The sequence below is a fragment of the Oncorhynchus kisutch genome, unplaced genomic scaffold, assembly GCF_002021735.2.
Source record: "Oncorhynchus kisutch isolate 150728-3 unplaced genomic scaffold, Okis_V2 scaffold3965, whole genome shotgun sequence".
In the NCBI taxonomy this organism is placed as follows: Eukaryota; Metazoa; Chordata; class Actinopteri; order Salmoniformes; family Salmonidae; genus Oncorhynchus; species Oncorhynchus kisutch.
Window position 1 is genome coordinate 158,409 of NW_022265910.1, and position 72,089 is coordinate 230,497.

At 46.1% G+C, this 72,089-nt stretch overlaps 2 protein-coding genes and 1 long non-coding RNA gene across 3 annotated transcripts in view; 2 read left to right on the plus strand and 1 right to left on the minus strand.

Moving 5' to 3' along the window:
* The window catches only part of LOC116372533 (uncharacterized), a 135,289-nt gene extending 131,565 nt beyond the window's left edge, over positions 1-3,724 (plus strand). Inside the window, 1 exon segment of the mRNA XM_031821357.1 lies at positions 1-3,724. This exon segment is cut by the window's left edge and continues 670 nt beyond it. The gene's annotated coding sequence lies outside the window, so the exon portion shown is untranslated.
* Positions 3,725-19,108: 15,384 nt separating this feature from the next.
* Positions 19,109-33,384, plus strand: LOC116372536 (uncharacterized). The gene is made up of 3 exons (XR_004209146.1): positions 19,109-19,200; positions 25,494-25,627; positions 33,277-33,384. It is a non-coding gene; the product is annotated as an uncharacterized LOC116372536 (long non-coding RNA).
* On the minus strand, positions 24,585-43,854 carry LOC116372534 (5,6-dihydroxyindole-2-carboxylic acid oxidase-like). Its single transcript, XM_031821358.1, has 9 exons — positions 43,749-43,854; positions 33,271-33,629; positions 32,194-32,302; positions 31,558-31,771; positions 30,667-30,871; positions 27,743-27,910; positions 25,510-25,689; positions 25,231-25,377; positions 24,585-24,904 (listed from the first exon to the last, which is right to left on the minus strand). The coding sequence occupies exons 1-9, from the start codon at positions 43,760-43,762 to the stop codon at positions 24,705-24,707; spliced, it is 1,596 nt and encodes a 531-aa protein (XP_031677218.1). The 5' UTR covers positions 43,763-43,854; the 3' UTR covers positions 24,585-24,704.
* Positions 43,855-72,089: the final 28,235 nt, after the last annotated feature.

The following is a 72,089-nucleotide window of genomic DNA, read 5'->3' on the forward strand; positions in this document are numbered from 1 at the left end:
ACTGTGTCTCCTTCTAAATACACCTCATCATACCAGACTACTGACTACTCACATCACTGTCTCCTTCTAAATGGACCTCATCATAGCAGACTACTGACATCACTGTGTCCTTCTAAATGCACCTCATCATAGCAGACTACTGACGACTCACATCACTGTGTGTCCTTCTAAATGGACCTCATCATACCAGACTACTGACTACTAACATCACTGTGTCTCCTTCTAAATGCACCTCATCATAGCAGACTACTGACATCACTGTGTCTCCTTCTAAATGGACCTCATCATATCAGACTACTGACTACTCACATCACTGTCTCCTTCTAAATGGACCTCATCATACCAGACTACTGACTACTCACATCACTGTCTCCTTCTAAATGGACCTCATCATACCAGACTACTGACTACTCACATCACTGTCTCCTTCTAAATGGACCTCATCATAGCAGACTACTGACTACTGACATCACTGTGTCCTTCTAAATGGACCTCATCATACCAGACTACTGACTACTCACATCACTGTCTCCTTCTAAATGGACCTCATCATAGCAGACTACTGACATCACTGTGTCTCATTCTAAATGCACCTCATCATACCAGACTACGGACTACTCACATCACTTTGTCTCCTTCTAAATGGACCTCATCATAGCAGACTACTGACATCACTGTGTCTCCTTCAATATGTACCTCATCATACCAGACTACTGACTACTCACATCACTGTGTCTCCTTCAATATGTACCTCATCATACCAGACTACTGACTACTCACATCACTGTGTCTCCTTCTAAATGTACCTCATCATAGCAGACGACTGACTACTCACATCACTGTCTCCTTCTAAATGGACCTCATCATAGCAGACTACTGACATCACTGTGTCTCCTTCTAAATGGACCTCATCATACCAGACTACTCACATCACTGTCTCCTACAAAATGGACCTCATCATACCATACTACTGACTACTCACATCACTGTGTCTCCTTCTAAATGGACCTCATCATACCAGACTACTGACTACTCACATCACTGTGTCTCCTTCTAAATGGCCCTCATCATACCAGACTACTGACTACTCACATCACTGTGTCTCCTTCTAAATGGACCTCATCATACCAGACTACTGACTACTCACATCACTGTGTCTCCTTCTAAATGGACCTCATCATACCAGACTACGGACTACTCACATCACTTTGTCTCCTTCTAAATGGACCTCATCATAGCAGACTACTGACATCACTGTGTCTCCTTCAATATGTACCTCATCATACCAGACTACTGACTACTCACATCACTGTGTCTCCTTCTAAATGCACCTCATCATAGCAGACGACTGACTACTCACATCACTGTGTCTCCTTCTAAATGCACCTCATCATAGCAGACTACTGACATCACTGTGTCTCCTTCTAAATGGACCTCATCATATCAGACTACTGACTACTCACATCACTGGCTCCTTCTAAATGGACCTCATCATAGCAGACTACTGACATCACTGTGTCCTTCTAAATGCACCTCATCATAGCAGACTACTGACGACTCACATCACTGTGTGTCCTTCTAAATGGACCTCATCATACCAGACTACTGACTACTGACATCACTGTGTCTCCTTCTAAATGGACCTCATCATACCAGACTACTCACATCACTGTCTCCTACAAAATGGACCTCATCATACCAGACTACTGACTACTCACATCACTGTGTCTCCTTCTAAATGGACCTCATCATACCAGACTACTGACTACTCACATCACTGTGTCTCCTTCTAAATGGACCTCATCATACCAGACTACTGACTACTCACATCACTGTGTCTCCTTCTAAATGGACCTCATCATACCAGACTACTGACTACTCAAATCACTGTCTCCTTCTAAATGCACCTCATCATACCAGACTACTCACATCACTGTGTCTCCTTCTAAATGCACCTCATCATAGCAGACTACTCACATCACTGTCTCCTTCAAATGGACCTCATCATACCAGACTACTGACTACTCACATCACTGTGTCTCCTTCTAAAAACACCTCCTCATACCAGACTACTGACTACTCACATCACTGTGTCTCCTTCTAAATGGACCTCCTCATACCAGACTACTGACTACTCACATCACTGTGTCTCCTTCTAAATGGACCTCATCATACCAGACTACTGACTACTCACATCACTGTGTCTCCTTCTAAATGCACCTCATCATACCAGACTACTGACTACTCACATTACTGTGTCTCCTTCTAAATGCACCTCATCATACCAGACTACTGACTACTCACATCACTGTGTCTCCTTCTAAATGCACCTCATCATACCAGACTACTCACATCACTGTGTCTCCTTCTAAATGCACCTCATCATACCAGACGACTGACTACTCACATCACTGTGTCGCCTTCTAAATGGACCTCATCATAGCAGACTACTGACTACTCACATCACTGTGTCTCCTTCTAAATGCACCTCATCATACCAGACTACTGACTACTCACATTACTGTGTCTCCTTCTAAATGCACCTCATCATAGCAGACTACTGACATCACTGTGTCTCCTTCTAAATGGACCTCATCATACCAGACTACTGACTACTCAAATCACTGTCTCCTTCTAAATGCACCTCATCATACCAGACTACTGACGACTCACATCACTGTGTCTCCTTCTAAATGGACCTCATCATACCAGACTACTGACTACTCACATCACTGTGTCTCCTTCTAAATGCACCTCATCATACCAGACGACTGACGACTCACATCACTAACTAACACACTCTAATGACGCAAGAACAAATGCGGCAATAGATGCCAAGACTCTTCTCCAATCTTTTATATTGGCGTTTAGGTGTAGAATTTACATTCTAATTAAGAATTAAAAATAGGAGCCTTTCTCTCTCTCTCTCTCTCTCTCTCTCTCTCTCTGTTTCGTTAGTTGCTACCTGAACTACATGAATAGGATACGGTTTATTTCTATTTCATTGCGTAACTTCGTACTTCGATCATGTTCATGAATGTATTAATGTGACTGTTATTTAACCATTTATTTATTCTGTTTTATATGTTGCCTGTAGGAAGGCCTACTAACCTGTACTTTTGTTTTATTATTTAATATGAATGTAATTTAGAAAGAAACTATTAAAGTTTTACAAGATGAATTTTCTACAGTATAGATAGAATATTGGTATTTTAAGCTCTTCGGCTGCTAATACTGAATACTTCATGTATTGTAGTTTACTGATATACTGCCAGCTTACTATAGCTACAGCTATTACTAATGCTATATACAGGCTGGATGACATATCTTATCTTGGCCAGGTCGCAATTGTAAATGAGAACTTGTTCTCAACTTGCCTACCTGGTTAAATAAAGGTAAAATAAATAAATAAAAAGGCTGGATGACAACGTGCCGCGTGCATCGATGAGGCAGAAGGCCACGTGGTGTTATGATTCTGAACGTTCCGATACCTAGCAACAATGACAACAAGCCGCCACGTGGGGAATCGTAGGTGGCTCGTTTCAGCTCGTTCTATCTTGTTGTTGATACCATGTCTTGTTTTGAGGTGTTTTGACTCATTTCACGTTTGTGCTAATATAGTAAAACATCATCTAGCTAGCTAACCAATAACTGTAAGGATGTATTTGTGACAACATTTGCTCATTGTGTAAATGTATTTATGTTTTCAATAAAAATATAGTTTACAACACGCCAAGGCAACTTAGTCTGTTTTGCGCCATATTTGTGCACGCGTCGGTTTTGTTGCTAAACAACCAACCCGTCTACGTGAATAGATCAGTACAACCAAAGAATCGACGAATCAACCAAAGAATCGACGAATCAACCAATCAATGATGAATCAACCAAAGAATCGACGAATCAACCAATCAATGATGAATCAACCAAAGAATCGACGAATCAACCAAAGAATCGACGAATCAACCAATCAATGATGAATCAACCAAAGAATCGACGAATCAACCAATCAATGATGGGCGCTGATCTGTTTTGCATCGGTATAGAATGGATGACAACGACTTGTCAGTATCTCATTTCTGCAATGCAATAGTTATTTACTTTATGTATCTATTCGTTGTGTTTTATATATTCTCTGTAGGAACCGCTTTATCAATAGTTTTTCAGTTCTTCCCTGCTAGAACCTTTTAGGAACCTTTTAGGTTCTAGAACCTTTTAGGATCTAGAACCTTTCAGTGGAGTGTTTGTATAGGAGAAGGTGATACCTGTATTCCGTATGTTACTCCATATGTCATCTGTAGACAAGTCAGTTCGTCAAATTTGTGCCCCGCTAAGAGCTGCCTCGGTCAACTGTAAGTGCTGTTACCGTGAAGTGGAAACGTCTAGGAGTAACAACGGCTCAGCCGCGAAGTGGCAGGCTACACAAACCATTCCCGCGTTGCTTTGGCTGTATGCTTGGGGTGATTGTCCAATTGGAACGTAAAATCCCCCCCCCCAGTCTAAGATCATTTGAAACTCTGAAGCAGGTTCTCATCATGGATTTGCCTGTATTTGGCTCCATTCGTTGTCCCCTCTATCCTTACCAGTCCCTGCCTCTGAACAGCATCCCCATAACATGATGCTGCCGCCACCACCATGCTTCACGGTGGGGATGGTGTTATAAGGGTGATGACCTGTGCCTGGTTTTCTGCAGACATAGTGCTTTGCATTCAGGCCAACGAGTAACATGTTTGTCTCATTATAACACAGAATATTTTGCCTTATTCTCTCAGTCTTTCATGTGCCTTCATGCCAACTTCAGGCGTGCTGTCATGTGCCTTCTCAGGAGTGGCTTCCATCTGGCCACTCTCCCAGAAAGCCCAGGTTGGTGAAGTGCTGTAGAGACTGTTGTCCTTCTGGCAGGTTCTCCCATCTCACCCAAGGAACTCTGTATTTCTGTCAGAATGGTCATTGAGTTCTTGGTCACCTCCCTGATTGAGGTCCTTCTTGCCCCGTTGCTTAGTCTGGTAGCACAGTCAGCTCTAGGCAGAGTCTGGGTAGTTCCATATTTTTGCAATTTCCCAATGATGGAGACCACTGTGCTCTTGGAAATGTTCAACACTCTAGAAATGCTTTTATACCCTTCCCCAGATATATGCCTCATCACAATTCTATCGCAGAGAACTACACAGTTCCTCAGACTTCATGATATATTTTCTGCTCTGACATGCACTGTCAGCTGTGGAGCCTTAAATAGACAGGTCTGTTTCTTTCTAAATCACGTCCAAACAATTGAATTGGCCACAAGGATGATGAAAGGAAACAGGAAGTAGCTGAGCTCCGTTCGGAGCGTCAAAGCAAAAGGGGTGTGACTACTTATGTAAATTAGATATTTCTGAATTTTACATTTTCAATACATTTGTAATCATTTCTAAAAACATGTTTTCCTTTTGTTATTATGCGGTATTGCATGTAGATGGGTGAGATATTTTTTTACCAATTTTATCCATTTTGAATTCAGGCTGTAACACAACAAAATGTAGAATACATTAAGAGGTATTAATACTCTCTGAAGGCTCTGTATCTCACAGTAGACTGGAGCTATCAGCTCACTGCACAACCCATAATGTGTGAATGAATGGGATGGGCTGGTTAACTACGGTCCTGATGGTTGATGTAGGGAATAGGGTTTCATTTGGGACACATCCCATAATGTGTGAATGAATGAGATGGCCTGGTTAACTACGGTCCTGATGGTTGAATCCTTTCTGAAGGAGCTGTATGTAGGGAATAGAGTTTCATTTGGGACGCACCCTTGGCCTTTTGAGGGACTGCATTACCAATTAAACACACTGCTCACAGAAAACATGTTCACAGGATGTGAGGGAAAGTAGGAACACTAAACTACAGGAGATAACGTACAGTAGGAACACTAAACTACAGGAGGTTACGTACAGTAGGAACACTAAACTACAGGAGGTTATGTACAGTAGGAACACTAAACTACAGGAGGTTATGTACAGTAGGAGCACTAAACTACAGGAGGTTATGTACAGTAGGAGCACTAAACTACAGGAGGTTATGTACAGTAGGAGCACTAAACTACAGGAGGTTATGTACAGTAGGAACACTAAACTACAGGAGGTTATGTACAGTAGGAACACTAAACTACAGGAGGTTATGAACAGTAGGAACACTCTAAACTACAGGAGGTTATGTACAGTAGGAACACTAAACTACAGGAGGTTATGTACAGTAGGAACACTCTAAACTACAGGAGGTTATGTACAGTATCAACACTAAACTACAGGAGGTTATGTACAGTAGGAGCACTAAACTACAGGAGGTTATGTACAGTAGGAGCACTAAACTACAGGAGGTTATGTACAGTAGGAGCACTCTAAACTACAGGAGGTTATGTACAGTAGGAACACTAAACTAGGTTATGTACAGTAGGAACACTCTAAACTACAGGAGGTTACATACAGTAGGAACACTAAACTACAGGAGGTTATGTACAGTAGGAACACTAAACTACAGGAGGTTATGTACAGTAGGAACACTAAACTACAGGAGGTTACGTACAGTAGGAACACTAAACTACAGGAGGTTATGTACAGTAGGAACACTAAACTACAGGAGGTTATGTACAGTAGGAACACTCTAAACTACAGGAGGTTACGTACAGTAGGAACACTAAACTACAGGAGGTTATGTACAGTAGGATCACTAAACTACAGGAGGTTATGTACAGTAGGAACACTCTAAACTACAGGAGGTTATGTACAGTAGGAACACTAAACTACAGGAGGTTATGTACAGTAGGAACACTCTAAACTACAGGAGGTTACGTACAGTAGGAACACAACTACAGGAGGTTATGTACAGTAGGATCACTAAACTACAGGAGGTTATGTACAGTAGGAACACTAAACTAGGTTATGTACAGTAGGAACACTCTAAACTACAGGAGGTTATGTACAGTAGGAACACTAAACTAGGTTATGTACAGTAGGAACACTAAACTACAGGAGGTTATGTACAGTAGGATCACTAAACTACAGGAGGTTATGTACAGTAGGAACACTCTAAACTACAGGAGGTTATGTACAGTAGGAACACTAAACTAGGTTATGTACAGTAGGAACACTAAACTACAGGAGGTTATATACAGTAGGAACACTCTAAACCACAGGAGGTTACATACAGTAGGAACACTAAACCACAGGAGGTTATGTACAGTAGGATCACTAAACCACAGGAGGTTATGTACAGTAGGAACACTCTAAACTACAGGAGGTTACGTACAGTAGGAACACTCTAAACTACAGGAGGTTATGTACAGTAGGAACACTCTAAACCACAGGAGGTTGGTGTTACCTTTATTGGGGAGGACGGGTTCGTGGTAATGGCTGGGGCAGAATAGTGGAATGGTATCAAATCAATCAAACCCATTTGTTTCCATGGTTACCATGTGTTTGACATCACTCCATTTACTCCATTCCAGCCATTATGATGAGCAGTCCTCCCCTCAACAGCCTCCACTGCCACTGATCTAAACATCACATGGTTAAAGGCTGGGGGGGTGGAAGGCCTGAAATATTTAGCTTTTTACAAAATGTTATGCAGTTTTTGAATGAAACAAAATACCTTGTTCTTGTTAAATATTTTAGAAATGTAAAACCCCCTAAATCTTTAATGCCTTGAGGGAATTGTATGGTACAATACATTTCTCTCTCTCTCTCTCTCTCACTCACTCTCTCTCTCTGTCCAACTTTCTCCCCCTTCTAGCTCCCCCTCTTTCTGTTCTCCCCTCTCCCACTCTCTTTCTCTTCACATCACCCCCCTCTTTCTCTGTTCTCCCCCTCTCTTTCTCTCTCTGTCCACCTTTCTCCCCCCTCTTTCTCTGTTCTCCCCCTCTCTTTCTCTCTCTGTCCAACTTCCCCCTCTTCTAGCTTCCCCCTCTTTCTCTGTTCTCCCCTCTCCCCCTCTGTTCTCCCCCTCTCCCACTCTCTCCTTTAAAAGTTGATGGATTCGTCTAAAGGCCATATGTGGGTTACTAGAGGATGAAAAGATGATGTGTTAACATGATCTCATTCTTCTCTCTCGTTAAGAAAGAGGGAGAAACCTGATCCAGGGGAATTGGATAGAGCCAGGTTCAAATTCCTCTCCCCCTCTGTTAAATTTATGAGGTCCCATGCCTAGGGGGGACAGAGGTACTACCAGTAGACAAGACCATGTTATTCATGAAGTGAATCTATGTGAATCTAAATGTGTGTGTGTATGTGTGTCATGCCTACAGAGGACTGTGGAATGTCTCCCTCTAACGTTCTCCTCTGAAACCCTCTTGATAGTGGTTGTCGTGGAAATTCTAATCAATAACGAGGAGAGACCAGGTCAATTTACCAATCAGGATCTTTACTTTATTCAAAACGTATTAATAACCTCGATTGCAATAATGAAGCTGGTCGACGAACCACCTTTAGATGATTTGTTGAGAGCCCCGACAAACACCTTTTTATAGTAAAGATACACCCCCTTGTCTACATGACAAACAACAGATGTGTGGAACGGGTCACAAGGTGGTGAGACTTGATACATGAGAAAGGAGTATCACCCAGCCAGATAGCATTTGCTATGAAGACGGTTCTTATTGTACAGAGTTAGCCCCCTAAGATCTCGTCCTTGGTACCTCATAGTACAGCAACACTAACTCATTCTATGGCATAAATCAATTGTCAGCTTCAGATACCCCCATCTCAAGTAAAACCAATGTCCTTGACCACACGCCTAGACGAGCTGACTGAGGGGAGTGAGCCTCTGGGACATACAGTATCCCAGGATAGGTGCAACATCAGAGAGGACGTACTAAGGTTCCAGACACTACCCCACACATCCTGTCTCAGACCTTATCTCCCCCAAGGCCCAACTCAGAAGACCCCAGATAAGATTGTTCAAAACCTCTATTCTATTCCAGAAAAACAACCATTTGATGACACAACAGTATCATTACATCATCTTGTAATTTCGCTCTCACACTGTTCCTGGACTCTCTCCCACTAACGTTGTCCTCTCAAACCCTCAGGATACAGTGTTCCTAGACTCTCTCCCACTAACGTTGTCCTCAAACCCTCAGGATACAGTGTTCCTAGACTCTCTCCCACTAACGTTGTCCTCAAACCCTCAGGATACAGTGTTCCTAGACTCTCTCCCACTAACGTTGTCCTCAAACCCTCAGGATACAGTGTTCCTGGACTCTCTCCCACTAACGTTGTCCTCAAACCCTCAGGATACAGTGTTCCTAGACTCTCTCCCACTAACGTTGTCCTCAAACCCTCAGGATACAGTGTTCCTAGACTCTCTCCCACTAACGTTGTCCTCAAACCCTCAGGATACAGTGTTCCTAGACTCTCTCCCACTAACGTTGTCCTCAAACCCTCAGGATACAGTGTTCCTAGACTCTCTCCCACTAACGTTGTCCTCAAACCCTCAGGATACAGTGTTCCTAGACTCTCTCCCACTAACGTTGTCCTCAAACCCTCAGGATACAGTGTTCCTAGACTCTCTCCCACTAACGTTGTCCTCAAACCCTCAGGATACAGTGTTCCTAGACTCTCTCCCACTAACGTTGTCCTCAAACCCTCAGGATACAGTGTTCCTAGACTCTCTCCCACTAACGTTGTCCTCAAACCCTCAGGATACAGTGTTTCTAGACTCTCTCCCACTAACGTTGTCCTCAAACCCTCAGGATACAGTGTTCCTAGACTCTCTCCCACTAACGTTGTCCTCTCAAACCCTCAGGATACAGTGTTCCTAGACTCTCTCCCACTAACGTTGTCCTCAAACCCTCAGGATACAGTGTTCCTAGACTCTCTCCCACTAACGTTGTCCTCTCAAACCCTCAGGATACATTGTTCCTAGACTCTCACCCACTAACGTTGTCCTCTCAAACCCTCAGGATACAGTGTTCCTGGACTCTCTCCCACTAACGTTGTCCTCAAACCCTCAGGATACAGTGTTCCTAGACTCTCTCCCACTAACGTTGTCCTCAAACCCTCAGGATACAGTGTTTCTAGACTCTCTCCCACTAACGTTGTCCTCAAACCCTCAGGATACAGTGTTCCTAGACTCTCTCCCACTAACGTTGTCCTCTCAAACCCTCAGGATACAGTGTTCCTAGACTCTCTCCCACTAACGTTGTCCTCAAACCCTCAGGATACAGTGTTCCTAGACTCTCTCCCACTAACGTTGTCCTCTCAAACCCTCAGGATACATTGTTCCTAGACTCTCACCCACTAACGTTGTCCTCTCAAACCCTCAGGATACAGTGTTCCTGGACTCTCTCCCACTAACGTTGTCCTCAAACCCTCAGGATACAGTGTTCCTAGACTCTCTCCCACTAACGTTGTCCTCAAACCCTCAGGATACAGTGTTCCTGGACTCTCTCCCACTAACGTTGTCCTCAAACCCTCAGGATACAGTGTTCCTGGACAGGTACAGTACAGGTAGGTTACAATGTGAGCATGTTTTTGTTCCAGGCAGCCCAACACACCTGATTTAACTAATCACCATACCTTGATTTTAGGCCAGTATAGCTGAATCAGTTTAGTTAGAGCTGGTCTGCAATAATAGTCTGGATATGCACAGTAGCTTTCCAGGACCCACACACAGGGTTAACTTTCCCTCCAAGCATCCTTCTCCAACTACCCGGTCAGCGGGCGAGAGAGGGCCGGTATCACCTCTGGGTCTTCCCTCCAAGCCTCCTTCTCCAACTACCCGGTCAGCAGGCGAGAGAGGGTCGGTATCACCACTGGGTCTTCCCTCCACATCTCTCCCCTAGTGCAGACTGGACACGCTGCTTCGCCGGGGTGTAGCCTGGCCGAGAGACAGGACGCTCTCTCCTGGCTAGTCACCCGCTGCCATCCCCAACCTCAGCTACACCTCCAGGTCCCAGCGCGTCGCCTCGATGCCGTCGTTGATCGACAGGAGCTGGCACATCAGACGGACGTCCATGCCCCGCAGGTGTGACTGTGTTGTTAGGAGAGGACAGGACAAACATGAGTTAGGGCAGGTGTGACTGTGTTGTTAGGAGAGGACAGGACTAACATGAGTTAGGGCAGGTGTGACTGTGTTGTTAGGAGAGAACAAGACTAACAGATGTGACTGTGTTGTTAGGAGAGGACAGGACTAACATGAGTTAGGGCAGGTGTGACTGTGTTGTTAGGAGAGGACAGGACTAACATGAGTTAGGGCAGGTGTGACTGTGTTGTTAGGAGAGGACAGGACTAACAGGTGTGACTGTGTTGTTAGGAGAGGACAGGACTAACAGGTGTGACTGTGTTGTTAGGAGAGGACAGGACTAACAGGTGTGACTGTGTTGTTAGGAGAGAACAGGACTAACAGGTGTGACTGTGTTGTTAGGAGAGAACAGGACTAACAGGTGTGACTGTGTTGTTAGGAGAGGACAGGACTAACAGGTGTGACTGTGTTGTTAGGAGAGAACAGGACTAACAGGTGTGACTGTGTTGTTAGGAGAGAACAGGACTAACAGGTGTGACTGTGTTGTTAGGAGAGAACAGGACTAACAGGTGTGACTGTGTTGTTAGGAGAGAACAGGACTAACAGGTGTGACTGTGTTGTTAGGAGAGAACAGGACTAACAGGTGTGACTGTGTTGTTAGGAGAGGACAGGACTAACAGGTGTGACTGTGTTAGGAGAGGACAGGACTAACAGGTGTGACTGTGTTGTTAGGAGAGAACAGGACTAACAGGTGTGACTGTGTTGTTAGGAGAGAACAGGACTAACAGGTGTGACTGTGTTGTTAGGAGAGAACAGGACTAACAGGTGTGCCTGTGTTGTTAGGAGAGAACAGGACTAACAGGTGTGACTGTGTTGTTAGGAGGAGAACAGGACTAACAGGTGTGACTGTGTTGTTAGGAGAGAACAGGACTAACAGGTGTGACTGTGTTGTTAGGACAGGACTAACAGGTGTGACTGTGTTGTTAGGAGAGAACAGGACTAACAGGTGTGACTGTGTTGTTAGGAGAGGACAGGACTAACAGGCGTGACTGTGTTGTTAGGACAGGACTAACAGGTGTGACTGTGTTGTTAGGAGAGAACAGGACTAACAGGTGTGACTGTGTTGTTAGGAGAGAACAGGACTAACAGGTGTGACTGTGTTGTTAGGACAGGACTAACAGGTGTGACTGTGTCGTTAGGAGAGAACAGGACTAACAGGTGTGACTGTGTTGTTAGGAGAGAACAGGACTAACATGTGTGACTGTGTTGTTAGGAGAGGACAGGACTAACAGGTGTGACTGTGTTGTTAGGAGAGGACAGGACTAACAGGTGTGACTGTGTTGTTAGGAGAGAACAGGACTAACAGGTGTGACTGTGTCGTTAGGAGAGAACAGGACTAACAGGTGTGACTGTGTTGTTAGGAGAGAACAGGACTAACATGTGTGACTGTGTTGTTAGGAGAGGACAGGACTAACAGGTGTGAACTTGAACAAGAACAGATTTGAATACCTGATTTTCCTCCCCTCCCACTTATTCCATTCCAATGCCCTATTTTCTCTCTCTAAACATGTAAAGTTTAAACGGTATTATAGCCTATTAATGTAACTTCTTAGTAACATTTAACTATTTATAATAATCCAATTATGAGGACAGTAATTAACGTCTTTAAAACCAACTGTCCTCATTACATGTTGTTGTTCTTATGACAATAAAGCCTGTAAACACTCTACAGGACTTGGATAGACACTCTACAGGACTTGGATAGACACTCTACAGGACTTGGATAAACACTCTACAGGACTTGGATAAACACTCTACAGGACTTGGATAAACACTCTACAGGACTTGGATAAACACTCTACAGGACTTGGATAAACAACTAAACACTCTACAGGACTTGGATAAACACTCTACAGGACTTGGATAAACACTCTACAGGACTTGGATAAACACTCTACAGGACTTGGATAACACTCTACAGGACTTGGATAAACACTCTACAGGACTTGGATAAACACTCTACAGGACTTGGATAAACACTCTACAGGACTTGGATAAACACTCTACAGGACTTGGATAAACACTCTACAGGACTTGGATAAACACTCTACAGGACTTGGATAAACACTCTACAGGGACTTGGATAAACACTCTACAGGACTTGGATAAACACTCTACAGGACTTGGATAAACACTCTACAGGACTTGGATAAACACTCTACAGGACTTGGATAAACACTCTACAGGACTTGGATAAACAACTAAACACTCTACAGGACTTGGATAAACACTCTACAGGACTTGGATAAACACTCTACAGGACTTGGATAAAACACTCTACAGGACTTGGATAAACACTCTACAGGACTTGGATAAACATCTACCAAGGACTTGATAACAATCTAACGCTACAGGACTTTGGGATAGACACTCTACACGTGGAACTTGGATAAACAAACTAAACACTCGACAGGACTTGGATAAACAACTAAACACTCAAACAGGACTTGCGCATAAACAAACTAAACACTCTACAGGACTTGGATAAACAACTAAACCACTCTACAGGGACTTGGATAAACACTCTAACAGGACTTCGGATAAACACTCTACAGGACTTGGATAAAACACTCTACAGGACTTGGATAAAACCCTCTACAGGTACTTGGATAAAACACTAAACCCTCTACAGGACTTGGATAAACAAACTAAACAACTCTAACTAGGACTTGGATAAAACACTCTACAGGACTTGGATAAACCACTCGGACAGGACTTGGATAAACCCTCTACAGGACATGGGATAAAACAACTAAACCCTCTACCAGGAACTGTGGAATAACAACTAAACCCTCTACAGGACTTGGATAAACAGTCTACAGGACTTGGATAAAACACTCTACAGGACTTGGATAAAACAACCAAAACCCTCGACAGGACTTGGATAAACACTCTACAGGACTTGGATAAACACTCTACAGGACTTGGATAAACAACCAAACCCTCTACAGGACTTGATAAACACTCTACAGGACTTGGATAAACACTCTACAGGACTTGGATAAACAACTAAACCCTCTACAGGACTTGGATAAACACTCTACAGGACTTGGATAAACACTCTACAGGACTTGGATAAACAACTAAACCCTCTACAGGACTTGGATAAACACTCTACAGGACTTGGATAGACACTCTACAGGACTTGGATAAACACTCTACAGGACTTGGATAAACACTCTCTACAGGACTTGGATAAACACTCTACAGGACTTGGAATAAACAACTAAACTCTCTACAGGACTTGGATAAACAACTAAACACTCTACAGGACTTGGATAAACACTCTACAGGACTTGGATAAACAACTACTAAACACTCTACAGGACTTGGATAAACAACTAAACTCTCTACAGGACTTGGATAAACAACTAAACACTCTACAGGACTTGGATAAAACACTCTACAGGACTTGGATAAACACTCTACAGGACTTGGATAAACACTCTACAGGACTTGGATAACAACTAAACACTCTACAGGACTTGGATAGACACTCTACAGGACTTGGATAAACAACTAAACACTCTACAGGACTTGGATAAACAACTAAACACTCTACAGGACTTGGATAAACAACTAAACACTCTACAGGACTTGGATAAACACTCTACAGGACTTGGATAAACACTCTACAGGACTTGGATAACAACTAAACCCTCTACAGGACTTGGATAAACAACTAAACCCTCTACAGGACTTGGATAAACACTCTACAGGACTTGGATAAACACTCTACAGGACTTGGATAAACAACCAAACCCTCTACAGGACTTGGATAAACACTCTACAGGACTTGGATAAACACTCTACAGGACTTGGATAAACACCAAACCCTCTACAGACTTGGATAAACACTCTACAGGACTTGGATAAACACTCTACAGGACTTGGATAAACAACTAAACCTCTACAGGACTTGGATAAACACTCTACAGGACTTGGATAGAACACTCTACAGGACTTGGATAAACAACTAAACCCTCTACAGGACTTGATAAACACTCTACAGGACTTGGATGAACACTCTACAGGACTTGGATAAACACTCTCTACAGGACGTTGGATACAACAACTAAACTCTCTACAGGACTTGGATAAACAACTAAACACTCTACAGGACTTGGATAACACTCTACAGGACTTGGATAAACAACTAAACACTCTACAGGACTTGGATAAACAACTAAACACTCTACAGGACTTGATAAACAACTAAACTCTCTACAGACTTGGATAAACAACTAAACATCTACAGGACTTGGATAAACACTCTACAGGACTTGGATAAAAAACTAAACACTCTACAGGACTTGGATAAACAACTAAACACTCTACAGGACTTGGATAAACAACTGAACACTCTACAGGACTTGGATAAACTCTCTACAGGACTTGGATAAACAACTAACACTCTACAGGACTTGGATAGACACTCTACAGGACTTGGATAAACAACTAAACACTCTACAGGACTTGGATAAACACTCTACAGGACTTGGATAAACACTCTACAGGACTTGAATAAACTCTCTACAGGACTTGGATAAACACTCTACAGGACTTGGATAAACAACTAAACACTCTACAGGACTTGGATAAACAACTAAACACTCTACAGGACTTGGATAAACACTCTACAGGACTTGGATAAACAACTAAACACTCTACAGGACTTGGATAAACAACTAAACACTCTACAGGACTTGGATAAACACTACAGGACTTGGATAAACAACTAAACCCTCTACAGGACTTGGATAAACAACTAAACACTCTACAGGACTTGGATAGACACTCTACAGGACTTGGATAAACACTCTACAGGACTTGGATAAACACTCTACAGGACTTGGATAAACAACTAAACACTCTACAGGACTTGGATAAACACTCTACAGGACTTGGATAAACACTCTACAGGACTTGGATAGACACTCTACAGGACTTGGATAAACACTCTCTACAGGACTTGGATAAACACTCTCTACAGGACTTGGATAAACACTCTCTACAGGACTTGGATAAACACTTAGACACAATAAAGGTGAAAATAAAATGCTTACCATTTCTTGTCTTAGGAGTCGCATGTTGCTCTGCAGACTCTGGGTGGAGGACATGTCTTCGACATGGCCAGGCCAGTGTTGATGAATAGGTATATGAGAAACGAGACCAAGTCGAGACGCTGGACAAGGCGGATACGGTATAGTAAAGGCCGTTTATTCAAGAGTAATGATATCTGGCAATTACGTGCACGGCTCCTTTCGTCAAGTTCTCATGCGAACCATTGGAAAAAGAAAGAGGCCGGTCACAATCGTACAGTTAATTTTATACATTGAAATGACGTAGGTAGATTCTAGTAGTCCTGGCTTTCTGATAGGTTGTTTGCAGATGATAGACAGTCTCCTCCAGCCTGGTGTCAGTATCCCATCGGTTCTCGACGGAGTTCTTTGTCTTTGGATCCCATCCAGAAGGGGAGGGGCTGCGTGTGTGTGCGTTCCTGTCTTGGCAATCCTGTGTGTCTTTCCAGTGAGTGCGTGTGTGAGAGATTCTGTATGGCCCTTCCATGTTTTACTGTGAAAATACGTTGCTATGTGTTGTCACAGTTATAGCAATGCAATAGCAGTATGCTGGTCATTTGCATAGGAAATAGCACTTCATTACAAATCCCCCTTTTCAACGTCTCCTAAGAGACGTGACATGAATTAAAAGCAAGTAAAATGTATAGTCCCCCTCTTTACGTCTCGAAAGAGACGTGACAACTACTCATATGTGCATGTTTCAAACTCCACCAGAGGATCCTCCTGTTGTAGGAGGGGGAACATCAGTGCAGGGTCATTATTTGGTGGAATAGCAGAAGTAATAACACGAAAAAGCAGGGAGCGGGCACATGGGATGCAACAACAGCCACAGAGGGTTAATATAGCAATGAACACAGAGATAGAGACCAGAATAGTAGATACCAAGACCTTATATTTACCAAATGCATCCATCCAGGAGTCCCACATGCTGGTATCAACCCCAGAGTGGGATTTCATTTTACCATTAAGGGTACGCAGGCCTTCTAACGCCAAAGTGAGGCTGCCATCAGAGGCTGTGTTATTAGGGATAAATGTGCAACATTGCTCCCCAAACATAAAACATATCCCACCCTTCTCAGCCAGCAACATGTCAACGGCAATGCGATTTTGAAAAGCCATAAGTGAGGTGGCAGCCAGTTGACCATGTACGGCCTCAAAACCTTGTTGAGTCCAGTTACCAAATTTTTGGACATTGAAATGTATATAGTTAATGCGGTCAACATTTTTATTCACAGTGCACCACCAGCAGAGAGATGATTCAAAACCTGCGGCGACCTGGTCCACCAGCTTGTACTCATCAGGGACCCCCCTAGGAACCCCTATGGCATCAATATATGTGGGATCCCCACCAGTCGGGGCTGCTTCCCGCTTGGTTCTGGTAGGCAGAAACTGTGGGTCCAAGCCTGTATCCGGGTCACGGCACCAATGTAACAGTATAACTTTAAACCGTCCCCTCGCCCATACCCGGGCGCGAACCAGGGACTCTCTGCACACATCAACAGTCACCCTCGAAGCATCGTTACCAATCGCTCCACAAAAGCCGCGGCCCTTGCAGAGCAAGGGGAACCACTACTTCAAGGTCTCAGAGCAAGTGACGTCACCGATTGAAACGCTATTTAGCGCACACCGCTAACTAAGCTAGCCGTTTCACATCCGTTACACTCACCCCCCTTTTGACCTCCTCCTTTTCCGCAGCAACCAGTGATCCGGGTCAACAGCATCAATGTATAAAATTAACTGTACGATTGTGACCGGCCTCTTTCTTTTTCCAATGGTTCGCATGAGAACTTGACGAAAGGAGCCGTGCACGTAATTGCCAGATATCATTACTCTTGAATAAACGGCCTTTACTATACCGTATCCGCCTTGTCCAGCGTCTCGACTTGGTCTCGTTTCTCATATACCTATTCATCAACACCAGTCCCACTCGTCTCTACCAAGTCCTGTGTGGTGTCTTTCATCATCCTTCCATCTGGGGTAAAAGGAAACAGACTCTCTGGAATCTCCCGACCCATCTTTCTCTCTATCTCGCTCAGATCCGTTCCGATGGTAATATCCATTACATAGGAAATACACACTCTTCACCTGATAATAGTCCACGGTAATATAACGTCATAGACTACTGTTACGTAAAGTTGTGCTGTTCCAGGCCACGCGTGTAATAAACGCGTCAGAGATCTGGCTGCGACCAATGGAAAGATACATTCGATTCCCTCTCGATGCCAGCTGACTTGAACGTACTTTTGAAATGCATTTATCGGCGAACATAAAGATAATGCATTAACAAACATTAAATGTGGTAGAGGAGGAGATGCATTTCCATATGAGGAATTCCAGACGGCCAGTGGCAACCACAGGAATTCATGTTAACGTCATTCAGCCAGCCAGCCCTATAACTGTGGGAACGAAGCATAGACTGACACAAAGCTCGAGGGGTGGGTGTTCAACTGTGTGTGAACACTTGACTGTAGAGGTGAGTCACCCCGCTCAACACCATTGTGCTTAAACACGCTGCTCAATTTGACACAATCTGCATACATTCTAGTAAGATTTAGGACCTTTCAGCATTCATATTATATCATTACACACAATAATAATAATAAACATATTTGAATATTGGGAAAATAGTTGACTTCCCCATAAGCGTCACACCAATCAATAACAGTGCGCACTTGTGGCGTGCGACGTTCTTTGGCCGAATCATAGAGATACATAGAGGACTCGTCTTTGTATCTCTGCTATTAGGGCATATGTGACAGCATGGGCAACGCTATTGAGGCTTTTCTAATTTTAAAGTAGTCCATTTTCTTATTCGATTGGACATGACTCCAACAGGGTCACAAGGAGGGATCAGCCAATGAAGTTGAAAGTCCCACCCGGTTGACTACATTAAAATGGTGGAATCCCTCAATGGCGCGGCCTATGTTAATACATTCCTATTGGCTACTAGAGGCCTCTATCATTCTCTATGGGCTGAGCGCGAGGAAAACAGTTGATCAGAACCAGGAAATAGTCATGAGTTTGAACTGTTTGTTAGACCGCGCTAAACAACGACAAAACACGAGTAAGTTGCAAATATATGTATGTCCCAATAAATATAGACAATAAATATAGACCCCCTATGTTAATAACAAGTATGTGTTTTCCTACTGAATTGTAGGATGTGGAAACGGTGACAAATGCAGAAAAATGATAAAAACCTAAACGCACTTTGGACTGTCACTGTAGATCCCATTGTAGCCTATTGGGCTCGAGGAAGTCCTAAATAGCGATGTTACGTAGAGTAGCCTAAGAAAACACATTTACAAGTTGTAAATAGACAGGTTATATTAAGACGGGAATGTTTTAGTCCGTGAGCGGGTTGTCAAAAGAGGAGAATTTGCATTTTTCTAAATTTAAATGCGTAAGTGATTTCAGACCTACTGGCTACGGTCCACATCGTCTCTGGCAACCGGAATATATTAGTTTTCTTATTAGCAGGCGGCCAATTTTCATTTGAATAGTTTTTCTTCCATTACTGTCACATAAAGCATGTTAATGTGGTGCCTTGGGTTCAGACTAGCAGCTACAATGTCTGTCTGATGGGTGGTGCTGTGAAATGTAGGACAGTATGTCTGTCTGATGGGTGGTGCTGTGGCCTGTCTGATGGGTGGTGCTGTGAAATGTAGGACAGTATGTCTGTCTGATGGGTGGTGTTGTGGCCTGTCTGATGGGTGGTGGTGTGAAGTGTAGGACAGTATGTCTGATGGGTGGTGTTGTGTTGTGAAGTGTAGGACAGTATGCCTGTCTGATGGGTGGTGCTGTGAAGTGTAGGACAGTATACCTGTCTGATGGGTGGTGGTGTGAAGTGTAGGACAGTATGTCTGTCTGATGGGTGGTGTTGTGTTGTGAAGTGTAGGACAGTATGTCTGTCTGATGGGTGGTGCTGTGAAGTGTAGGACAGTATGTCTGTCTGATGGGTGGTGCTGTGAAGTGTAGGACAGTATGTCTGTCTGATGGGTGTTGTGAAGCGTAGGACAGTATGTCTGTCTGATGGGTGGTGTTGTGAAGTGCAGGACAGTATGCCTGTCTGATGGGTGGTGCTGTGAAGTGTAGGACAGTATGTCTGTCTGATGGGTGGTGCTGTGAAGTGTAGGACAGTATGCCTGTCTGATGGGTGGTGTTGTGTTGTGAAGCGTAGGACAGTATGCCTGTCTGATGGGTGGTGTTGTGTTGTGAAGCGTAGGACAGTATGTCTCTGGTGGGCGGTGTTGTGTTCTGAAGCGTAGGACAGTATGCCTGTCTGATGGGTGGTGTTGTGTTGTGAAGCGTAGGACAGTATGTCTCTGGTGGGCGGTGTTGTGTTCTGAAGCGTAGGACAGTATGCCTGTCTGATGGGTGGTGTTGTGAAGCGTAGGACAGTATATTCTCCACCAGAGGGCGCCCCATACACTGTTATGAAGGAACTGCTGACTACAGTAGTAGTCAGAGGCCCATATCCACAAAACCCCTCAGGGTCTCAGTCTCCGTGGAAACGGGCCAAAGGGTAGTGAATGTTATGAAAACACAGACCAAGCCGCTCGGGACACCGGTTTTCAAAACCAGTACAACTTTATTAAAGGAGGGAGAAGAAATACAAACAGCATAAACTATAAACAGGGTTCTGGTTTAATAGCACCCTAACCTAAATATAGTGCACTACTGTTGACCAGAACTCTATGGGTAACCCAGGGCACCCTAACCTAAATATAGTGCACTACTGTTGACCAGAACTCTATGGGTAACCCAGGGCACCCTAACCTAAATATAGTGCACTACTGTTGACCAGAACTCTATGGGTAACCCAGGGCACCCTCACCTAAATATAGTGCACTACTGTTGACCAGAACTCTATGGGTAACCCAGGGCACCCTAACCTAAATATAGTGCACTACTGTTGACCAGACCCTATGGGTAACCCAGGGCACCCTAACCTAAATATAGTGCACTACTGTTGACCAGAACTCTATGGGTAACCCAGGGCACCCTCACCTAAATATAGTGCACTACTGTTGACCAGAACTCTATGGGTAACCCAGGGCACCCTCACCTAAATATAGTGCACTACTGTTGACCAGAACTCTATGGGTAACCCAGGGCACCCTAACCTAAATATAGTGCACTACTGTTGACCAGACCCTATGGGTAACCCAGGGCACCCTAACCTAAATATAGTGCACTACTGTTGACCAGAACTCTATGGGTAACCCAGGGCACCCTAACCTAAATATAGTGCACTACTGTTGACCAGAACTCTATGGGTAACCCAGGGCACCCTAACCTAAATATAGTGCACTACTGTTGACCAGAACTCTATGGGTAACCCAGGGCACCCTAACCTAAATATAGTGCACTACTGTTGACCAGAACTCTATGGGTAACCCAGGGCACCATTCCCTCTATAGTACACTACTGTTGACCAGAACTCTATGGGTAACCCAGGGCACCCTAACCTAAATATAGTGCACTACTGTTGACCAGAACTCTATGGGTAACCCAGGGCACCATTCCCTCTATAGTGCACTACTGTTGACCAGAACTCTATGGGTAACCCAGGGCACCCTAACCTAAATATAGTGCACTACTGTTGACCAGAACCCTATGGGTAACCCAGGGCACCTTCACCTAAATATAGTGCACTACTGTTGACCAGAACCCTATGGGTAACCCAGGGCACCCTAACCTAAATATAGTGCACTACTGTTGACCAGAACTCTATGGGTAACCCAGGGCACCCTAACCTAAATATAGTGCACTACTGTTGACCAGAACTCTATGGGTAACCCAGGGCACCATTCCCTCTATAGTGCACTACTGTTGACCAGAACTCTATGGGTAACCCAGGGCACCCTAACCTAAATATAGTGCACTACTGTTGACCAGAACTCTATGGGTAACCCAGGGCACCCTAACCTAAATATAGTACACTACTGTTAACCAGAACCCTATGGGTAACCCAGGGCACCCTAACCTAAATATAGTGCACTACTGTTGACCAGAACTCTATGGGTAACCCAGGGCACCCTAACCTAAATATAGTGCACTACTGTTGACCAGACCCTATGGGTAACCCAGGGCACCCTAACCTAAATATAGTGCACTACTGTTGACCAGAACTCTATGGGTAACCCAGGGCACCCTAACCTAAATATAGTGCACTACTGTTGACCAGAACTCTATGGGTAACCCAGGGCACCCTAACCTAAATATAGTGCACTACTGTTGACCAGAACTCTATGGGTAACCCAGGGCACCCTAACCTAAATATAGTGCACTACTGTTGACCAGACCCTATGGGTAACCCAGGGCACCCTAACCTAAATATAGTGCACTACTGTTGACCAGAACCCTATGGGTAACCCAGGGCACCCTAACCTAAATATAGTGCACTACTGTTGACCAGAACTCTATGGGTAACCCAGGGCACCTTCACCTAAATATAGTGCACTACTGTTGACCAGAACTCTATGGGTAACCCAGGGCACCCTAACCTAAATATAGTGCACTACTGTTGACCAGAACTCTATGGGTAACCCAGGGCACCCTAACCTAAATATAGTGCACTACTGTTGACCAGAACTCTATGGGTAACCCAGGGCACCCTAACCTAAATATAGTGCACTACTGTTGACCAGAACTCTATGGGTAACCCAGGGCACCATTCCCTCTATAGTGCACTACTGTTGACCAGAACTCTATGGGTAACCCAGGGCACCCTAACCTAAATATAGTGCACTACTGTTGACCAGAACCCTATGGGTAACCCAGGGCACCTTCACCTAAATATAGTGCACTACTGTTGACCAGAACTCTATGGGTAACCCAGGGCACCCTAACCTAAATATAGTGCACTACTTTTAACCAGAACTCTATGGGTAACCCAGGGCACCTTAACCTAAATATAGTGCACTACTGTTGACCAGAACCCTATGGGTAACCCAGGGCACCATTCCCTCTATAGTGCACTACTGTTGACCAGCACTCTATGGGTAACCAAGGGCACCATTCCCTCTATAGTGCACTACTGTTGACCAGCACTCTATGGGTAACCAAGGGCACCATTCCCTCTATAGTGCACTACTGTTGACCAGCACTCTATGGGTAACCAAGGGCACCATTCCCTCTGACCAGGGAACGTATGCTAAAGTAGTGCACTAGCCTAGTGGTTAGAGTGTTGGGCCAGTATGCTAAAGTAGTGCACTAGCCTAGTGGTTAGAGTGTTTGGCCAGTATGCTAAAGGAGTGCACTAGCCTAGTGGTTAGAGTGTTGGGCCAGTATGCTAAAGTAGCGCATTAGCCTAGTGGTTAGAGTGTTGGGCCAGTATGCTAAAGTAGTGCACTAGCCTAGTGGTTAGAGTGTTGGGCCAGTATGCTAAAGTAGTGCACTAGCCTAGTGGTTAGAGTGTTGGGCCAGTATGCTAAAGCAGTGCATTAGCCTAGTGGTTAGAGTGTTGGGCCAGTATGCTAAAGTAGTGCATTAGCCTAGTGGTTAGAGTGTTGGGCCAGTATGCTAAAGTAGTGCATTAGCCTAGTGGTTAGAGTGTTGGGCCAGTATGCTAAAGTAGTGCATTAGCCTAGTGGTTAGAGTGTTGGGCCAGTATGCTAAAGCAGTGCATTAGCCTAGTGGTTAGAGTGTTGGGCCAGTATGCTAAAGCAGTGCATTGTAATTAAGAATTTGTTCTTAACTGACTTGCCTAGTTAAATAAAGGTTAAATAAAAATATATTATATAGGCTATGGTCCCTGGCCTAAAGTAGTGCACTACATAGGGAATAGGGCCCCGGCCTAAAGTAGTGCACTACATAGGGAATAGGGCCCTGGCCAGAAGTAGTGCACTATATAGGGAATAGGGCTCTGGTCAGAAGTAGTGCACTATATAGGGAATAGGGCCCTGGTCAGAAGTAGTGCACTACATAGGGAATAGGGCTCTGGTCTAAAGTAGTGCACTATATATAGTGAATAGGGTGCCATAGGGCTCTGGTCTAAAGTAGTGCACTATATAGGGAATAGGGCTCTGGTCTAAAGTAGTGCACTATATAGGGAATAGGGCTCTGGTCACTAGTAGTTCACTATATAGGGAATAGGGCTCTGGTCACTAGTAGTTCACTATATAGGGAATAGGGCTCTGGTCACTAGTAGTGCACTATATGGGGAATAGGGCTCTGGTCACTAGTAGTGCACTACATAGGGAATAGGGCTCTGGTCACTAGTAGTTCACTATATAGGGAATAGGGCTCTGGTCACTAGTAGTGCACTATATGGGGAATAGGGCTCTGGTCACTAGTAGTTCGCTATATAGGGAATAGGTCTCTGGTCACTAGTAGTTCACTATATAGGGAATAGGGCTCTGGTCACTAGTAGTGCACTATATAGGGAATAGGGCTCTGGTCACTAGTAGTTCACTACATAGGGAATAGGGCTCTGGTCACTAGTAGTTCACTATATAGGGAATAGGGCTCTGGTCACTAGTAGTGCACTATATAGGGAATAGGGCTCTGGTCACTAGTAGTGCACTACATAGTGAATAGGGTGCCGGTGGAGACACATGATCTCTACACGACAGACTGGCTCTTGTCCGTCTGTCTGTCTGAGTAGCGACGGAAGGTCTCCCCTAGCAACGGCTCCAGTCCCTCAGCCGAGCGGAAGTAGCGAGCACGCATGGCACACGCCATGACCCCCGACACCACCGCAGCCACCAGCACCGCGGCGATGATCGCTATGGTGATGATCTCAGACAGCGTGTAGGGGCGAGCTGTACGGGGGTAAGAGAGAGAAGCAACAGTTGGCTCAATAAGATACATAGATATGAGAACAGCTGAATGTGCAGGTTTTTGCTCTATCCCTGCGCTAGGGTTATCAATATTACAGTTAACAATTAGACTACAGTTACGTCCCAAATGGTATCCTATTCCGTGAGTAGTCCACACGATTGGGAATAGGGCCCTGGTCTAAAGTAGTGCACTATATAGGGAATAGGGGGCCATTTGGAATATAACCATAGAGTTCAAATGTCATACAGTCTCTGTGTATGACTCACTGTGCTGTGTGACCTATGTTCTGTCTGTCTGTGTGACTCACTGGGCCATGTGACCTCGTAGGTGTATCCCAGGTTCTCGGGGGCTGTGACGAACATCTCAGCGTTGGTGACGGGTGGCCAGAAGGGAACCATGTTGAACTGTCTGTTGTGACCAATAGGAGCATCCTCCTCCGGGTACACTGCCTCCCCTGGGGGGACGATATGAACCTTAGCCGAGAGCTGGCAGTGGCTGGGTGTGGGTCTTCAGACGCTTTCCCCATTGGTCTGTTTGACTGAATTGTTTGTGTTCTGTGATTGGTTGCAGGTGTGACATACTATACCTGGGGCGTGTCGGCTCAGCCACTCATCAAAGATGGCGTCAGTGAAGGTGTGGAGCAGGACAAAGATGGGGTCGTTAGGGGACAGGTGTGTCTGCCCTCCTGTCCCGTTGAGGAACAGGTGAGCCAGGTTATGGAGGCTGCGCACCACTGGGTCATAGCCACCCTGAGGGGCACTGTAGCCTGGAGGGAGGAGAGGAGAGAGGGGGAGGAGAGGAGAGAGAGAGAGAGGGAGGGGAGGGGAGAGGAGAGGAGAGGAGAGGAGAGGAGAGGAGAGGAGAGGAGAGGAGAGGAGAGGAGAGGAGAGACAGAGAGACAGAGAGACAGAGAGAGAGAGAGAGAGAGAGAGGGAGGGGAGGAGAGGAGAGAGAGAGAGAGAGAGAGAGAGAGAGAGAGAGAGGGAGGGGAGAGAGAGAGAGGGAAGAGAGAGAGAAGAGAAGAAGGAGAGAGAGAGGGGGGGAGGAGAGAGAGAGGGGGAGGAGAGAGAGGGGGAGGAGAGAGAGAGGGGGGGAGGAGAGAGAGAGGGGGAGGAGAGAGAGAGGGGAGAGAGAAGAGAGGAGAGGAGAGAGGAGAGAGGGAGAGGAGGGTTAGGAGGTTTGGGGTGGAGGTAGAGGAGAGGAGGGTTACTTGTGGGTCAGGATAGTTCCCTCACCCTCTACTGTGTTCCCTCACCCTCTACTGTGTTCCTGAATCCTCACCCTCTACTGTGTTCCCTCACCCTCTACTGTGTTCCTGAATCCTCACCCTCTACTGTGTTCCCTCACCCTCTACTGTGTTCCTGAATCCTCACCATCTACTGTGTTCCCTCACCTTCTACTGTGTTCCTGAATCCTCACCCTCTACTGTGTTCCTGAATCCTCTACTGTGTTCCCTCACCCTCTACTGTGTTCCTGAATCCTCACCCTCTACTGTGTTCCTGAATCCTCTACTGTGTTCCCTCACCCTCTACTGTGTTCCCTCACCCTCTACTGTGTTCCCTCACCCTCTACTGTGTTCCTGAATCCTCACCCTCTACGGTGTTCCCTCACCCTCTACTGTGTTCCCTCACCCTCTACTGTGTTCCTGAATCCTCACCCTCTACTGTGTTCCTGAATCCTCACCCTCTACTGTGTTCCTGAATCCTCTACTGTGTTCCCTCACCCTCTACTGTGTTCCCTCACCCTCTACTGTGTTCCCTCACTCTCTACTGTGTTCCCTCACCCTCTACGGTGTTCCCTCACCCTCTACTGTGTTCCCTCACCCTCTACTGTGCTCCCTCACCCTCTACTGTGTTCCTGAATACTCACCCTCTACTGTGTTCCCTCACCCTCTACTGTGTTCCCTCACCCTCTACTGTGTTCCCTCACCCTCTACTGTGTTCCCTCACCCTCTACTGTGTTCCTGAATCCTCACCCTCTACTGTGTTCCCTCACCCTCTACTGTGTTCCCTCACCCTCTACTGTGTTCCCTCACCCTCTACTGTGTTCCTGAATCCTCACCCTCTACGGTGTTCCCTCACCCTCTACTGTGTTCCTGAATCCTCACCCTCTACTGTGTTCCTGAATCCTTACCCTCTACTGTGTTCCTGAATCCTCACCCTCTACTGCGTTCCTGAATCCTTACCCTCTACCGTGTTCCTGAATCCTCACCCTCTACCGTGTTCCTGAATCCTCACCCTCTACCGTGTTCCTGAATCCTCACCCTCTACCGTGTTCCTGAATCCTCACCCTCTACCGTGTTCCTGAATCCTCACCCTCTACCGTGTTCCCTCACCCTCTACCGTGTTCCTGAATCCTCACCCTCTACCGTGTTCCCTCACCCTCTACCGTGTTCCTGAATCCTCACCCTCTACCGTGTTCCTGAATCCTCACCCTCTACCGTGTTCCTGAATCCTCACCCTCTACCGTGTTCCTGAATCCTCACCCTCTACCGTGTTCCCTCACCCTCTACTGTGTTCCTGAATCCTCACCCTCTACTGTGTTCCTGAATCCTCACCCTCTACTGCGTTCCTGAATCCTTACCCTCTACGGTGTTCCTGAATCCTCACCCTCTACCGTGTTCCCTCACCCTCTACCGTGTTCCTGAATCCTCACCCTCTACCGTGTTCCCTCACCCTCTACCGTGTTCCTGAATCCTCACCCTCTACCGTGTTCCCTCACCCTCTACCGTGTTCCTGAATCCTCACCCTCTACCGTGTTCCTGAATCCTCACCCTCTACCGTGTTCCTGAATCCTCACCCTCTACCGTGTTCCCTCACCCTCTACGGTGTTCCTGAAGCTCTCTGAAGAGGTGGAGTAGTAAGGTGGGGTATCGAAGGTTTTCAGGTCCAGACAGTCCACTACATCCTGGGGTTCAGGCAGCCTCTGCACCATGGGTCGCGCCATGTTACCGGCTGGGTTCCTCCTGATGGGACTGGTCTCTGAATCTATAGGGTCATAGGTTAGGGGTTATGGGTCACAGGTCTCTGAATCTATAGGGGTCAAAGGTTAGGTGTTAGGCATTCACAGGTCTCTGAATCTATAGGGTCATAGGTTAGGGGTTAGGCATCACAGGTCTCTGAATCTATAGGGTCATAGGTTAGGGTTTAGGGGTCACAGGTCTTTGAATCTATAGGGTCATAGGTTAGGGTTTAGGCATCACAGGTCTCTGAATCTACAGGGGTCATAGGTTAGGGGTCACAGGTTTCCAAATCTATAGGGGTCATAGGTTAGTCTTTAGGCGTCACAGGTCTCTGAATCAATACGGGTTAGGGGTCATAGGTCTCTGAATTTATAGGGCACAGAGGGTTGACATGTCAAAAACTTAACTTAGAGATGGTCAACGTCCACATTTAACATCGATGAATCACAAATGGCACCCTATTCACAGTGTAGTGCACTTCTGTTGACAGAACTCTATGGGTACCCAAGGGCACCATTCCCTCTATAGTGCATAGCTGTGTGCTGTCTATCTGTCCGTTTGAGTGTAATTCCACCTGATCAAAGAGAACCAGTAGACTGGCAGACTTCTTCCTCCTTAGCCTCATAACGCCCATATTAGGAAGTCACATGACCATAATGTGTTGTTCCCTGTGTACTGAGGTAAAGAGGATCAGCTTGGAGACAGACTGGAAAGCTACTAGATATCACTGAGCAGGTCACACACCCTCACTTCTCTCATCTTCTGTCAGGTCACAATTCTAACTCAATTCTCCCCAATCGATGCAATTTTGAATCTCTAGGAAATTGTAGGACATTTACTGAGACGAAAGTAGGGAGGAAGTGAGTGGGCCAGATTACACATACCAACCAGACTAATCTCCTAATCTGGAGTCATGTGAATGTAGATTATACTACTGAATCCTTAGTCCAGACCTTCAGAACCCTGTTGTTCATTGTGTCTTAGTTATAATTCCTTCCAAAGCCCAGAGAAATCACACGTCAGCACTACTTCTAACAGGTCCAACCAAAATCACTGTTACAGATGGTTCCCTCTATCCAGAGTGGCACAGTCTGGGGTGAGTTACTGTCAGTTTCCCTGCCCCAGATCAGTCTGGGGTGTGCTACTGTCAGTTTCCCTGCCCCAGATCAGTCTGGGGCTAGTTACCGTCAGTTTCCCTGCCCCAGATCAGTCTTGGGTTAGTTACTGTCAGTTTCCCTGCCCCAGATCAGTCTGGGGTGAGTTACTGTCAGTTTCCCTGCCCCAGATCAGTCTGGGCTTAGTTACTGTCAGTTTCCCTGTCCCAGATCAGTCTGGGGTTAGTTACTGTCAGTTTCCCTGCCCCAGATCAGTCTGGGGTTAGCTACTGTCAGTTTCCCTGCCCCAGATCAGTCTGGGGTTAGCTACTGTCAGTTTCCCTGCCCCAGATCAGTCTGGGGTGTGTTACTGTCAGTTTCCCTGCCCCAGATCAGTCTGGGGTTAGTTACTGTCAGTTTCCCTGCCCCAGATCAGTCTGGGGTTAGTTACTGTCAGTTTCCCTGCCCCAGATCAGTTTGGGGTTAGTTACTGTCAGTTTCCCTGTCCCAGATCAGTCTGGGGTTAGTTACTGTCAGTTTCCCTGCCCCAGATCAGTCTGGGGTTAGCTACTGTCAGTTTCCCTGCCCCAGATCAGTCTGGGGTTAGCTACTGTCAGTTTCCCTGCCCCAGATCAGTCTGGGGTGTGTTACTGTCAGTTTCCCTGCCCCAGATCAGTCTGGGGTTAGTTACTGTCAGTTTCCCTGCCCCAGATCAGTCTGGGGTTAGTTACTGTCAGTTTCCCTGCCCCAGATCAGTTTGGGGTTAGTTACTGTCAGTTTCCCTGCCCCAGATCAGTCTGGGGTGTGTTACTGTCAGTTTCCCTGCCCCAGATCAGTCTGGGGTTAGTTACGGTCAGTTTCCCTGCCCGAGATCAGTCTGGTGTTAGTTACTGTCAGTTTCCCTGCCCCAGATCAGTCTGGGGTTAGTTACTGTCAGTTTCCCTGCCCCAGATCAGTCTGGGGTTAGTTACTGTCAGTTTCCCTGCCTCAGATCAGTTTGGGGTTAGTTACTGTCAGTTTCCCTGTCCCAGATCAGTCTGGGGTTAGTTACTGTCAGTTTCCCTGCCCCAGATCAGTCTGGGGTTAGCTACTGTCAGTTTCCCTGCCCCAGATCAGTCTGGGGTTAGCTACTGTCAGTTTCCCTGCCCCAGATCAGTCTGGGGTGTGTTACTGTCAGTTTCCCTGCCCCAGATCAGTCTGGGGTTAGTTACTGTCAGTTTCCCTGCCCCAGATCAGTCTGGGGTTAGTTACTGTCAGTTTCCCTGCCCCAGATCAGTTTGGGGTTAGTTACTGTCAGTTTCCCTGCCCAGATCAGTCTGGGGTGTGTTACTGTCAGTTTCCCTGCCCCAGATCAGTCTGGAGTTAGTTACGGTCAGTTCCCCTGCCCGAGATCAGTCTGGGGTTAGTTACTGTCAGTTTCCCTGCCCCAGATCAGTCTGGGGTTAGTTACTGTCAGTTTCCCTGCCCCAGATCAGTCTGGGGTTAGTTACTGTCAGTTACCCTGCATCAGATTTAGCCTAGAGCTGGACTAGAAAAGCATGCTCAGTCACCAAGCACAGGGTTAGTAAAAAGGGTTAGTCATCACTGTTACAGATGGTTCCCAGAGTGTCGTAGTGTTTACAAGGTGTTACAGATTGTTCCCAGAGTGTCGTAGTGTTGACAAGGTGTTAGGACATATAATGCTCACTGTTACAGATGGTTCCTAGAGTGTCGTAGTCCTCTACACTCTCACAGATCACCCTCCACTGGGAGAAGACAGAGTTGGGGCTGAGGCTGTTCATATCGAAGACAGACCTGGCTCCTAGGAGGTCGTCAGTACACACCTCACACTCACTGCCGCCGATGGCAAAGTTCCAGTAGGGGAGGGCAAAGGTGGCATCACCCAACATGTCCTGGAGAGGATGGAGAGATGGAGGGGATGGAGAGGATGGAGGGATGGAGAGGATGGAGAGATTGAGGGATGGAGAGATGGAGAGATGGAGAGGATGGAGAGATGGAGAGATGGAGAGATTGAGGGGATGGAGAGATGGAGAGATGGAGAGGGAGAGATGGAGAGATTGAGAGGATGGAGAGATGGAGAGATTAAGGGGGTGGAGAGATTGAGGGGGTGGAGAGATGGAGAGATTGAGGAGATGGAGAGATTAAGGGGGTGGAGAGATTGAGGAGATGGAGAGATTGAGGGGGTGGAGAGATGGAGAGATTGAGGAGATGGAGAGATTAAGGGGGTGGCGAGATACTCGATTCTGATTGGTCGAGAGAGTGTTTTACAATGTTTGAATATACGACAATATTGAGCACACACACACACACACACACACACACACACACACACACACACACACACACTCTCTCTCTTTCTTTTCTCTCTCTCTCACACACACACACACACACACACACACACACACACACACACACACACTCTCTCTCTTTCTTTTCTCTCACACACACACACACACGCACACACACTCTCTCTTTCTTTTCTCTCTCTCTCACACACACACACACACACACACACACACACTCTCTCGCTTTTCTTACACACACACACATACACTTTGTACCCCCTTCTCTCACTCACCTGCATATCTCTCTCCAGCTGCAGCAGATGGAACCTGTGCCAGGTGACGAATCCCGGGCCTTCGTGAGAAAAGTCCACACCCCCAAAGCTAGCCTGCCCCGCCCCCATGTAGGTCTTGCTGACAGAGTAGTAGTGTGTCCACACAAAGTAGTTATAGATGGTGACGTTGTCAAACTGAGGGGTGTTACCGTCCGGACCGTACACTTCCTGGTAACTGTAGAGAGGTGAGGATTTATCAATGACAATGTGGCAAAGTGGAGTTTAATGCACAACCAAGCTCCCACCCAATTCTCTAATCTCTAGCCTCTAAATCTATAACCTCTATAGCCTCCAATTCTCTAACCTCTAGCCTCCAATTCTCTAACCTCTAGCCTCCAATTCTCATACCTTTCGCCTCCAATCTGTTACCTACAGCCTCCAATTCTCTAACCTCTAGCCTCCAATTCTCTAACCTACAGCCTCCAATTCTCTAAACTCTAGCCTCCAATTCTCCAACGAATGAGATTATATTTGATCTAAACAGATGAATGTTGAATGGTGATGAAGTTTCAGTTATTTGGTTCCGATGCACAATCAGATCGAAGCAATCGATCTGCGATCATTAAGATAAGATCACAGCACCATCAAACTGGTTACCGTCGTGTGCAGATGACCAGGTCAGGGTGGACGGTCCTCTTGGCCTGGTCCAGAGAGTTCACAAACGCCTGCTTCTCTGCTGAACTCATCTGCATCACATTCCTCCTGACTGGAGAGAGAGAGGGATGGAGGGAGGCAGGGAGGATGGAGGGAGGATGGAGAGAGGGAGGGAGGGAAGCAGGGAGGGAAGCAGGGAGGGAAGCAGGGAGGGAGGGAATCAGGGAGGAGGCAGGATGGATGGAGGGAGGGGGGAAGCAGGGAGGGAGGATGGAGGGAGGGAAGCAGGGAGGAGGGAGGGAGGGAGGAGGGAGGGAGGAGGGAGGGAGGGAAGCAGGTAGGTTGGAGGGAGGGAGGGAAGCAGGGGGGAGGGAGGGAGGGAGGGAAGCAGGGAGGAGGGAGGGAGGATGGATGAAGGGAGGAGGGAGGGAGGGAAGCAGGTAGGTTGGAGGGAGGGAGGGAAGCAGGGGGGAGGGAGGGAGGATGGATGGAGGGAGGGAGGAGGGAGGGACGATGGAGGGAGGGAGGGAGGGAAGCGGGGAGGATGGATGGAGGGAGGAGGGAGGCAGGATGGAGGGAGGGAGGGAGGGAGGGAGGGAGGGAGGGAGGGAGGGAGGGAGGGAGGGAGGATGGAAGATGGAGGGAGGGAGGGAGGGAAGCAGGGAGGGAGGATGGATGGAGGGAGGGAGGGAGGGACGAGGGAGGGAAGGAGGGAGGGAGGAGGGATGGAGTGAGGGTGGGAGGATGGAGGGAGGGAGGGACGCAGGGAGGATGGAGGGAGGGAGGGAAGCAGCAGGAGGGAGGATGGATGGAGGGAGGGAGGAAGAGGGGAGGATGGAGGGAGGGAGGGAGGATGGAGGGAGGGAGGGAGGGAGGAATGGATGGATGGATGGATGGAGGGAGGGAGGGAGGGTGGATGGATGGAGGTGGGGAGGATGGATGGATGGGAGGAGGGAGGGAGGATGGAGGATGGAGAATAAATATATTTATTATCTATTTTATTTTGAAGGAAGTAGGAACGAGAGTGAAGAAAGAGACTATATCCAATCAGATAAATAAATCCACCTCCCTCTCTCTTACCCACAGATATCCTCTGATCACAGTTCGGTCCGGTGAGTCCATACCGGCACCGGCCACAGTTATACCCCGCAAAGCTCCCGTTACACCGGCACGTCCGGTTAAAGAACCTTAACGGCCAGCGTTCCCGGTCGTCCCGGCCGTCATGTGGGTACTGGGGGCCGTGGCGGTGGCTGTCGGCAGCTACGGCCACACACTGACCCCTCGCTGTGGCAGAACCACACTCGTCGTCCAGGGCTCCAGTGGGAGAGGGGCAGCACTGGCCGCTCCGTAGCCCCGCTGAGGTGACACATTCTCTGGGGAACTGTGCCAGGGTCCACGGGGTCAGAGCCACCACCACCAGGAGACCCAGACAACACATACTGGAGCAGGGAGAGAGAGATCATTACAACTCTGTATATCTACGTAATATGACATTTGTCTTTATTCTTTTGGAACTTCTATGAGTGTAATGTTTACTCTAAACGTTTATTGTTTATTTCACTTTTGTTTATTATATTCTTCACTTTCTTTGGCAATGTAAACATATGTTTCCATGCCCTTGAATTGAATTGAGAGATGGAGAGAGAGGAAGTGAGAGACAGAGGAGAGCAGAGCAGAGAGAGAGAGGGAGGAAGTGAGAGACAGAGGAGAGCAGAGCAGAGATGGAGAGAGAGGAAGTGAGAGACAGAGGAGAGCAGAGCAGAGAGAGGAAGTGAGAGACAGAGAGAGAGAGAGGAGAGCAGAGCAGAGAGAGAGAGGAAGTGAGAGACAGAGGAGAGCAGAGAGAGAGAGAGAGGAAGTGAGAGACAGAGGAGAGCAGAGAGCAGAGAGAGAGGAGAGCGTCAACAGGGATATGCATCAACAGCAACCTTGGAAAAATCCTCTGCATTATTATTAACAGCAGACTCGTACATTTCCTCAATGAAAACAATGTACTGAGCAAATGTCAAATTGGCTTTTAACCAAATTACCGTACAACAGACCATGTATTCACCCTGCACACCCTAATGACCGTACAACAGACCATGTATTCACCCTGCACACCCTAATGACCGTACAACAGACCATGTATTCACCCTGCACACCCTAATGACCGTACAACAGACCATGTATTCACCCTGCACACCCTAATTGACAAACAAACAAACCAAAACAAAGGCAAGTCTTCTCATGCTTTGTTGATTTCAAAAAAGCCTTTGACTCAATCTGGCCTGAGGGTCTGCTATACAAACTGATGGAAAGTGGTGTTGGGGGTAAAACATACGACATTATAAAATCCATGTACACAAACAAGTGTTTTTGGGGGGGGGGGGGGGGATCTGGCTAAAAATACTTGAATCAGTTATAGAACCCATTGCCCTTTATGGTTGTGGGGTCTGGGGTCCTGCTCACCAACCAAGACTTCACAAAATGGGACAAACACCAAATTGAGACTCTGCACGCAGAATTATGCAAAAATATCCTCCGTGTACAACGTAGAACACCAAATAATGCATGCAGAGCAGAATTAGGCCGATACCCACTAATTATCAAAATCCAGAAAAGAGCTGTTAAATTCTACAACCACCTAAAAGGAAGCGATTCACAAACACCAAATATATATTTTTATTTTTATTTAACTAGGCAAGTCAGTTAAGAACAAATTCTTATTTTCAATGACGGCCTAGGAACAGTGGGTTAACTGCCTTGTTCAGGACAACAGATTTTTACCTTGTCAGCTCGGAGATTCGATCTTGCAACTTTTCAGTTATTAATCCAACGCTCTAACCACTAGGCTACCCTGCCGAGAGCTGCCCTGAAACTGAGACTGCATGCAGAATTCTGCAAAAATTTCCCCCATGTACAACGTAAAACACCAAATAATGCATGCAGAGCAGAATTAGGCCGATACCCACTAATTATCAAAATCCAGAAAAGTGACCTTAAATTCTACGACCACTTAAAATGAAGCGATTCCCAAACCTTCCATAACAAAGCCCTCACCTACAGAGAGATGAACCTGGATAAGAGTCTCCTAAGCAAGCTGGTCCTGGGGCTCTGTTCACAAACACACCCCACAGAGCCCCAGGACAGCAGCACAATTAGACCCAACCAAATCATGAGAAAACAAAAAGATAATTACTTGACACATTGGAAAGAATTTACAAAAAAACAGAGCAAACTAGAATGCTATTTGGCCCTACACAGAGAGTACACAGCGGCAGAATACCTGACCACTGTGACTGACCCAAAATTAAGGAAAGCTTTGACTATGTACAGACTCAGTGAGTATAGCCTTGCTATTGAGAAAGGCTGCCGTAGACAGACATGGCTCTCAAGAGAAGACAGGCTATGTGCTCACTGCCCACAAAATGAGTTGGAAACTGAGCTGCACTTCCTAACCTCCTGCCCAATGTATGACCATATTAGAGAGACATATTTCCCTCAGATTACACAGATCCACAAAGAATTCCAAAACAAACCCGAATTTGATAAACTCCCATATCTACTGGGTGAAATTCCACAGTGTGCATCACAGCAGCAAGATGCTACAGGCGTCACTACAGACCCTGGTTCAAATCCAGACTGTATCACAGCGGTCTGAGACACTGCATCTCAGTGCTACAGGCGTCACTACAGACCCTGGTTCAAATCCAGGCTGTATCACAGCGGTCTGAGACACTGCATCTCAGTAGTAGAGGCGTCACTACAGACCCTGGTTCAAATCCAGGCTGTATCACAGCGGTCTGAGACACTGCATCTCAGTACTAGAGGCGTCACTACAGACCCTGGTTCAAATCCAGGCTGTATCACAGTGGTCTGAGACACTGCATCTCAGTGTGAGGCTGTAACACCATTGTAAATACAACCCATATTTATGCTTATTTATTTTATCTTGTGTCCTTTAGCCATTTGTACATTGTTACAACACTGTATATATATATAATATGACATTTGTAATGTCTTTACTGTTTTGAAACTTCTGTATGTGTAATGTTTACTGTTAATTTTTATTGTTTACTTCACTTTATATATTATCTACCTCACTTGCTTTGGCAATGTTAACACATGTTTCCCATGCCAATAAAGCCCCTTGAATTGATTTGCATTGAGAGAGAGAGAGACACAGAGAGAGATATGTAGTTAGAGAGTTGAAACAAAGGCTGGTCCATTTTTGAGTGCCAAGCCCAGCTCAGCCTCAGACTCCACACTCATCAGATATCAGATTATCACAAAGGATTGGAGATGTTTTCTTGCCCAAACGTATGCCAGCTTCAGCACATCCCTTTTATCTCTGAAATTAACCATTCCCTTTGTTATAATTCCCTTTATGATTCCCAATAATTCCCTTTCCCTCCGAATAACTTATCGAGCCAAAGACAACGAACAAGTTCTACTTTCTAAACCATTATCAAAAGTGTTCTAGGATTTGCAAGGACCCTGTTTACACCCCCCCCCCCCCCCCCCCAAAAAAAACCACAATCACATAAACATGTAAAAAAGCAACTAGATAACAGAGAGGATTAGACAGATTGACGGCTGTGTTGTGATTCTGTGGGTGGTTGTGCGACACACAAATCTCTCCTCCAACTAAGAGAGACAAATCATACGTGAGCTTGGTTCCACAACTGTTTATCACGAGTGGCACAGCGGTCTGAGACACTGCATCTCAGTGCTACAGGCGTCACTACAGACCCTGGTTCAAATCCAGGCTGTATCACAGCGGTCTAAGACACTGCATCTCAGTGCTAGAGGCGTCACTACAGACCCTGGTTCAAATCCAGACTGTATCACAGCGGTCTGAGACACTGCATCTCAGTGCTACAGGCGTCACTACAGACCCTGGTTCAAATCCAGGCTGTATCACAGCGGTCTGAGACACTGCATCTCAGTGCTACAGGCGTCACTACAGACCCTGGTTCAGCGGTCTGACACACTGCATCTCAGTGCTACAGGCGTCACTACAGACCCTGGTTCAAATCCAGGCTGTATCACAGTGGTATGAGACACTGCATCTCAGTGCTACAGGCGTCACTACAGACCCTGGTTCAAATCCAGGCTGTATCACAGTGGTCTGAGACACTGCATCTCAGTGCTACAGGCGTCACTACAGACCCTGGTTCAAATCCAGTCTATATCACAGCGGTCTAAGACACTGCATCTCAGTGCTACAGGCGTCACTACAGACCCTGGTTCAAATCCAGTCTATATCACAGCGGTCTAAGACACTGCATCTCAGTGCTACAGGCGTCACTACAGACCCTGGTTCAAATCCAGGCTGTATCACAGAGGTCTAAGACACTGCATCTCAGTGCTACAGGCGTCACTACAGACCCTGGTTCAAATCCAGGCTGTATCACAGCGGTCTAAGACACTGCATCTCAATGCTACAGGCGTCAAATCAAATCAAATTTTATTTGTCACATACACATGGTTAGCAGATGTTAATGCGAGTGTAGCGAAATGCTTGTGCTTCTAGTTCCGACAATGCAGTAATAACCAACAAGTAATCTAACTAACAATTCCAAAACTACTGTCTTATACACAGTGTAAGGGGATAAAGAATATGTACATAAAGATATATGAATGAGTGATGGTACAGAGCAGCATAGGCAAGATACAGTAGATGGTATCGAGTACAGTATATACATATGAGATGAGTATGTAAACATAGTGTCACTACAGACACCCTGGTTCAAATCCAGACTGTATCACAGCGGTCTGAGACACTGCATCTCAGTAGTAGAGGCGTCACTACAGACCCTGGTTCAAATCCAGACTATATCACAGCGGTCTAAGACACTGCATCTCAGTGCTACAGGCGTCACTACAGACCCTGGTTCAAATCCAGTCTATATCACAGCGGTCTAAGACACTGCATCTCAGTGCTACAGGCGTCACTACAGACCCTGGTTCAAATCCAGTCTATATCACAGCGGTCTAAGACACTGCATCTCAGTGCTACAGGCATCACTACAGACCCTGGTTCAAATCCAGGCTATATCACAGCGGTCTGAGACACTGCATCTCAGTGCTACAGGCGTCACTACAGACCCTGGTTCATATCCAGGCTGTATCACAGCGGTCTGAGACACTGCAACTCAGTGCTACAGGCATCACTACAGACCCTGGTTCAGCGGTCTGACACACTGCATCTCAGTGCTACAGGCGTCACTACAGACCCTGGTTCAAATCCAGGCTGTATCACAGAGGTCTAAGACACTGCATCTCAGTGCTACAGGCGTCACTACAGACCCTGGTTCAAATCCAGGCTGTATCACAGCGGTCTAAGACACTGCATCTCAATGCTACAGGCGTCAAATCAAATCAAATTTTAATGTCACTTACACATGGTTAGCAGATGTTAATGCGAGTGTAGCGAAATGCTTGTGCTTCTAGTTCCGACCATGCAGTAATATCTAACAAGTAATCTAACCTAACAATTTCACAACAATGACCTTATACACACAAGTGTAAAGGGATAAAGAATATGTACATAAAGATATATGAATGAGTGATGGTACAGAGCGGCATAGGCAAGATACAGTAGATGGTATCGAGTACAGTATATACATATGAGATGAGTATGTAAACATAGTGTCACTACAGACACCCTGGTTCAAATCCAGACTGTATCACAGCGGTCTGAGACACTGCATCTCAGTAGTAGAGGCGTCACTACAGACCCTGGTTCAAATCCAGACTATATCACAGCGGTCTGAGACACTGCATCTCAGTAGTAGAGGCGTCACTACAGACCCTGGTTCAAATCCAGTCTATATCACAGCGGTCTAAGACACTGCATCTCAGTGCTACAGGCGTCACTACAGACCCTGGTTCAAATCCAGTCTATATCACAGCGGTCTAAGACACTGCATCTCAGTGCTACAGGCGTCACTACAGACCCTGGTTCAAATCCAGTCTATATCACAGCGGTCTAAGACACTGCATCTCAGTGCTACAGGCATCACTACAGACCCTGGTTCAAATCCAGGCTATATCACAGCGGTCTGAGACACTGCATCTCAGTGCTACAGGCGTCACTACAGACCCTGGTTCATATCCGGGCTGTATCACAGCGGTCTGAGACACTGCAACTCAGTGCTACAGGCATCACTACAGACCCTGGTTCAAATCCAGGCTATATCACAGCGGTCTGAGACACTGCATCTCAGTGCTACAGGCGTCACTACAGACCCTGGTTCAAATCCAGGCTGTATCACAGCGGTCTGAGACACTGCATCTCAGTGCTACAGGCGTCACTACAGACCCTGGTTCAAATCCAGGCTGTATCACAGCGGTCTAAGACACTGCATCTCAGTGCTACAGGCGTCACTACAGACCCTGGTTCATATCCAGGCTGTATCACAGCGGTCTGAGACACTGCATCTCAGTAGTAGAGGCGTCACTACAGACCCTGGTTCAAATCCAGACTGTATCACAGCGGTCTGAGACACTGCATCTCAGTAGTAGAGGCGTCACTACAGACCCTGGTTCAAATCCAGAATGTATCACAGCGGTCTGAGACACTGCATCTCAGTAGTAGAGGCGTCACTACAGACCCTGGTTCAAATCCAGGCTGTATCACAGCGGTCTGAGACACTGCATCTCAGTGCTACAGGCGTCACTACAGACCCTGGTTCAAATCCAGGCTGTATCACAGCGGTCTGAGACACTGCATCTCAGTGCTACAGGCGTCACTACAGACCCTGGTTCATATCCAGGCTGTATCACAGCGGTCTGAGACACTGCATCTCAGTAGTAGAGGCGTCACTACAGACCCTGGTTCAAATCCAGACTGTATCACAGCGGTCTAAGACACTGCATCTCAGTAGTAGAGGTGTCACTACAGACCCTGGTTCAAATCCAGTCTGTATCACAGCGGTCTGAGACACTGCATCTCAGTGCTACAGGCGTCACTACAGACCCTGGTTCAAATCCAGGCTGTATCACAGCGGTCTGAGACACTGCATCTCAGTGCTACAGGCATCACTACAGACCCTGGTTCAGCGGTCTGACACACTGCATCTCAGTGCTACAGGCGTCACTACAGACCCTGGTTCAAATCCAGTCTGTATCACAGCGGTCTAAGACACTGCATCTCAGTGCTACAGGCGTCACTACAGACCCTGGTTCAAATCCAGTCTGTATCACAGCGGTCTGAGACACTGCATCTCAGTGCTACAGGCGTCACTACAGACCCTGGTTCAGCGGTCTGACACACTGCATCTCAGTGCTACAGGCGTCACTACAGACCCTGGTTCAAATCCAGTCTGTATCACAGCGGTCTAAGACACTGCATCTCAGTGCTACAGGCGTCACTACAGACCCTGGTTCAGCGGTCTGACACACTGCATCTCAGTGCTACAGGCGTCACTACAGACCCTGGTTCAAATCCAGTCTGTATCACAGCGGTCTGACACACTGCATCTCAGTGCTACAGGCGTCACTACAGACCCTGGTTCAAATCCAGACTGTATCACAGCGGTCTGAGACACTGCATCTCAGTAGTAGAGGTGTCACTACAGACCCTGGTTCAAATCCAGACTGTATCACAGCGGTCTGAGACACTGCATCTCAGTGCTACAGGCGTCACTACAGACCCTGGTTCAAATCCAGTCTGTATCACAGCGGTCTAAGACACTGCATCTCAGTGCTACAGGCGTCACTACAGACCCTGGTTCAGCGGTCTGACACACTGCATCTCAGTGCTACAGGCGTCACTACAGACCCTGGTTCAAATCCAGGCTGTATTAGAGTCCCATAGTGAGATCCAGCGTCGTCTGGGTTTTGTAAACCGTCAATATAAATAATCATTTGTTCTTAACTGACTTGTTCAATAAAGTTTTTTTAAATGTTTTAAAATCCCACCGCCAATAAGATTCTCAGTTTCTCTCAGTGATGTTTCACAGAATGGAAACTAGGTCCAGCTGTCTGACGAAGGAGAATCTCCTTCACCCATAAACTCAATCCGCTGTCTTTGTAGCCTACTATAAATAAACCAGCGATCTGTTGTTCTCCCATATAATACCAGACAATTTAAATGTCTATAGACCCATAAAATAAATATCAGTATATAATTCCTTATCAAGCCTGTCGCTGTGTTTCATTAGTTAGCTAGGCAAGTCAGTAAAGAACACACAGACTAGGAACAGTGGGTTAACTGCTTTGTTCAGGAGCAGAACGACAGAGATTTACCTAGTCAGCTCGGGGATTTGATCTAGCAACCTTCTGGTTACTAGTCCAATGCTCTAACCACTAGGCTACTAGGCTACCTGCCGCCCCTCTAACCACTAGGCTACCTGCCGCCCCTCTAACCACTAGGCTACCTGCCGCCACTCTAACCACTAGGCTACTAGGCTACCTGCCGCCCCTCTAACCACTAGGCTACTAGGCTACCTGCCGCCCCTCTAACCACTAGGCTACCTGCCGCCCCTCTAACCACTAGGCTACTAGGCTACCTGCCGCCCCTCTAACCACTAGGCTACCTGCCGCCCCTCTAACCACTAGGCTACTAGGCTACCTGCCGCCCCTCTATCCACTAGGCTACCTGCCGCCCCTCTAACCACTAGGCTACCTGCCGACCCTCTATCCACTAGGCTACTAGGCTACCTGCCGCCCCTCTATCCACTAGGCTACTAGGCTACCTGCCGCCCCTCTAACCACTAGGCTACCTGCCACCCCTCTAACTACTAGGCTACCTGCCGCCCCTCTAACCACTAGGCTACCTGCCGCCCCTCTAACCACTAGGCTACCTGCCGCCCCTCTAACCACTAGGCTACCTGCCGCCCCTCTAACCACTAGGCTACCTGCCGCCCCTCTAACCACTAGGCTACCTGCCGCCCCTCTAACCACTAGGCTACCTGCCGCCCCTCTAACCACTAGGCTACCTGCCGCCCCTCTAACCACTAGGCTACCTGCCGCCCCTCTAACCACTAGGCTACCTGCCGCCCCTCTAACCACTAGGCTACCTGCCGCCCCCTCTAACCACTAGGCTACCTGCCGCCCCTCTATCCACTAGGCTACCTGCCGCCCCTCTAATCACTAGGCTACCTGCCGCCCCTCTAACCACTAGGCTACCTGCCGCCCCTCTAACCACTAGGCTACCTGCCGCCCCTCTAACCACTAGGCTACCTGCCGCCCCTCTAACCACTAGGCTACCTGCCTCCCCTCTAACCACTAGGCTACCTGCCGCCCCTCTAACCACTAGGCTACCTGCCGCCCCTCTAACCACTAGGCTACCTGCCGCCCCTCTAACCACTAGGCTACCTGCCGCCCCTCTAACCACTAGGCTACCTGCCGCCCCTCTAACCACTAGGCTACCTGCCGCCCCTCTAACCACTAGGCTACCTGCCGCCCCTCTAACCACTAGGCTACCTGCCGCCCCTCTAACCACTAGGCTACCTGCCGCCCCTCTAACCACTAGGCTACCTGCCGCCCCTCTAACCACTAGGCTACCTGCCGCCCCTCTATCCACTAGGCTACCTGCCGCCCCTCTAACCACTAGGCTACCTGCCGCCCCTCTAACCACTAGGCTACCTGCCGCCCCTCTAACCACTAGGCTACCTGCCGCCCCTCTAACCACTAGGCTACCTGCCTCCCCTCTAACCACTAGGCTACCTGCCGCCCCTCTAACCACTAGGCTACCTGCCGCCCCTCTAACCACTAGGCTACCTGCCGCCCCTCTAACCACTAGGCTACCTGCCGCCCCCTCTAACCACTAGGCTACCTGCCGCCCCTCTAACCACTAGGCTACCTGCCGCCCCTCTAACCACTAGGCTACCTGCCGCCCCTCTAACCACTAGGCTACCTGCCGCCCCTGTATCGTAGTGACATATCAATAAGATACAAATATACAGATCATACAAAATCAATGATGGTAAGTCAATAAATGAGTTAAATAGATGAATTAATTAACAACTAACCTGTTGTTGTCTCCTACCTGTTGTTGTCTCCTACCTGTTGCTGTCTCCTACCTGTTGCTGTCTCCTACCTGTTGCTGTCTCCTACCTGTTGCTGTCTCCTACCTGTTGCTGTCTCCTACCTGTTGCTGTCTCCTACCTGTTGCTGTCTCCTACCTGTTGTTGTCTCCTACCTGTCGCTGTCTCCTACCTGTTGCTGTCTCCTACCTGTTGCTGTCTCCTACCTGTGGTAGTGCCTACCTGTTGTTGTTTCCTACCTGTTGCTGTCTCCTACCTGTTGCTGTCTCCTACCTGTTGCTGTCTCCTACCTGTTGCTGTCTCCTACCTGTTGTTGTATCCTACCTGTTGCTGTCTCCTACCTGTTGTTGTATCCTACCTGTTGTTGTATCCTACCTGTTGCTGTCTCCTACCTGTTGTTGTATCCTACCTGTTGTTGTATCCTACCTGTTGTTGTCTCCTACCTGTTGTTGTATCCTACCTGTTGTTGTATCCTACCTGTTGTTGTATCCTACCTGTTGTTGTATCCTACCTGTTGTTGTATCCTACCTGTTGTTGTATTCTACCTGTTGTTGTATCCTACCTGTTGTTGTATCCTACCTGTGGTAGTGCATGCTGTTCCTCTGTCTCAGTCCAACTGATCACCCACTAGGGACGGCCCATTGGCCCCTTCTCTCTCATATAGCCTACTGCTCACACACACACACTCTGCCGCATGACTAGGCCTTTCCTCCCTGAGCTCCACACACACACACACACACACACACACACACACACACACAAACAAACCTCGTGATTCAACCCAACCCAGCTGGAGGCCAATCTGGGAGTTCACTCACACACGGACCGAGATCCTACTACCATGGAACCCCCCCCCCCACCCCCCCCACCCTGAGGAAATACCCCAGGACGGCCCATACCTCAGAAGATGATTTTACGTCAATCAACAAAATGGCCGTCAGAAAGGCTGTAGTTTGGTATTGTGGTATTTGATTAGGATCCCCATGAGCTGTTTCTAAAGCAGCTTCCTGGCGTTCCACACAAAACACGAACCTTAACCCAATACAGAACATCAATAGACAAGAACAGATGAAGGACAGAAATACATTTAAATAAATATATTTAAAAAGGCACCCGTAGCCACCACTATCAATAGACATTACAGATCAATAGACATTACAGATCAATAGACATTACAGATCAATAGACATTACATATCAATACACACTACATATCAATACACACTACCTATCAATACACATTACATATCAATACACATTACAGATCAATAGACATTACAGATCAATACACACTACATATCAATACACACTACCTATCAATACACACTACCTATCAATACACACTACATATCAATACACACTACCTATCAATACACATTACATATCAATACACACTACCTATCAATACACACTACATATCAATACACACTACCTATCAATACACACTACCTATCAATACACATTACATATCAATACACACTACATATCAATACACACTACATATCAATATACACTACATATCAATACACACTACATATCAATACACACTACCTATCAATACACACTACCTATCAATACACACTACATATCAATACACATTACCTATCAATACACACTACATATCAATACACACCACATATCAATACACACTACCTATCTAGGTGCTAGGTGCTTTATCTGTTTTCTGAAACCAGGTTTGTTGTTTATTTCAGCGATATGAGATGGAAGGAAGTTCCATGCAATAAGGGCTCTATATAATACTGTAGGCTTTCTTCAATTTGTTCTGGATTAGAGAAGGGGGGGAGAGGGACACAGGAACAGGGGAGGGAGAGAAGGGGAGAGGGACACAGGAACAGGGGAGGGAGAGAAGGGGGGGAGAGGGACACAGGAACAGGGGAGGGAGAGAAGGGGAGAGGGACACAGGAACAGGGGAGGGAGAGAAGGGGGGGGAGAGGGACACAGGAACAGGGGAGGGAGAGAAGGGGGGGAGAGGGACACAGGAACAGGGGAGGGAGAGAAGGGGGGGAGAGGGTCACAGGAACAGGGGAGGAAGAGAAGGGGGGGAGAGGGACACAGGAACAGGGGAGGGAGAGAAGGGGAGAGGGACACAGGAACAGGGGAGGGAGAGAAGGGGGGGAGAGGGACACAGGAACAGGGGAGGGAGAAAAGGGGAGAGGGACACAGGAACAGGGGAGGGAGAGAAGGGGGGGAGAGGGACACAGGAACAGGGGAGGGAGAGAAGGGGAGAGGGACACAGGAACAGGGGAGGGAGAGAAGGGGGGGAGAGGGACACAGGAACAGGGGAGGAAGAGAAGGGGAGAGGGACACAGGAATAGGGGAGGGAGAGAAGGGGAGAGGGACACAGGAACAGGGGAGGGAGAGAAGGGGAGAGGGACACAGGAACAGGGGAGGGAGAGAAGGGGGGGAGAGGGACACAGGAACAGGGGGAGGGAGAGAAGGGGGGGAGAGGGACACAGGAACAGGGGAGGGAGAGAAAGGGGGGAGAGGGACACAGGAACAGGGGGAGGGGGTGTCAGCTGACTGTGTAGATCTATAGAACTGAAGTCTGAACATCATGTGACAGATCTACTGGTCTGTTGGTCAGGTCCTCCATGGAGGTGAGCTGTAGATCCGTAATTTCTACCTCCTCCTCCTCCTGCTGCAGCTGCTGTTGGGTTAGAGAGGGGTCCAGGTCCCACGGGTCCAGAACAGCAATTCTAGAGGAGAGAAGGAAGTAGATTAAAGAAACAATAGGAGAGACAAGTAGGGTAGAAAATACAGAGAGAGAAGGACTGGGAGAGAGGGGAGAGATGGGGAAAGAGGAGGAGAGAAAGAGAAGAGAAAGAGAGGGAGATAGTGAGAGGAGCTGGGCGAAAGAGAGAGGGGTGAGGGGGGAAAGAGGAGGAGAGAGGGGAGAGATGGGGAAAGAGGAGGAGAGAGAGAGGGAGAAGAGAAAGAGAGGGAGATAGTGAGAGGAGCTGGGCGAGAGAGAGAGAGAGAGAGAGAGAGGAGAGGGGGTACAAGGAGGGGGAAGGAAGAGGGAGGATCAGAGAGAAAAAGTGAGGGAGAAGGAGAAAGAGAGAAAAATATAGAAAGAGGGAGAGAGAGAAAATGAAAGACAGAAAGAGACTACTTTTTCCAAATCTCTAACCTTCTTTCTTAGTGTACTTTCCTTGATGTGGATTAGGTCTGCAGTAAGGCAGTATAATACTCTGACTTCAGCTGGACTGAGGTCTGCAGTAAGGCAGTATAATACTCTGACTTCAGCTGGACTGAGGTCTGCAGTAAGGCAGTATAATACTCTGGTTTCAGCTGGACCGAGGTCTGCAGTAAGGCAGTATAATACTCTGACTTCAGCTGGACTGAGGTCTGCAGTAAGGCAGTATAATACTCTGGTTTCAGCTGGACCGAGGTCTGCAGTAAGGCAGTATAATACTCTGGTTTCAGCTGGACTGAGGTCGGCAGTAAGGCAGTATAATACTCTGGCTTCAGCTGGACTGAGGTCTGCAGTAAGGCAGTATAATACTCTGGTTTCAGCTGGACCGAGGTCTGCAGTAAGGCAGTATAATACTCTGGTTTCAGCTGGACTGAGGTCTGCAGTAAGGCAGTATAATACTCTGGCTTCAGCTGGACTGAGGTCTGCAGTAAGGCAGTATAATACTCTGGTTTCAGCTGGACTGAGGTCTGCAGTAAGGCAGTATAATACTCTGGTTTCAGCTGGACTGAGGTCTGCAGTAAGGCAGTATAATACTCTGGTTTCAGCTGGACTGAGGTCTGTAGTAAGGCAGTATAATACTCTGGTTTCAGCTGGACTGAGGTCTGCAGTAAGGCAGTATAATACTCTGGTTTCAGCTGGACTGAGGTCTGCAGTAAGGCAGTATAATACTCTGACTTCAGCTGGACCGAGGTCTGCAGTAAGGCAGTATAATACTCTGGTTTCAGCTGGACTGAGGTCTGCAGTAAGGCAGTTTAATACTCTGGCTTCAGCTGGACTGAGGTAAGGCAGTATAATACTCTGGTTTCAGCTGGACTGAGGTCTGCAGTAAGGCAGTATAATACTCTGGTTTCAGCTGGACTGAGGTCTGTAGTAAGGCAGTTTAATACTCTGGTTTCAGCTGGACTGAGGTCTGTAGTAAGGCAGTTTAATACTCTGGCTTCAGCTGGACTGAGGTAAGGCAGTATAATACTCTGGCTTCAGCTGGACTGAGGTCTGCAGTAAGGCAGTATAATACTCTGGTTTCAGCTGGACTGAGGTCTGTAGTAAGGCAGTTTAATACTCTGGCTTCAGCTGGACTGAGGTAAGGCAGTATAATACTCTGGCTTCAGCTGGACCAACTAACTCATGTCATGTGACCTCCTGGGCACTGACTACAGATCAACAGGCCTAGAACAGACTTTACCCAAGACTCAGAGGCAGGAAACCATGTGGAGACACACAGGTAATAGATACAATGTCCACTGATATACACTGAGTTTATAAAACATTAAGAACACCTTCCTAATGTTGAGTTGTTACTTTTTAAAACTTTTATATAATTATATATTATATTTTATATTTTTTTATAAATAGCATTTGTTGGTTAAGGGCTTGTCAATAAGTATTTCACAGTGAAGTCTACACCTGTTGTATTCTGCACCTCACTATGTTGTTGTTGTTGTTGTTGTGTTGGGCGGTGGTCAAAAATGCTGGTTCTGAAGAGCTACAGGGCTGTGCAGGCTTTTGTTACAGCCCAACACTAACACTCTTGATTCAGCTTATTATTGTTATCTTGAGGACCGGTTGAATCGGGTGGTCTTCAGTGCAGGGTTGGAACTAAAGCCTGCACTCCCTGTACCTCTTCAGGACCAGGTTAGGAAACCAACATATCTGTATTGAGTAAAACACAGACTGCAGGTTTTAATTTTTTTTTACTACCCAACAATAAAATACAGACTGCAGGGTTTTGTTAGTAGCAAAACAACCTTTTTCTCTACTCTGATAAACCACAAAATGTTAAGCAAAGAATCATGGGTAATGTAGTTGCATGCACAATTCTTGGGATGAGTAAAAAAAAAAAAGCTATGTAAATCGACATTCTCAGCCTCTTCTAGCCTTCTCACACCGCCCGGTAGAGCTCTTTCAATTCCAGCGTAAACATTGTTGTAAAAGAAGAAGAAGAAGAAGTATTGGAAGTAATTTTTTTGCGTCGTTAGCAAATAGGAATTTAAGGTGGGATATTTGTTTCAACGGTTAAAGGGTTGATGGGGGTATTATTTATTTTGTTTAACCTTTATTTAACTAGGCAAGTCAGGAACAAATTCTGATTTACAATGACGGCCTACCCCGGCCAAACCTGGACGATGCTGTGCCAATTGTGTACCATCATATGGGACTCCCAATCACGGCCTTGATGTGACACAGCCGGGATAATGTTAAGGTAATGTAGCTTCAGGACTCACTGTTGGCATTGTCCATCTCCGGCTGGTAGAGTCTCTTCATTACCCAGTGCTGTACGTGTCCCCTCCTCACACAGCCTGGCTGGGGCTGGGCTGCTACACAGAGACGCAGTTTCACACATCAACCCTGCATCCGAACCAGACACTTTACAGAAACCTCAACCCTCATTTTAACTCAAACCTCAATGTCCAAGAAAGAGAAGACATTTAAAGAAGGTGTTCCAGAATGGATATATTTCATAGTTCTAAGGTAGAATGTTAAGGTGTTCCAGAATGGATATATTTCATAGTTCTAAGGTAGAATGTTAAGGTGTTCCAGAATGGATATATTTCATAGTTCTAAGGTAGAATGTTAAGGTGTTCCAGAATGGGTATATTTCATAGTTCTAAGGTAGAACGTTAAGATGTTCCAGAATGGATATATTTCATAGTTCTAAGGTAGAATGTTAAGGTGTTCCAGAATGGATATATTTCATAGTTCTAAGGTAGAATGTTAAGGTGTTCCAGAATGGGTATATTTCATAGTTCTAAGGTAGAATGTTAAGGTGTTCCAGAATGGATATATTTCATAGTTCTAAGGTAGAATGTTAAGATGTTCCAGAATGGATATATTTCATAGTTCTAAGGTAGAATGTTAAGATGTTCCAGAATGGATATATTTCATAGTTCTAAGGTAGAATGTTAAGGTGTTCCAGAATGGATATATTTCATAGTTCTAAGGTAGAATGTTAAGGTGTTCCAGAATGGGTATATTTCATAGTTCTAAGGTAGAACGTTAAGATGTTCCAGAATGGATATATTTCATAGTTCTAAGGTAGAATGTTAAGGTGTTCCAGAATGGATATATTTCATAGTTCTAAGGTAGAATGTTAAGGTGTTCCAGAATGGGTATATTTCATAGTTCTAAGGTAGAATGTTAAGGTGTTCCAGAATGGATATATTTCATAGTTCTAAGGTAGAATGTTAAGATGTTCCAGAATGGATATATTTCATAGTTCTAAGGTAGAATGTTAAGATGTTCCAGAATGGATATATTTCATAGTTCTAAGGTAGAATGTTAAGGTGTTCCAGAATGGATATATTTCATAGTTCTAAGGTAGAATGTTAAGATGTTCCAGAATGGATATATTTCATAGTTCTAAGGTAGAACGTTAAGATGTTCCAGAATGGATATATTTCATAGTTCTAAGGTAGAATGTTAAGATGTTCCAGAATGGATATATTTCATAGTTCTAAGGTAGAATGTTAAGATGTTCCAGAATGGATATATTTCATAGTTCTAAGGTAGAATGTTAAGATGTTCCAGAATGGATATATTTCATAGTTCTAAGGTAGAATGTTAAGATGTTCCAGAATGGATATATTTCATAGTTCTAAGGTAGAATGTTAAGATGTTCCAGAATGGATATATTTCATAGTTCTAAGGTAGAATGTTAAGGTGTTCCAGAATGGATATATTTCATAGTTCTAAGGTAGAATGTTAAGGTGTTCCAGAATGGGTATATTTCATAGTTCTAAGGTAGAATGTTAAGGTGTTCCAGAATGGATATATTTCATAGTTCTAAGGTAGAATGTTAAGATGTTCCAGAATGGATATATTTCATAGTTCTAAGGTAGAATGTTAAGATGTTCCAGAATGGATATATTTCATAGTTCTAAGGTAGAATGTTTAATGTATTTCACATTCTTTACTAGTCCCTCATCTCTACCTCTTGTTCCAGGCTTAGTACAGTACCTACAGACCCACCTGTTAGTTTGGTTTCTACCTACAGACCCACCTGTTAGTTTGGTTTCTACCTACAGACCCACCTGTTAGTTTTGTCACGACACTTGAGGACGTAGACAAGGATGACAATGGTCTCTAGCACCAGAAACACAGCAGCAGAGATGGCTCCTATCTTCCAGGCTTCCAGACCTGATTCTGAACAGGAGATGAGAGGAGGAGAGGAGGAGAGGAGAAGAGAGGAGAGAGAGGTACGTTAACACAGCAGCAGAGATGGCTCCTATCTTCCAGGCTTCCAGACCTGATTCTGAACAGAGGAGGAGAGGAGAAGAGAGAAGAGGAGAGGAGAGGAGAAGAGAGGAGAGAGAGGTACGTTAACACAGCAGCAGAGATGGCTCCTATCTTCCAGGCTTCCAGACCTGATTCTGAACAGAGGAGGAGAGGAGAAGAGAGGAGAGGAGAAGAGAGGAGAGAGAGGTACATTAACACAGCAGCAGAGATGGCTCCTATCTTCCAGGCTTCCAGACCTGATTCTGAACAGGAGATGAGAGGAGGAGAGGAGAGAAGAGAAGAGAAGAGAAGAGAGGAGAGGAGAAGAGAGGAGAAGAGAGGAGAGGAGAAGAGAAGAGGAGAGGAGAGGAGAAGAGAGGAGATGAGAGGAGGAGAGGAGAAGAGAGGAGAGAGAGGTACATTAACACTGCAGCAGAGATGGCTCCTATCTTCCAGGCTTCCAGACCTGATTCTGAACAGGAGGAGAGGAGGAGAGGAGAGGAGAGGAGAAGAGAGGAGAGAGAGGTACATTAACACAGCAGCAGAGATGGCTCCTATCTTCCAGGCTTCCAGACCTGATTCTGAACAGAGGAGGAGAGGAGAAGAGAGAAGAGGAGAGGAGAGGAGAAGAGAGGAGAGAGAGGTACGTTAACGCAGCAGCAGAGATGGCTCCTATCTTCCAGGCTTCCAGACCTGATTCTGAACAGAGGAGGAGAGGAGAAGAGGAGAGAAGAGAAGAGAAGAGAGGAGAGGAGAAGAGAGGAGAAGAGAGGAGAGGAGAAGAGAAGAGGAGAGGAGAAGAGAGGAGATGAGAGGAGGAGAGGAGAAGAGAGGAGAGAGAGGTACATTAACACTGCAGCAGAGATGGCTCCTATCTTCCAGGCTTCCAGACCTGATTCTGAACAGGAGGAGAGGAGGAGAGGAGAAGAGAGGAGGGGAGATGAGAGGAGAGGAGAAGAGAGGAGAGGAGAAGAGAGGAGATGAGAGGAGGAGAGGAGAAGAGAGGAGAGAGAGGTACATTAACACAGCAGCAGAGATGGCTCCAATCGTACAAGCTTCCAAGCATCAGATTTTTACAATGTTATGTAGATGGGTAAAAAGCTGCTCTTGAAATATTTTTGCTATGTTTGTCAAAAGAGTAACGCAGAGGTCCTTCACAGTTTAATTGAGACTACAGCACAATCTTTCGAGATTCATTGTAAGATCTGATAACTGATCTCTTTGTTTCTTGGGGCCTAAAACTAGCAAATCCATTTGTCTGAGTTTGAAAGTAATACATTAGCCTCCATCCTCATTATGACTGAAACACCGGACACTAGTATATCTCCTGTTTCTGTAGGGAGACAGCTTGATGTACAGGACACCCCCTGGACAGGACACTAGTCTATATCCTGTTTCTGTAGGGAGACAGCTTGATGTACCAGGACACCCCCTGGACAGGACACTAGTCTGTCTGCTGTTTATGTAGTGAGACAGCTTGATGTACCAGGACACCCCCTGGACAGGACACTAGTCTATATCCTGTTTCTGCAGGGAGACAGCTTTATGTACCAGGACACCCCTGGACAGGACACTAGTCTATCTCCTGTTTATGTAGTGAGACAGCTTGATGTACAGTACACCCCCTGGACAGGACACTAGTCTATATCCTGTTTCTGTAGTGAGACAGCTTGATGTACAGGACACCCCCTGGACAGGACACTAGTCTATATCCTGTTTCTGTCGGGAGACAGCTTGATGTACCAGGACACCCCCTGGACAGGACACTAGTCTATCTCCTGTTTCTGTAGTGAGACAGCTTGATGTACAGTACACCCCCTGGACAGGACACTAGTCTATCTCCTGTTTCTGTAGGGAGACAGCTTGATGTACCAGGACACCCCCTGGACAGGACACGAGTCTATATCCTGTTTCTGCAGGGAGACAGCTTGATGTACCAGTACACCCCCTGGACAGGACACTAGTCTATCTCCTGTTTCTGTAGTGAGACAGCTTGATGTACAGGACACTCCCTGGACAGGACACTAGTCTATCTCCTGTTTCTGTAATGAGACAGCTTGATGTACAGGACACCCCCTGGACAGGACACTAGTCTATATCCTGTTTCTGTCGGGAGACAGCTTGATGTACCAGGACACCCCCTGGACAGGACACTAGTCTATCTCCTGTTCATGTAGTGAGACAGCTTGATGTACAGGACACTCCCTGGACAGGACACTAGTCTATATCCTGTTTCTGTAGTGAGAGACAGGACACCCCCTGGACAGGACACTAGTCTATCTCCTGTTTCTGTAATGAGACACAGGACACCCCCTGGACAGGACACTAGTCTATCTCCTGTTTCTGTAGTGAGACAGCTTGATGTACCGGACACCTCCTGGACAGGACACTAGTCTATCTCCTGTTTCTGTAGTCTGAGACAGCTTGATGTAACAGGACACCCCCTGGACAGGACACTAGTCTATATCCTGTTTCTGTAGTGAGACAGCTTGATGTACTGGACACTCCCTGGACAGGACACTAGTCTATATCCTGTTTCTGTAGTGAGAGACAGGACACCCCCTGGACAGGACACTAGTCTATCTCCTGTTTCTGTAGTGAGACAGCTTGATGTACAGGACACTCCCTGGACAGGACACTAGTCTATATCCTGTTTCTGTAATGAGACAGCTTGATGTACAGGACACCCCCTGGACAGGACACTAGTCTATCTCCTGTTTCTGTAATGAGACAGCTTGATGTACAGGACACCCCCTGGACAGGACACTAGTCTATATCCTGTTTCTGTAGGGAGACAGCTTGATGTACCAGGACACCCCCTGGACAGGACACTAGTCTATCTCCTGTTTCTGTAGTGAGACAGCTTGATGTACAGGACACTCCCTGGACAGGACACTAGTCTATATCCTGTTTCTGTAGGGAGACAGCTTGATGTACCAGGACACCCCCTGGACAGGACACTAGTCTGTCTCCTGTTTCTGTAGTGTGAGACAGGACACCCCCTGGACAGGACACTAGTCTATTTCCTGTTTCTGTAGGGAGACAGCTTGATGTACCAGGACACCCCCTGGACAGGACACTAGTCTATCTCCTGTTTCTGTAGTGAGACAGCTTGATGTACAGGACACTCCCTGGACAGGACACTAGTCTATATCCTGTTTCTGTAGGGAGACAGCTTGATGTACCAGGACACCCCCTGGACAGGACACTAGTCTGTCTCCTGTTTCTGTAGTGTGAGACAGGACACCCCCTGGACAGGACACTAGTCTATTTCCTGTTTCTGTAGGGAGACAGCTTGATGTACCAGGACACCCCCTGGACAGGACACTAGTCTATCTCCTGTTTCTGTAGTGAGACAGCTTGATGTACAGGACACCCCCTGGACAGGACACTAGTCTATATCCTGTTTCTGTAGCGAGACAGCTTGATGTACAATACACCCCCTGGACAGGACACTAGTCTATATCCTGTTTCTGTAGTGAGACAGCTTGATGTACCAGGACACCCCCTGGACAGGACACTAGTCTGTCTCCTGTTTCTGTAGGGAGACAGCTTTATGTACCAGGACACCCCCTGGACAGGACACTAGTCTATTTCCTGTTTCTGTAGGGAGACAGCTTGATGTACCAGGACACCCCCTGGACAGGACACTAGTCTATCTCCTGTTTCTGTAGTGAGACAGCTTGATGTACAGTACACCCCCTGGACAGGACACTAGTCTATATCCTGTTTCTGTAGTGAGACAGCTTGATGTACAGGACACCCCCTGGACAGGACACTAGTCTATCTCCTGTTTCTGTAGGGAGACAGCTTGATGTACCAGGACACCCCCTGGACAGGACGCTAGTCTATCTCCTGTTTCTGTAGTGAGGCAGCTTGATGTACCAGGACATCCCCTGGACAGGACACTGTTGTCAGTGGTTATAATACAGGATACAGTTACCTGTTGTCAGTAGTTATAATACAGGATACAGTTACCTGTTGTCAGTAGTTATAATACAGGATACAGTTCCCTGAGTTGTCAGTACCTGTAGGGACCTCCACCACCTTATTGGTCTCTCCTGGCTCCTCCTCATTGGCCATGGCAGGAATGTCCTCCACAAAGTTATCCAGAGTAGAAATGACCACATCAGGGTCAATGTTTAAAAGGTTGTCCTTAAACGTAATGATCTTGTTGGCGTCGTTCGACTCCAGATCAACACCCTCCAGGATCTCCTCCCCTCCCATGGTGTTGCTCTCCGTCTCTCCCCGAGGACGGTGGGGGCTGAGTGGACTAGCGGGGTCCTGAGACTTCCCTGGGATGGATCTCATGGAGCTCTCAACTGGGTCCAGCAGCACTTCTAGAGGAGGGGTCAGATATTTGGCACACATGTGTGAATGAGAGTAAGAAGGGCCCAAACCTGAGGGTAAGAGGGACTATAGAGTGGACCTATGGAATGTAGGGGCTAACGTGTGTGTGTGTGTGTGTGTGTATGTGTGTATGTGTGTATGTGTGTGTGTGTGTGTGTGTGTGTGTGTGTGTGTGTGTGTGTGTGTGTGTATGTGTGTATGTGTGTGTGTGTGTGTGTGTGTGTGTGTGTGTGTGTGTGTGTGTGTGTGTGTGTGTGTGTGTGTGTGTGTGTGTGTGTGTGTGTGTGTGTGTGTGGAGTAATCTCAGTCAGAAAATTCAATGCCTTATGAATGACTACATCGTCTCTGTAACCAACACATACGGTCCCTCAGTCAAGCAGTGAATTTCAAACACAGATTCAAACACAAAGACCAGGGAGGTTTTCCAATGCCTCACAAAGGGCACCTGCATATTTTCAAGAATAGTGTTGGCTGCATCATGTTATGGGTATGCTTGTAATCGTTAAGTACTGGGGAGTTTTTTAGGATAAAAAAAGAAACGGAATGGAGCTTAACAGGCAAAATCCTAGATGAAAACCTGGATCAGTCTGCTTTCCAACAGACACGGGGAGATGAATTCACATTTCAGATTCACACCTAAAACACAAGGCCAAATCTACAGTGGAGTCGATTACGAAGAAGGCTGTGAATGTTCATGAGCGGCCGAGTTACAGTTTTGACTCAAATCTACTTGAAAATCTATGGCAAGACCTGAAAATGGTTGTCTAACAATGATCAACAACCAATTTGACAGAACTTGAAGAAGTTTGGAAAGAATAATGGGCACAATCCAGGTGTGTAAATCTCTTAGAAACTTTTCCAGAGACTTCCGGCTGTAATGGCTGCCGAAGGTGATTCTAACATGTATTGACTCAGGGGGTTGAATACTTATCTAATCAAGATATTTTTCTTTTGTTTTTCATGTTCCACTATAGTTTACCTTGGTTCTCTGTTTGACTGGTTTCTGGTGTCTTCTCTTCAATGGCCTCTCCTCCTTCTCCTCCTCCTGCTGCACCTCCTCCTCCTTCTCCTCCTCCTGCTTCACCTCCTCCTCCTTCTCCTCCTCCTGCTGCACCTCCCAGCTGGTCTGCAGCTCCTACCATCACTCCTTCATCTCCCTCTTCCTCTTCCACACTCTCTCCATCCCTTTCATCCTCTCCCCCTATCGCCTCACCCCCTGCATCCCCAATCACTACTTCAGCTCCAGCCTCTTCCTCCTCCACAACCACCACATGTTCCTCCATCCTTCCCTCCTCCCCCTCTCCTCCCACCACCACCACCTCCTCCTTCCCTCCCTCCTCTTCGACTGGCTCCCCCACTACCGACTGAGTAGTATTCATTTCCTCATAGTCTTCCACCTCCACCTCCCCACCTAACCCCTCACCTCCCTCATCTTCCACCTCCACCTCCCCCTCTCGCTCCTTCTCTCCTCCAGCCTCCTCAGTCACAGTCTCCTGTTCTGTCTGCACCTCGTCCTCCTCCACCATTTCGGCTGCTAATTTCTCCTCTATCGCCTCCTCCTCTCCCGTTGCCTCCTCCTCCTCTCGCTCCGTCTCCGCTACGTCTACCTCTCTTCCTCCCTCCTCCTCTTCTTCTGGGAGGGTAGTTTCCTCCTCCTCCTTTTCTAGGAAGGTAGTATCCTGCACAACCTTTCCCTCAGTGAGGGGAAAAACAGGGGCCTCCACTAGTTGATCTTCCACCTCCTCTGCTATACTCTCCTCCTCAGACTCAGCTGCTGTCTCTCCCAGCACCTCCTCTCTCCCCGCCTCCTCCTCTACAGACACAGCTTCAGTGGCCTCCCCTACTCCTCCAACCTCCTCTTCCACCACTTCAGTCAAGGCATCCTCCTGTTCTCCTTGCTCCTCCACCTCTCCTTCCTCCTCTACCTCCACCACCTCCCGCTCCCCTCCTCCTCCTCCAAACTCCTCCTCCACTCCATCCTCTACCTCCACCACCTCCTCCTTCCCCTTCCCTTGTACCTCCTTCAGCACTTCTCCCATAGCGGCCTCCACCACCCTCTCTACCAGCTCCTTCAGCACCTCTTCGACCCCCGGCTCCTCGGCCAGCTCCGAGGCCTCCTGAACGGCGTCCTCCACCTCCTTCAGGCTGGGCGTAGCACCCTCCGGTAGCACCTCCTCCTGCTCTGGTTCCGGAGGAATCTCTGGTGCCTCTTGGAGGGTTACTACCATAGAGGGCAAGGTGGATGTTGACAGGTTTGCATAGGGGAAATACACATATATTTGACATGTATAAATGTACTTTATAATATACAGTACCAGTCAAAAGTTTGGACACACCTACTCATTCAAGGGTTTTTCTTTATTTTGACTATGTTCTACATTGTAGAATAATAGTGAAGACATCAGAACTATGAAATAACACATATGGAATCATGTAGTAACCAAAAAAAGTGTTAAACAAATCAAAATATATTTTATATTCTTCAAAGTAGCCACCCTTGATGACAGCTTTGCACACTCTTTCTATATTTTCAAAAGATTGATACTTACATATATTTTATACACGTATAAACATATTTTACAATATATATTTATATTTCAAAAGATTGATACTGAGAAGTCTGTGTGTGAGTGAACATGTCTGCACGGAGAAATAAAGCTCTGTAGTATATTTGGAGGTTATTGAGGATACTGATACAACACGTCTAGTGGTTGAGCTGGGTTGGACCCTGGGTCTTTGTTGGCTTGGGAGAGAAATAAAGCTCTGTAGTATATTTGGAGGTTATTGAGGATACTGATACAACACGTCTAGTGGTTGAGCTGGGTTGGACCCTGGGTCTTTGTTGGCTTGGGAGAGAAATAAAGCTCTGTAGTATATTTGGAGGTTATTGAGGATACTGATACAACACGTCTAGTGGTTGAGCTGGGTTGGACCCTGGGTCTTTGTTGGCTTGGGAGAGAAATAAAGCTCTGTAGTATATTTGGAGGTTATTGAGGATACTGATACAACACGTCTAGTGGTTGAGCTGGGTTGGACCCTGGGTCTTTGTTGGCTTGGGAGAGAAATAAAGCTCTGTAGTATATTTGGAGGTTATTGAGGATACTGATACAACACGTCTAGTGGTTGAGCTGGGTTGGACCCTGGGTCTTTGTTGGCTTGGGAGAGAAATAAAGCTCTGTAGTATATTTGGAGGTTATTGAGGATACTGATACAACACGTCTAGTGGTTGAGCTGGGTTGGACCCTGGGTCTTTGTTGGCTTGGGAGAGAAATAAAGCTCTGTAGTATATTTGGAGGGTTATTGAGGATACTGATACAACACGTCTAGTGGTTGAGCTGGGTTGGACCCTGGGTCTTTGTTGGCTTGGGAGAGAAATAAAGCTCTGTAGTATATTTGGAGGTTATTGAGGATACTGATACAACACGTCTAGTGGTTGAGCTGGGTTGGACCCTGGGTCTTTGTTGGCTTGGGAGAGAAATAAAGCTCTGTAGTATATTTGGAGGTTATTGAGGATACTGATACAACACGTCTAGTGGTTGAGCTGGGTTGGACCCTGGGTCTTTGTTGGCTTGGGAGAGAAATAAAGCTCTGTAGTATATTTGGAGGTTATTGAGGATACTGATACAACACGTCTAGTGGTTGAGCTGGGTTGGACCCTGGGTCTTTGTTGGCTTGGGAGAGAAATAAAGCTCTGTAGTATATTTGGAGGTTATTGAGGATACTGATACAACACGTCTAGTGGTTGAGCTGGGTTGGACCCTGGGTCTTTGTTGGCTTGGGAGAGAAATAAAGCTCTGTAGTATATTTGGAGGTTATTGAGGATACTGATACAACACGTCTAGTGGTTGAGCTGGGTTGGACCCTGGGTCTTTGTTGGCTTGGGAGAGAAATAAAGCTCTGTAGTATATTTGGAGGTTATTGAGGATACTGATACAACACGTCTAGTGGTTGAGCTGGGTTGGACCCTGGGTCTTTGTTGGCTTGGGAGAGAAATAAAGCTCTGTAGTATATTTGGAGGTTATTGAGGATACTGATACAACACGTCTAGTGGTTGAGCTGGGTTGGACCCTGGGTCTTTGTTGGCTTGGGAGAGAAATAAAGCTCTGTAGTATATTTGGAGGTTATTGAGGATACTGATACAACACGTCTAGTGGTTGAGCTGGGTTGGACCCTGGGTCTTTGTTGGCTTGGGAGAGAAATAAAGCTCTGTAGTATATTTGGAGGTTATTGAGGATACTGATACAACACGTCTAGTGGTTGAGCTGGGTTGGACCCTGGGTCTTTGTTGGCTTGGGAGAGAAATAAAGCTCTGTAGTATATTTGGAGGTTATTGAGGATACTGATACAACACGTCTAGTGGTTGAGCTGGGTTGGACCCTGGGTCTTTGTTGGCTTGGGAGAGAAATAAAGCTCTGTAGTATATTTGGAGGGTTATTGAGGATACTGATACAACACGTCTAGTGGTTGAGCTGGGTTGGACCCTGGGTCTTTGTTGGCTTGGGAGAGAAATAAAGCTCTGTAGTATATTTGGAGGTTATTGAGGATACTGATACAACACGTCTAGTGGTTGAGCTGGGTTGGACCCTGGGTCTTTGTTGGCTTGGGAGAGAAATAAAGCTCTGTAGTATATTTGGAGGTTATTGAGGATACTGATACAACACGTCTAGTGGTTGAGCTGGGTTGGACCCTGGGTCTTTGTTGGCTTGGGAGAGAAATAAAGCTCTGTAGTATATTTGGAGGTTATTGAGGATACTGATACAACACGTCTAGTGGTTGAGCTGGGTTGGACCCTGGGTCTTTGTTGGCTTGGGAGAGAAATAAAGCTCTGTAGTATATTTGGAGGTTATTGAGGATACTGATACAACACGTCTAGTGGTTGAGCTGGGTTGGACCCTGGGTCTTTGTTGGCTTGGGAGAGAAATAAAGCTCTGTAGTATATTTGGAGGTTATTGAGGATACTGATACAACACGTCTAGTGGTTGAGCTGGGTTGGACCCTGGGTCTTTGTTGGCTTGGGAGAGAAATAAAGCTCTGTAGTATATTTGGAGGTTATTGAGGATACTGATACAACACGTCTAGTGGTTGAGCTGGGTTGGACCCTGGGTCTTTGTTGGCTTGGGAGAGAAATAAAGCTCTGTAGTATATTTGGAGGTTATTGAGGATACTGATACAACACGTCTAGTGGTTGAGCTGGGTTGGACCCTGGGTCTTTGTTGGCTTGGGAGAGAAATAAAGCTCTGTAGTATATTTGGAGGGTTATTGAGGATACTGATACAACACGTCTAGTGGTTGAGCTGGGTTGGACCCTGGGTCTTTGTTGGCTTGGGAGAGAAATAAAGCTCTGTAGTATATTTGGAGGTTATTGAGGATACTGATACAACACGTCTAGTGGTTGAGCTGGGTTGGACCCTGGGTCTTTGTTGGCTTGGGAGAGAAATAAAGCTCTGTAGTATATTTGGAGGTTATTGAGGATACTGATACAACACGTCTAGTGGTTGAGCTGGGTTGGACCCTGGGTCTTTGTTGGCTTGGGAGAGAAATAAAGCTCTGTAGTATATTTGGAGGTTATTGAGGATACTGATACAACACGTCTAGTGGTTGAGCTGGGTTGGACCCTGGGTCTTTGTTGGCTTGGGAGAGAAATAAAGCTCTGTAGTATATTTGGAGGTTATTGAGGATACTGATACAACACGTCTAGTGGTTGAGCTGGGTTGGACCCTGGGTCTTTGTTGGCTTGGGAGAGAAATAAAGCTCTGTAGTATATTTGGAGGTTATTGAGGATACTGATACAACACGTCTAGTGGTTGAGCTGGGTTGGACCCTGGGTCTTTGTTGGCTTGGGAGAGAAATAAAGCTCTGTAGTATATTTGGAGGTTATTGAGGATACTGATACAACACGTCTAGTGGTTGAGCTGGGTTGGACCCTGGGTCTTTGTTGGCTTGGGAGAGAAATAAAGCTCTGTAGTATATTTGGAGGTTATTGAGGATACTGATACAACACGTCTAGTGGTTGAGCTGGGTTGGACCCTGGGTCTTTGTTGGCTTGGGAGAGAAATGCCAACAGTAAAATATAAATAGTAGTAGTTGACTAGCTGGTACAAAGTATCGTGTTGCCTGACTCTCGCCAGTCTCTCTGCTGGAAAAGGCTGGGTTGGTATAAATAGTAGTAGTTGACTAGCTAGTACAAAGTATCGTGTTGCCTGACTCTCGCCAGTCTCTCTGCTGGAAAAGGCTGGGTTGGTATAAATAGTAGTAGTTGACTAGCTAGTACAAAGTATCGTGTTGCCTGACTCTCGCCAGTCTCTCTGCTGGAAAAGGCTGGGTTGGTATAAATAGTAGTAGTTGACTAGCTAGTACAAAGTATCGTGTTGCCTGACTCTCGCCAGTCTCTCTGCTGGAAAAGGCTGGGTTGGTATAAATAGTAGTAGTTGACTAGCTGGTACAAAGTATCGTGTTGCCTGACTCTCGCCAGTCTCTCTGCTGGAAAAGGCTGGGTTGGTATAAATAGTAGTAGTTGACTAGCTGGTACAAAGTATCGTGTTGCCTGACTCTCGCCAGTCTCTCTGCTGGAAAAGGCTGGGTTGGTATAAATAGTAGTAGTTGACTAGCTGGTACAAAGTATCGTGTTGCCTGACTCTCGCCAGTCTCTCTGCTGGAAAAGGCTGGGTTGGTATAAATAGTAGTAGTTGACTAGCTGGTACAAAGTATCGTGTTGCCTGACTCTCGCCAGTCTCTCTGCTGGAAAAGGCTGGGTTGGTATAAATAGTAGTAGTTGACTAGCTGGTACAAAGTATCGTGTTGCCTGACTCTCGCCAGTCTCTCTGCTGGAAAAGGCTGGGTTGGTATAAATAGTAGTAGTTGACTAGCTAGTACAAAGTATCGTGTTGCCTGACTCTCGCCAGTCTCTCTGCTGGAAAAGGCTGGGTTGGTATAAATAGTAGTAGTTGACTAGCTGGTACAAAGTATCGTGTTGCCTGACTCTCGCCAGTCTCTCTGCTGGAAAAGGCTGGGTTGGTATAAATAGTAGTAGTTGACTAGCTAGTACAAAGTATCGTGTTGCCTGACTCTCGCCAGTCTCTCTGCTGGAAAAGGCTGGGTTGGTATAAATAGTAGTAGTTGACTAGCTAGTACAAAGTATCGTGTTGCCTGACTCTCGCCAGTCTCTCTGCTGGAAAAGGCTGGGTTGGTATAAATAGTAGTAGTTGACTAGCTAGTACAAAGTATCGTGTTGCCTGACTCTCGCCAGTCTCTCTGCTGGAAAAGGCTGGGTTGGTATAAATAGTAGTAGTTGACTAGCTAGTACAAAGTATCGTGTTGCCTGACTCTCGCCAGTCTCTCTGCTGGAAAAGGCTGGGTTGGTATAAATAGTAGTAGTTGACTAGCTGGTACAAAGTATCGTGTTGCCTGACTCTCGCCAGTCTCTCTGCTGGAAAAGGCTGGGTTGGTATAAATAGTAGTAGTTGACTAGCTAGTACAAAGTATCGTGTTGCCTGACTCTCGCCAGTCTCTCTGCTGGAAAAGGCTGGGTTGGTATAAATAGTAGTAGTTGACTAGCTAGTACAAAGTATCGTGTTGCCTGACTCTCGCCAGTCTCTCTGCTGGAAAAGGCTGGGTTGGTATAAATAGTAGTAGTTGACTAGCTGGTACAAAGTATCGTGTTGCCTGACTCTCGCCAGTCTCTCTGCTGGAAAAGGCTGGGTTGGTATAAATAGTAGTAGTTGACTAGCTGGTACAAAGTATCGTGTTGCCTGACTCTCGCCAGTCTCTCTGCTGGAAAAGGCTGGGTTGGTATAAATAGTAGTAGTTGACTAGCTAGTACAAAGTATCGTGTTGCCTGACTCTCGCCAGTCTCTCTGCTGGAAAAGGCTGGGTTGGTATAAATAGTAGTAGTTGACTAGCTGGTACAAAGTATCGTGTTGCCTGACTCTCGCCAGTCTCTCTGCTGGAAAAGGCTGGGTTGGTATAAATAGTAGTAGTTGACTAGCTAGTACAAAGTATCGTGTTGCCTGACTCTCGCCAGTCTCTCTGCTGGAAAAGGCTGGGTTGGTATAAATAGTAGTAGTTGACTAGCTGGTACAAAGTATCGTGTTGCCTGACTCTCGCCAGTCTCTCTGCTGGAAAAGGCTGGGTTGGTATAAATAGTAGTAGTTGACTAGCTAGTACAAAGTATCGTGTTGCCTGACTCTCGCCAGTCTCTCTGCTGGAAAAGGCTGGGTTGGTATAAATAGTAGTAGTTGACTAGCTAGTACAAAGTATCGTGTTGCCTGACTCTCGCCAGTCTCTCTGCTGGAAAAGGCTGGGTTGGTATAAATAGTAGTAGTTGACTAGCTAGTACAAAGTATCGTGTTGCCTGACTCTCGCCAGTCTCTCTGCTGGAAAAGGCTGGGTTGGTATAAATAGTAGTAGTTGACTAGCTAGTACAAAGTATCGTGTTGCCTGACTCTCGCCAGTCTCTCTGCTGGAAAAGGCTGGGTTGGTATAAATAGTAGTAGTTGACTAGCTGGTACAAAGTATCGTGTTGCCTGACTCTCGCCAGTCTCTCTGCTGGAAAAGGCTGGGTTGGTATAAATAGTAGTAGTTGACTAGCTAGTACAAAGTATCGTGTTGCCTGACTCTCGCCAGTCTCTCTGCTGGAAAAGGCTGGGTTGGTATAAATAGTAGTAGTTGACTAGCTGGTACAAAGTATCGTGTTGCCTGACTCTCGCCAGTCTCTCTGCTGGAAAAGGCTGGGTTGGTATAAATAGTAGTAGTTGACTAGCTGGTACAAAGTATCGTGTTGCCTGACTCTCGCCAGTCTCTCTGCTGGAAAAGGCTGGGTTGGTATAAATAGTAGTAGTTGACTAGCTGGTACAAAGTATCGTGTTGCCTGACTCTCGCCAGTCTCTCTGCTGGAAAAGGCTGGGTTGGTATAAATAGTAGTAGTTGACTAGCTAGTACAAAGTATCGTGTTGCCTGACTCTCGCCAGTCTCTCTGCTGGAAAAGGCTGGGTTGGTATAAATAGTAGTAGTTGACTAGCTGGTACAAAGTATCGTGTTGCCTGACTCTCGCCAGTCTCTCTGCTGGAAAAGGCTGGGTTGGTATAAATAGTAGTAGTTGACTAGCTAGTACAAAGTATCGTGTTGCCTGACTCTCGCCAGTCTCTCTGCTGGAAAAGGCTGGGTTGGTATAAATAGTAGTAGTTGACTAGCTGGTACAAAGTATCGTGTTGCCTGACTCTCGCCAGTCTCTCTGCTGGAAAAGGCTGGGTTGGTATAAATAGTAGTAGTTGACTAGCTAGTACAAAGTATCGTGTTGCCTGACTCTCGCCAGTCTCTCTGCTGGAAAAGGCTGGGTTGGTATAAATAGTAGTAGTTGACTAGCTAGTACAAAGTATCGTGTTGCCTGACTCTCGCCAGTCTCTCTGCTGGAAAAGGCTGGGTTGGTATAAATAGTAGTAGTTGACTAGCTAGTACAAAGTATCGTGTTGCCTGACTCTCGCCAGTCTCTCTGCTGGAAAAGGCTGGGTTGGTATAAATAGTAGTAGTTGACTAGCTAGTACAAAGTATCGTGTTGCCTGACTCTCGCCAGTCTCTCTGCTGGAAAAGGCTGGGTTGGTATAAATAGTAGTAGTTGACTAGCTAGTACAAAGTATCGTGTTGCCTGACTCTCGCCAGTCTCTCTGCTGGAAAAGGCTGGGTTGGTATAAATAGTAGTAGTTGACTAGCTGGTACAAAGTATCGTGTTGCCTGACTCTCGCCAGTCTCTCTGCTGGAAAAGGCTGGGTTGGTATAAATAGTAGTAGTTGACTAGCTAGTACAAAGTATCGTGTTGCCTGACTCTCGCCAGTCTCTCTGCTGGAAAAGGCTGGGTTGGTATAAATAGTAGTAGTTGACTAGCTAGTACAAAGTATCGTGTTGCCTGACTCTCGCCAGTCTCTCTGCTGGAAAAGGCTGGGTTGGTATAAATAGTAGTAGTTGACTAGCTAGTACAAAGTATCGTGTTGCCTGACTCTCGCCAGTCTCTCTGCTGGAAAAGGCTGGGTTGGTATAAATAGTAGTAGTTGACTAGCTGGTACAAAGTATCGTGTTGCCTGACTCTCGCCAGTCTCTCTGCTGGAAAAGGCTGGGTTGGTATAAATAGTAGTAGTTGACTAGCTAGTACAAAGTATCGTGTTGCCTGACTCTCGCCAGTCTCTCTGCTGGAAAAGGCTGGGTTGGTATAAATAGTAGTAGTTGACTAGCTGGTACAAAGTATCGTGTTGCCTGACTCTCGCCAGTCTCTCTGCTGGAAAAGGCTGGGTTGGTATAAATAGTAGTAGTTGACTAGCTAGTACAAAGTATCGTGTTGCCTGACTCTCGCCAGTCTCTCTGCTGGAAAAGGCTGGGTTGGTATAAATAGTAGTAGTTGACTAGCTAGTACAAAGTATCGTGTTGCCTGACTCTCGCCAGTCTCTCTGCTGGAAAAGGCTGGGTTGGTATAAATAGTAGTAGTTGACTAGCTGGTACAAAGTATCGTGTTGCCTGACTCTCGCCAGTCTCTCTGCTGGAAAAGGCTGGGTTGGTATAAATAGTAGTAGTTGACTAGCTGGTACAAAGTATCGTGTTGCCTGACTCTCGCCAGTCTCTCTGCTGGAAAAGGCTGGGTTGGTATAAATAGTAGTAGTTGACTAGCTAGTACAAAGTATCGTGTTGCCTGACTCTCGCCAGTCTCTCTGCTGGAAAAGGCTGGGTTGGTATAAATAGTAGTAGTTGACTAGCTAGTACAAAGTATCGTGTTGCCTGACTCTCGCCAGTCTCTCTGCTGGAAAAGGCTGGGTTGGTATAAATAGTAGTAGTTGACTAGCTAGTACAAAGTATCGTGTTGCCTGACTCTCACCAGTCTCTCTGCTGGAAAAGGCTGGGTTGGTATAAATAGTAGTAGTTGACTAGCTGGTACAAAGTATCGTGTTGCCTGACTCTCGCCAGTCTCTCTGCTGGAAAAGGCTGGGTTGGTATAAATAGTAGTAGTTGACTAGCTAGTACAAAGTATCGTGTTGCCTGACTCTCGCCAGTCTCTCTGCTGGAAAAGGCTGGGTTGGTATAAATAGTAGTAGTTGACTAGCTGGTACAAAGTATCGTGTTGCCTGACTCTCGCCAGTCTCTCTGCTGGAAAAGGCTGGGTTGGTATAAATAGTAGTAGTTGACTAGCTAGTACAAAGTATCGTGTTGCCTGACTCTCGCCAGTCTCTCTGCTGGAAAAGGCTGGGTTGGTATAAATAGTAGTAGTTGACTAGCTAGTACAAAGTATCGTGTTGCCTGACTCTCGCCAGTCTCTCTGCTGGAAAAGGCTGGGTTGGTATAAATAGTAGTAGTTGACTAGCTGGTACAAAGTATCGTGTTGCCTGACTCTCGCCAGTCTCTCTGCTGGAAAAGGCTGGGTTGGTATAAATAGTAGTAGTTGACTAGCTAGTACAAAGTATCGTGTTGCCTGACTCTCGCCAGTCTCTCTGCTGGAAAAGGCTGGGTTGGTATAAATAGTAGTAGTTGACTAGCTAGTACAAAGTATCGTGTTGCCTGACTCTCGCCAGTCTCTCTGCTGGAAAAGGCTGGGTTGGTATAAATAGTAGTAGTTGACTAGCTAGTACAAAGTATCGTGTTGCCTGACTCTCGCCAGTCTCTCTGCTGGAAAAGGCTGGGTTGGTATAAATAGTAGTAGTTGACTAGCTAGTACAAAGTATCGTGTTGCCTGACTCTCGCCAGTCTCTCTGCTGGAAAAGGCTGGGTTGGTATAAATAGTAGTAGTTGACTAGCTGGTACAAAGTATCGTGTTGCCTGACTCTCGCCAGTCTCTCTGCTGGAAAAGGCTGGGTTGGTATAAATAGTAGTAGTTGACTAGCTAGTACAAAGTATCGTGTTGCCTGACTCTCGCCAGTCTCTCTGCTGGAAAAGGCTGGGTTGGTATAAATAGTAGTAGTTGACTAGCTGGTACAAAGTATCGTGTTGCCTGACTCTCGCCAGTCTCTCTGCTGGAAAAGGCTGGGTTGGTATAAATAGTAGTAGTTGACTAGCTAGTACAAAGTATCGTGTTGCCTGACTCTCGCCAGTCTCTCTGCTGGAAAAGGCTGGGTTGGTATAAATAGTAGTAGTTGACTAGCTAGTACAAAGTATCGTGTTGCCTGACTCTCGCCAGTCTCTCTGCTGGAAAAGGCTGGGTTGGTATAAATAGTAGTAGTTGACTAGCTAGTACAAAGTATCGTGTTGCCTGACTCTCGCCAGTCTCTCTGCTGGAAAAGGCTGGGTTGGTATAAATAGTAGTAGTTGACTAGCTAGTACAAAGTATCGTGTTGCCTGACTCTCGCCAGTCTCTCTGCTGGAAAAGGCTGGGTTGGTATAAATAGTAGTAGTTGACTAGCTAGTACAAAGTATCGTGTTGCCTGACTCTCGCCAGTCTCTCTGCTGGAAAAGGCTGGGTTGGTATAAATAGTAGTAGTTGACTAGCTAGTACAAAGTATCGTGTTGCCTGACTCTCGCCAGTCTCTCTGCTGGAAAAGGCTGGGTTGGTATAAATAGTAGTAGTTGACTAGCTAGTACAAAGTATCGTGTTGCCTGACTCTCGCCAGTCTCTCTGCTGGAAAAGGCTGGGTTGGTATAAATAGTAGTAGTTGACTAGCTAGTACAAAGTATCGTGTTGCCTGACTCTCGCCAGTCTCTCTGCTGGAAAAGGCTGGGTTGGTATAAATAGTAGTAGTTGACTAGCTAGTACAAAGTATCGTGTTGCCTGACTCTCGCCAGTCTCTCTGCTGGAAAAGGCTGGGTTGGTATAAATAGTAGTAGTTGACTAGCTAGTACAAAGTATCGTGTTGCCTGACTCTCGCCAGTCTCTCTGCTGGAAAAGGCTGGGTTGGTATAAATAGTAGTAGTTGACTAGCTAGTACAAAGTATCGTGTTGCCTGACTCTCGCCAGTCTCTCTGCTGGAAAAGGCTGGGTTGGTATAAATAGTAGTAGTTGACTAGCTAGTACAAAGTATCGTGTTGCCTGACTCTCGCCAGTCTCTCTGCTGGAAAAGGCTGGGTTGGTATAAATAGTAGTAGTTGACTAGCTAGTACAAAGTATCGTGTTGCCTGACTCTCGCCAGTCTCTCTGCTGGAAAAGGCTGGGTTGGTATAAATAGTAGTAGTTGACTAGCTAGTACAAAGTATCGTGTTGCCTGACTCTCGCCAGTCTCTCTGCTGGAAAAGGCTGGGTTGGTATAAATCTACTATTTTGGTTTATTGTCTTTCAAACAAGTAAGGCAAATGTATACAATGTTATATTGTTTAGCTGAATCACATTGTGTTTGTGATGGGGTGTTTCATTTGGACTTAAAAGCAAACAAAATGTGGGTTAATATCACCACATCATAGTCCATGGACCACACGTTGATGGGCCACAACTAAGCACCATTAGTTATTACTAATAATTTATTACTAATTCATTACAGTTAATTACAGTTAGATAACATTACAATAGAGACACAGTAGAAAACCAGAGACAGTAGAAAACAAGAGACAGTAGAAAACAAGAGAGACAGTAGAAAACAAGAGAGAGACAGTAGAAAACAAGAGAGACAGTAGAAAACAAGAGAGAGACAGTAGAAAACAAGAGAGACAGTAGAAAAACAAGAGAGAGAGAGTAGAAAACAAGAGACAGTAGAAAACAAGAGACAGTAGAAAACAAGAGAGACAGTAGAAAACAAGGGAGACAGTAGAAAACAAGAGAGACAGTAGAAAACAAGGGAGAGACAGTAGAAACAAGAGAGACAGTAGAAAACAAGAGAGAGACAGTAGAAAACAAGAGAGACAGTAGAAAACAAGAGAGAGACAGTAGAAAACAAGAGAGAGACAGTAGAAACAAGAGAGACAGTAGAAACAAGAGAGAGACAGTAGAAAACAAGAGAGAGACAGTAGAAAACAAGAGAGACAGTAGAAAACAAGAGAGAGACAGTAGAAAAAACAAGAGAGACAGTAGAAACAAGAGAGAGACAGTAGAAAACAAGAGACAGTAGAAAAACAAGAGAGAGACAGTAGAAAAACAAGAGAGACAGTAGAAACAAGAGAGAGACAGTAGAAAACAAGAGAGAGACAGTAGAAACAAGAGAGAGACAGTAGAAAACAAGAGAGACAGTAGAAAAACAAGAGAGAGACAGTAGAAAACAAGAGAGAGACAGTAGAAAACAAGAGACAGTAGAAAACAAGAGAGACAGTAGAAAACAAGAGAGAGACAGTAGAAAACAAGAGAGACAGTTAGAAAACAAGAGAGAGACAGTAGAAAAGAAGAGACAGTAGAAAGCAAGAGACAGTAGAAAACAAGAGAGAGACAGTAGAAAACAAGAGAGAGACAGTAGAAAACAAGGAGAGACAGTAGAACAAGGAGAGACAGTAGAAAACAAGAGAGAGACAGTAGAAAACAAGAGAGAGACAGTAGAAAAACAAGAGAGGGTAGAAAACAAGAGAGAGACAGTAGAAAAACAAGAGAGACAGTAGAAAACAAGAGAGAGACAGTAGAAAACAAGAGAGACAGTAGAAACAAGAGAGAGACAGTAGAAAACAAGAGAGACAGTAGAAAACAAGAGAGACAGTAGAAAACAAGAGAGACAGTAGAAAACAAGAGAGAGACAGTAGAAAAACAAGAGAGACAGTAGAAAACAAGAGAGACAGTAGAAAACAAGAGAGAGAGTAGAAAACAAGAGAGAGACAGTAGAAAACAAGAGAGACAGTAGAAAACAAGAGAGACAGTAGAAACAAGAGAGAGACAGTAGAAAACAAGAGAGAGACAGTAGAAAAACAAGAGACAGTAGAAACAAGAGAGAGAGTAGAAAACAAGAGAGAGACAGTAGAAAACAAGAGAGAGAGTAGAAAACAAGAGAGAGAGTAGAAAACAAGAGAGAGACAGTAGAAAAACAAGAGACAGTAGAAAACAAGAGAGAGACAGTAGAAACAAGAGAGACAGTAGAAAACAAGAGAGACAGTAGAAAACAAGAGAGAGACAGTAGAAAAACAAGAGAGAGACAGTAGAAAAGAAGAGACAGTAGAAAACAAGAGACAGTAGAAAACAAGAGAGAGACAGTAGAAAACAAGAGAGACAGTAGAAACAAGAGAGAGACAGTAGAAAACAAGAGACAGTAGAAAACAAGAGAGACAGTAGAAAACAAGAGAGAGACAGTAGAAAACAAGAGAGACAGTAGAAAACAAGAGAGAGACAGTAGAAAACAAGAGAGACAGTAGAAAAACAAGAGAGAGAGAGTAGAAAAACAAGAGACAGTAGAAAACAAGAGACAGTAGAAAACAAGAGAGACAGTAGAAAACAAGGGAGACAGTAGAAAAACAAGAGAGACAGTAGAAAACAAGAGAGACAGTAGAAAACAAGGGAGAGACAGTAGAAACAAGAGAGACAGTAGAAAACAAGAGAGAGACAGTAGAAAACAAGAGAGACAGTAGAAAACAAGAGAGAGACAGTAGAAAACAAGAGAGACAGTAGAAAACAAGAGAGAGACAGTAGAAAACATGAGAGACAGTAGAAAACAACAGAGACAGTAGAAAACAAGAGAGACAGTAGAAAACAAGAGAGACAGTAGAAAACAAGAGAGAGACAGTAGAAAAACAAGAGAGACAGTAGAAAAACAAGAGAGACAGTAGAAAACAAGAGAGAGAGTAGAAAACAAGAGAGAGACAGTAGAAAACAAGAGAGACAGTAGAAAACAAGAGAGACAGTAGAAAACAAGAGAGACAGTAGAAAACAAGAGACAGTAGAAAACAAGAGAGACAGTAGAAAACAAGAGAGAGACAGTAGAAAACAAGAGAGAGACAGTAGAAAACAAGAGAGACAGTAGAAAACAAGAGAGACAGTAGAAAACAAGAGAGAGACAGTAGAAAACAAGAGAGAGACAGTAGAAAACAAGAGAGACAGTAGAAAAACAAGAGAGAGACAGTAGAAAAACAAGAGACAGTAGAAAAACAAGAGACAGTAGAAAACAAGAGAGACAGTAGAAAAACAAGAGAGAGACAGTAGAAAACAAGAGACAGTAGAAAAAAACAAGAGAGACAGTAGAAAAAACAAGAGAGAGACAGTAGAAAACAAGAGACAGTAGAAAAACAAGAGACAGTAGAAAAAAGAGATGTGTCGGGGGCTGGGGTCAGTTTGTTATATCTGGAGTTCTTCTCCTGTCCTATTCGGTGTCCTGTGTGAATCTAAGTGTGCGTTCTCTAATTCTCTCCTTCTCTCTTTCTTTCTCTCTCTTGGAGGACCTGAGCCCTAGGACCATGCCCCAGGACTACCTGACATGATGACTCCTTGCTGTCCCCAGTCCATCTGACCGTGCTGCTGCTCCAGTTTCAACTGTTCTGCCTTATTATTATACGACCATGCTGGTCATTTATGAACATTTGAACATCTTGGCCATGTTCTGTTATAATCTCCACCCGGCACAGCCAGAAGAGGACTGGCCACCCCACATTGCCTGGTTCCTCTCTAGGTTTCTTCTTAGGTTTCTGGCCTTTCTAGGGAGTTTTTCCTAGCCACCGTGCTTCTACACCTGCATTGCTTGCTGTTTGGGGTTTTAGGCTGGGTTTCTGTACAGCACTTTGAAATATCAGCTGATGTATGAAGGGCTTTATAAATACATTGGATTTGATTTGATTTGATTTAGAAGCACGGTGGCAACGAAAAACTCTAGGAAGGAAACCAAAACCTAGGAAGAAGGTTTTGGCCAAAAACCTAGAGAGCCAAAACCTAGGAAGTAACCTAGAGAGGAACCAGGCTATGAGGGATGGCCAGTACATAAGAGCACAAACATTCTCATAAAATTCTCACTATAATTCTCACAACATTCCCAAGAGGCCCCCAATCCATCTTACCTTGAGACTTGCATTGACGTATCAGGTAAACAACAACAACAACAACAATCAATCCTTTCAGAAAACTGGAAGTCATTTTGTCAGAACAAAACTCACAGAAACACCCCAAAACTAAACTCCAATCACAGTCCCCGCTGTCTCTCTTCCTCCTCGTCCAGTCAGTGTGTATGTTTGTCCAACAGAACGTGTTGAGCTGACAGCCCTGGGCGATCAGACAGTAAGACGTGCAGGCCCAGGTTGGGTGATGTCATCATGTGACGTCAGACAGACGAGAGAACAGAGAGACGGAAC

Bases quoted from the DNA above. Each gene is read 5' to 3' on its own strand.
- LOC116372534 (XM_031821358.1), bottom strand. The intron at 25,690-27,742 runs GTGAGGGAACAC...TCCTCCCTCCAG, and splicing joins CTTCAGGAACACCGTAGAGG to GCTACAGTGCCCCTCAGGGT. The intron at 25,378-25,509 runs GTATAGTATGTC...TCGTCCCCCCAG, and splicing joins GCTGAGCCGACACGCCCCAG to GGGAGGCAGTGTACCCGGAG.